General features: G+C 38.4%; 1 protein-coding gene and 5 pseudogenes across 1 annotated transcript; 3 read left to right on the top strand and 3 right to left on the bottom strand.

Annotated features, from left to right (window-relative positions):
• Positions 1–1,359: 1,359 nt before the first annotated feature.
• Positions 1,360–3,015, top strand: LOC148696307 (uncharacterized; annotated as a pseudogene).
• Positions 3,016–3,594: 579 nt separating this feature from the next.
• Positions 3,595–5,478, top strand: LOC148696306 (uncharacterized; annotated as a pseudogene).
• A 15,227-nt stretch (positions 5,479–20,705) lies between these two features.
• LOC137711243 (bifunctional dTDP-4-dehydrorhamnose 3,5-epimerase/dTDP-4-dehydrorhamnose reductase) lies at positions 20,706–22,541 on the top strand. The gene is made up of 2 exons (XM_068450471.2): positions 20,706–21,351; positions 21,905–22,541. The coding sequence occupies exons 1-2, from the start codon at positions 20,905–20,907 to the stop codon at positions 22,355–22,357; spliced, it is 900 nt and encodes a 299-aa protein (XP_068306572.1). The 5' UTR covers positions 20,706–20,904; the 3' UTR covers positions 22,358–22,541.
• Positions 22,542–22,777: 236 nt separating this feature from the next.
• On the bottom strand, positions 22,778–25,164 carry LOC148696305 (cucumisin-like; annotated as a pseudogene).
• A 611-nt stretch (positions 25,165–25,775) lies between these two features.
• LOC137710027 (cucumisin-like) lies at positions 25,776–29,838 on the bottom strand (annotated as a pseudogene).
• Positions 29,839–33,190: 3,352 nt separating this feature from the next.
• On the bottom strand, positions 33,191–46,110 carry LOC137710029 (subtilisin-like protease SBT4.3; annotated as a pseudogene).
• Positions 46,111–54,338: the final 8,228 nt, after the last annotated feature.

Below are 54,338 nucleotides of genomic sequence, written 5' to 3'. Positions count from 1 at the left end.
TTATTTATAAGATATTAGTGTGATAAGCTAATATCTATACATATTTTATATCAAATTCACTTGTCTTTTCTTAGTTAGTTCCTTATATTTTTGAGCTATTTTGCTTTGTTTTTTGTGTTTTGTAGGATTTGTCAAGCAAGGAAAAGAAAATTAGCACAAGTGAGATTTTAAGTAACAAATTCGTCAAAACTGCCTGTGCAGATTAGCTGACTTTGGAAGCAAGTTGCGAGGGAGTTGGCAACACCGAATACGGAACAACAACCATTATGCATCACATATCCAAATGTAGAAGAAGGATTTGAGCTTAAGTCTGGCATGATTCACTACTTGCCTAAGTTACATGGCTTCTTAACAGAGGATGCCAACAAGCATCTTATGGAGTTTCATGTGGTATGCTTGGGAATGAGACCAACCAATGTAGATGAAGAGCAAGTCAAGTTGAGGGCATTCCCATTTACATTAGAAGTTAAGGCAAAGAAATGGCTTTACAATTTACCTCTGGGATCAATGAACACATGGAACCAGCTGAAGTAAGCATTCTTGGAGCAATATTTTCCTGCCACAAAAACAACAAGCATAAGGAAAGACATATGTGCAATTTGACAACAACATGGAGAGCCCTTTGGAGATTACTATGAGTGATTCACACATTTGGTTGCATCTTGTCCTCATCATCAAATTTCAGAGCATCTTTTAATACAATATTTTTATGAAGGATTGTGTGGTACTGATCGTGTAATGCTTGATGCAACAAGTGGGGGACCGTTCATGGACAAGACACCCACTAATGCTAAGGCATTGCTAAAGAACATTGCTGGCAACACACGACAATTTGGAGGGAGAGATGAGCTACCTCTTAAGAAAGTTAACGAGGTAAGTGCTAACTCTAGTATTGAATTACAATTAGCTAACTTGACCAATCTTGTGCAACAACTTATGGTGGCTCCAAAACAAGTGTGCGGTGTATGTTCAATGATGGGACATGCCACGGATATGTGCCCTTCGTTGATGGATCAAGGTGGTATTGGGCAAGCTAATGCGTTAAGAGGGTTTCAGGGGCAACAAAGGCAAAATTATGATTCATACTCCAACAACTATAACGCGGGCTAGCGCGATCATCCACACTTAAAGCGGAACAATCAAGACAACGGACAACAATATTTTCCCAACAACTATAACTGTCCACCTGGCTTCTTTCAAGCAAGACCGCAGACACCATTTCAGCCTCAACAACAAGCTCCAAGTAAGTCTCTTGAGGATTTAATTACTTTTTTAGCTAACTCTACTCAATCTCATCAACAGAAAACCGACAAAGCAATTGAAAACCTTGAGCGCCGAATGGGTCAGTTAGCAAGTTTGATGGGGCAACAACACTAGCCAGGAAAGTTGCCTTGCCAAACCATGGTGAATCCAAATGCGGAGTAGATGAATGTTGTCACTTTAAGGAGTGGAAAAGAAGTTTTTGAGCAGCCAATGATACAAAAGAGGACTAGAAAAGATATAAATGAGCAAGGGGAGCTACAAACCAAGAATCTTGAGCAAGATGAGGCTTCAACAAAAACTGAAAAGTCTCATAAAGATACAAAATTGAACAAAAAAGATTCTGATAAGGTAAGTAAAGAAGTTCAAAATTCATTTAACTCATGTGTCCCTATTCCTTTTCCTCGTAGGTTTATGAAGTCTAAGAAAGAGCAAACTGATAAGGAAATCTTGGATACTTTCCAGAAAGTCCAACTGAGCTTACCTCTTTTAGATGCCATAAAACAAGTGCCCAAGTATACAAAGTTCCTTAAAGAGCTTTGTACGAACAAGAGGAGATTCAATGATCAAGAAACTGTGGCATTGTGCAAGGAAGTATCATCTGTTTTGCAAAGAAAGTTGCCACCAAAGTTGAAGGATGCCGATAGCTTTACCATTCCATGTGTAATGAAGGGAAATAGATTGGGAGAACATTGTGTGATTTAGGGGCATCCATCAATCTGATGCCATATTCAGTGTATGAATCACTAAACCTTGGAGACTTGAAGGAAACAAAGGTAGTAATTCAGTTGGCAGATCGTTCAAATAGATATCCCAAAGGCCTATTGGAGGATGTACTTGTGCAAGTGAATGAGCTTATTTTTCCTGCTGACTTTTTTGTTCTTGGGATGGAACATGACCCTATGCCTACTACACTTCCTCTTATATTGGGAAGACCATTCCTTAGAACGGCGTGTACAAAGATTGATGTCTACGATGGTACCTTAACCATGGAAATTGATGGAGAAGACGTCAAGTTCAAAATCTTCAATGCTATGAGGTACCCTAGTGATTTTGAATCTTGTTTTTCTATTAATATGTTTGACTATTTTGTGCAAGATTGTTTTAATGAAGGTGTGGAACAAGATAATTTAGAGAAGACGTTAGTGCATAGCATTGTACATGGAAAACTTAATTATTCTGAGCACATTGAAGAAGAATTAATCCAGACAGTGGTAGCCCTTGAGTCTCTTTCACCAATTCGCGGTAAGTTTTCTTCCTATTTTATTTCTCTTCCTACTTCTAACGAAAAAATTCTTCCTTCTATGATTCAAGAACCCAAATTGGAGCTCAAATCGATTCCTGAACATTTGAAGTATGCATTTTTTGGGAGAGGATGAAACATTACCGGTCATCGTATTATCACAACTCACAGCAGAAGAGGGGGAGAAACTGATCCGGGTACTAAAGGATCACAAAACTGCCATAGCTTGGAGCATTGCAGATATCAAAGGTATAAATCCAGCTACATGTATGCATAGGATTTTGTTGGAGGAAGGTGCAAAATCAACAAGCGAAGCTTAACGCCGTTTGAACCCACTCATGAAGGAGGTCGTCAAGAAAGAGGTTATCAAACTTCTTGATGTTGGCATCATATATCCTATCTAGGACAGCAAGTGGGTAATCCCTGTTCAAGTAGTTCCGAAGCGATCCGGAGTCACAGTTGTTAAGATTGAAGCTAGTGAGCTAGTGCCTACACGTTTGCAAAATAGTTGAAGAGTCTGTACAAACTATCGGAAGATAAACAGTACCACACGCAAAGAATTCTTTCCAGTTCCATTCATTGATCATATGTTAGAAAGTTTAGCTGGTTATTCTCATTATTGCTCTCTTGATGGATATTTTGGATATAATCAAATTGCAGTTGCTTTAGAGGATCAAGAAAATACGACTTTCACATGTCCATTTGGCACATTTGCATACCGGAGGATGTCGTTTGGACTTTGCAATGCCCCAACCACATTTCAAAGGTGTATGGTAAGTATCTTTTCTGAAATGATTGAGAAAATAATTGAAGTGTTTATGAATGATTTTTCAATTTATGGTGATTTTTTTTATACATGCCTACATAATTTGTCCCTAGTTTTAAAACGTTGTCAAGAAACTAATTTGGTCTTAAATTGGGAAAAATGTCATTTCATGGTTTCTCATAGATTAGTTCTAGGGCATATCATATCTGAAAATGGAATTGAAGTTGATAAATCTAAAGTAGAACTTGTTAGTTCTTTACCCCTCCCTAATACTGTCACGGAGGTTAGTTCTTTTCTTGGACATGCATGTTTCTACCATAGGTTTATGAAGGACTTCTCAATGATTTCTAGACCCTTATGCCATTTGCTTCAAAAGGATGTAACATTTGATATGAATGAAGAGTGTGTGGTAGCATTCAACAAGCTTAAGGAGTTGTTATCCACGGCTCATGTGATTATGCCACCAGATTGGAGTTTACCTTTTGAGTTAATGTGCGATGCTTTAGACTATGTCGTCGATGCAGTTCTAGGACAATATGTCAACAAAGTGCCACATGTCATCTATTATGCATCACGAACACTCAATGATGCACAGTTGAATTATTCAACAACAGAGAATGAGCTTTTAGCTGTTGTATTTGCTTTAGAAAAATTTAGATCTTATCTGATTGGAACTAAAGTTATTGTGTTTTCTGACCATGCAGCTTTGAAGTATCTACTCACAAAAAAAGATGCAAAAAACACGACTTATTCTATGGATACTTCTGCTTCAAAAGTTTGACTTGGAGATTAAGGATAAGAATGGGAGTGAGAATGTTGTAGCAGAACATCTTAGCAGACTTGTGCATTCTAACACACAGGAAGATCTCATCCTTTTACGTGAGAGTTTTCTGGATGAGTAATTGTTTTCATTAAAGGTCACTGACCCTTAGTATGTAGATATTATCAATTACAAGGTCACCAAAAAGATTCCGGATGATTTTCCACGTGCTCAGAAAGATAAGCTTGTCAAAACCGCCAAATACTACGAGTAGGATGATCCTTATTTGTGGAAATATTGCCCTGATCAATTGATTAGAAGGTGTGTCCCTGAATCTGAGTTTAAATCTATTCTAACTTTTTGTCATTCTTATGCATGTGGCAGCCATTTTGGAGCAAAGAGGACAGCCCTTAAGGTTTTAAAGAGTGGTTTTTATTGGCCTAATTTATTTAAGGATGCATACGAGTTTTGTGCAACATGTGATTGTGGTAACTTAGCCCAAGAAATCAAATGCCACAAACCCCTATTTTTATTGTTAAGATCTTTGATGTGTGGGGCATTGATTTCATGGGACCTTTTCCATCTTCAAATGGTCTTCTTTACATTTTATTGGTTGTGGATTATGTTTCTAAATGGGTGGAAGCGAAAGCCACCAAAACTAATGATTCAAAAGTTGTTTTAATTTTTATTAAGACTAACATCTTTGCAAGATTTGGGACAGCTAAAGCAATCTTTAGCGATGGAGGGAGTCACTTTTGCAATCGAACATTTGAAGCGTTGCTTAGGAAGTACAATGTCACACATAAGGTGTCTACACCTTACCATCCGCAAACTAGTGGTCAAGCAGAAGTATCAAACCGTGAGGTGAAGCAAATTTTGGAGAAAACTGTGAGTCCTTGTAGGAAGGATTGGAGCATGCACTTGAACAATGCATTGTGGGCTTATAGGACTGCCTACAAGACTCCTATTGGAATGTCCCCATTTCGGATAGTTTATAGGAAACCATGTCATCTTCTAGTAGTGTTAGAACACAAAGCTTATTGGGCGATCAAAGCCTACAACATGGACATGAGTGTTGCTGGACAGCAGAGGAAGCTTCAATTGAATAAGTTAGATGAAATCCGGAATGATGCATACGAGTCTAGTCGAATATACAAGGAGAAATGAAAGGCATTTCATGACAAGATGATATCAAGGAAGAGCTTTGCCATTGGACAGAAAGTTCTTCTATTTAATTCTCGCCTTCAGTTATTTCCAGGTAAGCTTCATTCTCGATGGGTTGGTCCGTTTGTTATAACTAATATTTTTCCTCATGGTGCAGTGGAAATCCAAATTGCGAAGACCGGAAACATGTTCAAAGTGAATGGGCATAGACTCAAACCATATTATGAGTCTTTTGCGGAGCATGATGTGGAAGTTGTACCCCTCCAAGAACCATCTCCCCTTTGATTATTACTCTTGGTACCGTCCGGTTGCGGACGTAAAAGCAAGTGCTTATTGGGAGGCAACCCAATATTTCTATTCATTGTCTTTTTATGTCATTTTCAAATTTTCGTTTGCTTTTTCTGAATTTTCTTGCGTGCTAAACTAAATTATTTATTTTCTTTGTAGGAACATTTGGTTATGTCCACCATTGGAGTTTATTGCAAAATTGAAGTTTGGGGGTCATTGTTTGATTTTACTGCAAATTGGGGAAGTTTTCAATCCAAATGCTTTATTTTGTTTCTTTTTATTTTATTTTATTTTTATTTTATGCATTATTGTGTTTTCTGACATTGGGGACAATGTCCAATTTAAGTTTGGGGGTAAGGATTGAAAAAATGACCAAATTGAAAATTTTCGTCCCTTTGACTTAGAACTGGTTTCATTTGTTTCCTTGTTGTTGCTTTTTGTTTTGTTAATTAGTTTTGTTGACTCTAAAAAAAATAAAAAATAAAAACCCAAAAAAAAGAGAAAATTTGGAAGATGTGAAATTCCAAAAAAAATAGTCTTATTTTCTTTATTGTTTTGAATTAGATTTTATTAGTTTCCCGTCCCAATGATATAATTGGATTGAATTTGAACCACGGTGATCAAGAACTTAGTAAGCATGTGTTGGGTGAAATTCCTTATTCTCTTGTTAGCCTTGTACATATTTTATCATCTTTGAAAAACCAAATGTACATAGCCTTTTGATGTGAAACTAAAGCATGACTTAAAGCTTCATATGTGAATATAGTGACCATATACAGCCTATGTGAGTTTTTGAGCCTATTGAAAGTGTGTGCATTTTTCATACACTCCTATTCTTTCATGTGTGATGAACTTATGTGACTTACATCTCTAGAACTTGCGTAACGATCATTCGAAATGTTTGTCATTGATTGCATGAACTTGAAAATGATAGAGGAATTAGGTTTATCACCATGGCCCAAATAAGTATGTTTCCTAAAGAAAAATGATATCATTAGATTGCCAATTTGAGCCATATATGTTTAGCCTTTTATTTCTTTTCACCAGATATGTCTACCCTTATACCTTACACATTTTTCCTTAACCTTTCCAAGCTAGCTAGTGAGCAATTTGAGATTGTCTTATGAGAAATGTTTGTGAAGTACTTTGAAGGAGTTTGGCAAAAGAATAAGTGTTGGGGTATTTCATGTTTGTATTTAGTTATGTGCGAAAATTGGTTCTAGAAAAAAAAAAAAAAAGAAGAAGAAGAAGAAGATGAAAAAGAAAAACTGTATACAAAGCAAATAAAAAGGTTTTTAAGTTTCAGTTTGGGGGTGTGATTGGAGAGCTTGAGTTCTTATAGATCTCAACAAGAGAATTGCTTGCAATGTAGCTTGGAACTTGTGTTTACCTATCCTTTCATTTATATAACCCTCTCCCTAAGCCTCATTATATCCAATAAAAGTCCTCTTGATTTTAGTTTTGCAATTATGATTGTGGAGATGAGATCTTTATGCAAGCTTATGGTAGATCTTTCATATTTGATTCTTTGAGCGAAACATGTTAAACTAAACATATGTGTGATTGAGTATATGTCCCGTGAGAAGGTCACTAGTTTGCATGTGGTGTTTTAAAAAAAAACAAAAAAAAACTTGAAATTGCATTAGCATGGCTATTACACACACTACACTTCAAGGATGATTAAAAGGTCGCTGTTAACATTTGAATAAGGAAGATGAGCTTGGATTAGCTTGTTTGGTGCTAACTAAGGTTCTTGATGATTTGTTTTCTTGAATGAAATTCTATGAGGGTTACATAGTGGGGAGCTAATGTCTTTCATGTTGCTACTTTTTCATGTTTTCTTTGTTTTGCTCGAGGACTAGCAAAAACTAAGTGTGGGGGTATTTGATAAGCTAATATCTATATATATTTTATATTATATTCACTTGTCTTTTCTTAGTTAGTTCCTTATATTTTTTAGCTATTTACTTTGTTTTTGTGTTTTGTAGGATTTGTCAAGCAAAGAAAAGAAAAATAGCACAAGTGGGATTTTAAGTAACAAATTCGTCAAAACTGCCTATGTAGATTAGCTGACTTTGGAAGCAAGTTGCAGACAGGTCAGAATGAATTTGAGAATGAACCTTATATGCTTGGAAAGCTACAGATGTCTATTTTCTAGAATATTTTGCAGATTGTTAATATCATTTTTCTAGAAGAAGTCATGGCCATTTCTACGGATGCATACTTAGTAAGCATATCTAGGATTCTAATGCTATGAATATGTGTGTGCTTGCCCTTGTCAAATGACAACCTACATATGTTCTAGAGTACTACTTGTTAATTGCGATTAACATGTGAACCAATTTCTAGGATAAGTAAGATAACACTAGTACTTACGATGCCTTGTGATGACTCAAACTCTTTTCGTTCTCAATGATTTTTATTTGTTAAATCTATGAACACGTCATTCTAGATTGCATGTTAGAGACTAAGTTAAGTTGAAAACGCCATTATCTTAACATACTACATAAGAAAGAGTAATAGGTTGAGTTCTAATATTGAGCCAACTCGTTTTTCATAACATGTTTGCATGATTATTTGGTGGTGGATAGCAATTCCCCTAACTCGTTTTTCTTAATTTGTGAACTACTTAAAATATGTTTTTGCCCTGTTTTTGTTCGATTTAATTTAAATAGCAAATCAACTCCAAAATTCCCAAAAATTTGTGTGAGTGTAGCTCTATGTGTCTAGTGTTTCATATAAAATTTCGTGAACTTTAGATTAGTATAAGTCAGTCTAATAATTATTTTTCGGTGGCTGGTCAGTAGGGACAGTAACCCAGTTTTTGTGACATTTAGTTCGATAAAACAATCTTCTGCTGGAAAGACCCTTATTTTCATATGCTACAATTGACGAATCTTAGTGTTAATAAGGAAAATCAATAGGACATTTGTGTGCTACTTTGTGGTGTGCTTTTAATCCTATCATAGTGTCATTAAGTATAAATATATATCCTAAAACTTCCGCAAACAATACACTTCTTCCACCATAGGAATGAGGTATATAGTGTGTTAACTTCTTTGAATCCTACCCAACTAGTTTGCCTATTGAACATAGACCATGGGATCTCTAATCAACTAAGGTAGGTTTCCACCCAATTGATTCATTAGTTATGTTGGTTTTAGCCTCATTCCCCTAAATGATCAACTTACTCTCTAGTCAAATTAACCTTTAATATTTGGTACCATTTAGGTTGATTATTTCTAATGTTGGCCAAAATATTCCATCATGCATGGAACAAATTTCATTGGAGAGTCATTGAAACATATGTTCGAACGTACTAATAAGTAATTTGCTAGGAAGTAGACTTCTCTCACATTTAAGGTATTTGAAGAGATCTCTAACCTTTCACACCTTAAAAGTCATTCATAATAAGAGATATTACTTATTATCTCTTTTACATGCAAATTACTCTTTCTAATTTGTTCTTTGCCTTATTTGCAAACCATCACAGTACATGCATAGGATTATACCCTACAAAATTTTGAAGCCAATATGCTTCCTATCCCGATTGTGCAAGTACTTTCGTTTGAGGATTTTCTTATTTCACTGCATGTATTTCCACTTATGTACTTTGACTTCACATTGTAAAAAATTCAATTAGTTAGTATCATTGAATTCATCTAGTACATATGGATGCTCTTAACTATGAATAAACAACACAATGACTATGTGCATCCAATTCATATGCGTACTTAATAATCATCATCTTGTCTAATTCAATTATGTATGCTTACTGAATAAGCAGCATTTCCGTGTCTAGTCATTCATTTTACGAAAAAGCCCAACACTTTAACTCATTGGTGTAAGAGGAAATCCTTCATGCCCTCATGCCTAATTATTTGATAAACTCAAATGTCGAAAACACCTAGAACTGAAATTTAAATATGGACTTTATTCCATAAGAAACATCTCAGTTTGGCAATCCTATTCATTTACTCATCTCATTTCTTTCTCCGGGCTTTGTCCAAAATGAGCACCCGCCAACCCACGTACATATGCTTTTCTCAAGAGCTTCAACTTCAAGGCTGGTGGTGACTAATCGGAGAGGTTAAATGCACTGCCAAACGTAGACAATTCACATGACATGCCTTTCCTTTGAAGTTTGAATCTCACATGGCAGATTCATCTTTCCATTTTTGTTTTCTCACCACATTACATGGGCAGAAAGCATTTTCCCAATGATATGCAGAAACCGATCGACCAAAATTCAGCTAGGGATTTAAGCACTTAACCCTAATCCTGGCTTCAATAATCTCCAATGATGCCACAATTTGCATCTTCCCCTATCAAGACATGATTTGTCTTATCATGAAGCCACTCAATCTTCCATTTTAAATAATGGGATTCTCTAAACTAATGTAATACTGCATATCAGTTTGATTCTCTTAATGGAATCACTTCATAAAAACATGGTCAAGAAATCAATTTTAATAAGCGTAATGGTTAGCGAGACTGGGCCCCAGGTCCTCATCATTGAAATCTGTTGTACCATTAGGCTTTAGTATTTGGACCTCATCCCTGATGTATGTAGGAGATGAAGAGAACCCTTATTCTATAAAAGGGATCCTTCACCCTCACTTTATGGGAGCAGAGGATAACAAAGAGAGCAAATCTTAACCTCTATAGTCTCTATGTACATTGTAACCCACATTTAACATAATGAAACCATATCGACACTAGTATGAACGTAGCTTCAACTTGAGATGAACCACAATATATCTTTGTGTAATTCACGATCGGATTTATGTTGATCGAAGATCGACCCAATTTTGTGACGTCGTCTGTGGGAATCGATATGAAAGCTATGTCGATTTTCCCTCATCTCTCCATTGTGTAACCAGCACAACCACCATTGTCCACCGTGAACCCAAGAAAGCCTAGCTCGTGTTCCTTTCTTCCTCTTTCAGGAATCTACTAAGGAAGCTGAGAAGCGGTTCCTTCTCTCTCTGTGGTTCTAAACTGCTACTGCTTCCTCAACACCCACCCATTTTGATTTAAAATTAGGAATTAGGGATTTAGGGTTTGCCATCAACGTACGAAACAAAAACACCCACTCATTATTTTTGGGAATTTTCGCGGGTCATAAGGATGAGGCTGCAGACCCAATCAAGCCCCTTCTTCCAAATCGCAGCCGTTGCTCACCCAAGCTGTAACTTGCAGCCGTGACCAGCTCGCAGGTATCGGCTTCCCTCCAACCGCACCACCGTGGGTCGGCCTACAAAACCCAGGCGAAACCGCCGGCATCAAACCCAGGTCGAGGTCGGTGCTGCAAGCTCGTCAGAGGCAGCTCCTCTGAAATTTCCAGCCATGCCGTACATGTTGTCTGGGAAAAACTCACGAAGAAGATAAGAGCATCTTTATCTTCCTTTATTTTTTAACTTTCTTAATTATTTTATATTGATTATTTAAATATTTTATTATAGTTATTTTCATACATGACTACTGCTATGCCATCGCTTACAATGCCGGGTCACATCATATACCATCATTACTACTTTTATTATTTTATTACTATTATATAAATTGCACTATTGCCTAAATGAACGAGATGACATGTTATAATATTATGTTTTACATTATTATTAAGAAATTTTAACGAAAAGTTTCTGATTCTGTTTACTTTAACGAAAAGTTATATTTTTCAATTCATTTTCATTAATTTTCCTTATTATTAATGGTTTATCACATGACTATTTCCCATAACAAGTAGCAAGTCTGACCAAATTACACATTTTATTATTTGAATGTTAGGGTGACATAACTTTGGTTGTTCATGGCACGGTCCATTATACAAAGTTATAGATAGATGAGCCACATGCTTATGGTGACAAAGATTTAGTCCGAACGGTGATCTTTTGTTTGACCGGACACCCGCTTGCTCTGACACTTGCTCATTTGGACACCTATGCGCTCAGACACCCGCGAGCTCGGACACCCATTCGTTCGGGCACTTACGAGATTGGACACCCACAAGCTTGGACATGTCTGAGCTCGGACCCCAACTCATGGACCCACCTCAAAGACCTTACGTATGCCCAAAACTCAAAGACCCGACGTGTGGCCAGTGGACCCGACACATAGACCCAATATGCGAACCCGTCAAGCGAACCTGAGTCATGTCAAGAGTTTACTCATATTGAGCACACACTCACATATACGCATACTCACAATGAGGAACGCCACGAGCCAAGCCGTCTAGCCTTTAGCCGAGTAACCTCCTCGCCGCGAGCACAGCCTCTAGCCAAGCAGCCTTGCAACTTGTGCTACCTCTAGCTGAGTATTGCTTCACGTTGAGCACCGCCTCATGTCATCGATTCTGGACAACATATAGTCATTTCGGCCCGCAGATTTGAAATCTCTAGCCAAAAGACTATCTTGACTAAAGACTTGAATGACTCATGTTGTACCATACATTGACCTTAGTATTTGGGCCTCATGACGAAACCCATGATGTATGTAGGAGGTGAAGGAAACCCTTATTCTATAAAAAAGATCCTTTGCCCTTACTTGGAGAAAGGGCAATGAATAGCAAAGGGAGCAAACCCTAGCCACTATAGTCTCCACGTACATTGTAAGCCACATTTAACATAGTGTAATGATCATCATATCGACACCAGTGTCAACGTAGCCCCAACTTGGGGTGAACCACGATATATCTGTATGTTCTTATGCGTTTGTGTGATTTACAGTCGGATTTACGTTAGTCTAAGATCGACCTGATTTTGTGCATCAATAAAATCAAACAATCATACCAATTAAAAACAACCATACCTGTGCACCTTGGCTTTGTCATCACGGACACAAACTCTAAAGGACAGAGAGTTTTCTTTTTTTTTTTCCTTTTTTTTTTTTTTTTTTTTTTTTTTGTGGGATAAAGGACTTATAGTTTAATTTATACATACTGGTATGTTTGCACCAACAGACATGAGTATAAACTTGTAAACCTAGAAAATTATTGTCAGTACAGACACGTAATAACAAAATATAGTCATACAATACAATACATGTGGTTCTGAAGAGTAAGAGAAATTATTTCCAATATACCAGCGTAAAGTTTTGGTGGATCATTCTGCAAAGAGAGGCTCTGAATTACACAAATTTATCATGTGCTGTATTCATAACCCACACAAGATTATTATAATCCATCACAAAATTATAAAGTGATGATCGGTTATATTATCCAAGTGATATAACTGACTCAAGGCAAAGGATTTTTTTTTATTTTAAATAATAGTTATATAATCAGATGTATATTTGCTTTAAGAAAATTAATCATATAGAAGTATGAAGATAAACTAAAAGGATTTTTTTATCTGTGAGGTTTCAGCCAATAGAGGTACGAGGTAGGCAGTGCTTCACCGGATTTATGGCGTTGAGTTTTCCACCGACATGAGAGCTTCTCGTGTTAATAACGTGCTGTGAAATTAAACATATGTGTGCAGTGGAATATAAAGTGTAAATAAAACACAATATTTACAAGGTTCGGTAAGTGTGCCTACATCCTCGGGCAACAGTAGTACTTTCTTTCATTATTTCAAATAATAGAAATACAAAATAACTCTCATTGTTTTCTCTTTTCTCTCTTGCCTAGCTCACAATGACAAAGCTACAAAGGGATAATGAGGGGCGGCTGCCCCTCCGCTCGTCAGAAATCGCCGAGAGCGAGGATTCCACCCCTCTGATCTTTCGAGCCTGTCAGAATCTAGTTTTGCTTCTGGTTTGCAGCGCTTTGTTGATACTGCGTAATTTTTTTTTAATACCTAGCCCCTATGATCTTTTTGGCAGAACTTGTGGTCGTCTTTGGAAGGTTTGATGTTGCCCTACAGCAATATGCCGCATGTCGGTTGTAGAAAGTTGGAACTTAGACGGAGAAAAAGAGAGAGTGCTAGAGAGAGAGAGTGTTGAAACTTACACGGAGAGGATGAAGTGAAAACAAGATAGGAAAGGATGGTGGATGCAAAGAACACGTGGGTTCTAGAAAATTGATATTAGTTTAAAGATGTTTAAATATTGTAGTCTTAACGGGGTTGAACGGATATACAATAAGAAAATAGTAATTTTAGAAGTAAAAAAAACTTGTTTTTTTTTGGCAAGTATTTGACGTGGCACAGTTTTTTATTGTGAAGAATGGAAAATGCATCATATTCTCTATTGGAGCCAACCTTATTCAAATATGCATGTTTGGAAGGTGGGAAAGCTAGTTAGTGTATAAGCTTCTTATATTAGTATTAATGTTACTGATTATAATTACTTCGGTGAATAGAGTATTTTTTTGCTATGAATATTTTCAAAACACTAATGCATAACAAAATGAGAGATCAATGATTGAGTAATAGCTTGATTGTTTACATTGAGATATATGTTTTTGCTTTTATTAATAATGAGCCTATTATACGATGTTTCCTTGACATGAAAATCATCGGCAACAATTGTAACTTCTTTATATTGATGCATTATAAACAACATTAATATTGTCAACTATCTAAAAGGATTTGATTGTCTACATGTTTCTGGACTTTGTACAATTTTAAATTCCACCCGTCATCCCGACTATTCCTAGCTTCGCCACTACTGGCTCACTGGTATTTTCTCCTGCATATCTCTTCTTTCTTTTCTTTCTTCCTTTCCTTTTTTCCTTCATTTCCTCTGTTTCTTTCTTTTCCTTTCATACACTTATCATGCTCTCATCCATGAGAGTCCTCCAAAGTGCAAGTACTCATCTCTTTTGTGTGAACATGTGGGTTCCCATATCATCTTTTGATCTCAACTCGTATTGCCTACAATCAATCCTCTTTAGACATCTAGACCCCCCTCAGATCTGACTGATTTAACTCAGCCTTGAGTAAGCAGATCTCATTACTTCCCCCAACCCCTGCTTTGAACTCCATCTGGTTGAATCTCATCCTACCACCCACCATAAATCCCTGCCCACTAGATTAAGTTCTCAGATTTGAATTGATTAACTGGCTCTTCAGGGTAGTGGGGAATTTAACTCTGGTATCTACCCTAGTAACTGGCAAGAAAAAGTTATGGCGAGCTATAGATATGGAAAAACCGGCAAAAACAAGGGGAATAATTGTCCCCAAACAACTCCGGCAATAAATGTGGGAATAGTGGACATAACTACCTACGGGTCAACAATTAAAATCTCCAAGAATTTGTTTTCCACCAGAAATAGGTACTTCAACTAACAATTCTTGTTTGATTTTGGTATACTTCCAACAGGAACAGCTAAAATGAGCTAGGAGGAAAAAGGAGACTATTTACCCAACTTCAATTTTGGGGAGGGCTTCTACTGTCTATCTCTCGTACACATCTGTTCAAATAGACCAACCTACACGGACACCAAGAGACAAACGGCACACCAATAAATGGATGAGTTGGTGGTCCATCTAAAACAATCAATGGATCTGTCGTCAATGGAACAAGGAATGAAATTGGTGGGTGCGGATCTGGTGAACAAGAATTTGAACAAATGGGGGTCAGGAATATTCTACGATCATCTTGGAGAGAATTTGGGGAGGTAGAAATAAAGTGGGTAAGAGAGAATACTTATATCATAACTACCCAAGATGAAAGCATAGCAACAAAAACTCTAACCCAGGTACCATGGATAATGATGAAACATAACTTTTCTATCAAGAGATGGCCTTCGGAACTCGCCTTAGAGGAAGTTAAGATAGAGATGGTCCCGTTTTGGGTACAAATCAGGGGGTCCCCCTATGCCTCACCTCGAAAGCAAATGTTCGAAGATTTACAGAGGATATTGGGGAGTTTATTGAGCTCAAAGATCCGGCCAAAGCTCGAGGATTTCTCTGAGCTAAGATCACTATCAACATCACGAATCCTCTAATAAATGGATGTTGGCTGGGAAAGGAGAGTAATAAAGATACTTGGGTGGAGTTTCGTTATGAATATCTACAAGACTTTTGTTACTGATGCGAAAAGATAGGTCACGCAAAATATGACTATTCGTAATAGCCAAACAAGGGAGGTACGGCTAGCTTTGGAGAATGGACCAAAACGGCTCCAATTCGGGACGTGGTGGAGACTAATAGACCTCTTACTATAGGTGTGGGGGAAATGAAACCTGTAGGTGCAGTGAGAATTGGCCCAAAGCCAACATCCCAGAGAAATGTGAGTGCTATAGGGTCGGAAAAGAATGGGAAAGATAGTAGCAACAATGGACCCCGACCACAGGGATATGGCATTTCAATCAAACAAAGGGCGGAAAAGATGGCATAGGCGTCAAAGAACTGTGGATGGGACGAGGAGCCTTCCACCTCAATGGATAATACCCCACAGAACAAGCCAGGTCTTTCTGGGCTACGGGCCTCTATGCTCCCCACAACCACCCATCAATAGGGGAACAAGCAGACGATCATGATTCTAGAGATCAATGAAGAAAACTCTACCTTACCGAGTGGAGAGAATCCTAGTCCTAATACAGTTAAGGCCCACATGAAGGAACTGACGGATCCTAATAGTGAAGAGACTGAGGCCAGCCATATGAAAAGGGAAGCAGACCTCCAACATTTAGAAATGGCGCCATCTCCACAGAAGAAGATCAAGTGTATCGAAAGCAGGGAAGAAAGAAAAGGAAAAGCGACAGAGAAGATGAGAAAAATGAGTATCAAGGAAAGATGTTTAATGATGGAAAAAACTATTTATATTAAAGAGGAACTGCAAGAAATCCTAATTGAGTATCAAGACATGTGGGATTAAATGGATGAGGCCTCAGAACTAGAGAAGAGAGTGATCCTGGCAAGAAGAGTGGGCAATCTGTCCAGGGTGGTGGCGGCTGGCTTGCAATAGCTGCACACTCTCCATGAAACACTTATTTTGGAATTGTCGTGGTCTTAGGTCAAACACGATAGTTCGAGCCTTACATGGGCTAATTAGAAAGCATAAGTTCTCTATGATCTTTCTATCGGAGATAAAAATGAAGGATCATAAAATTGATGGAGTGAGGAGGCATATAGGGTTTTCGAGTGGGTTTAATGTGCCTCCAATCGAGAAGGCAGGTGGGCGAAGTTTGTGGTGGGATGATTCGGTGGAGGTTTAAGTTACTTTTTCTTCAAATAATATTATTGATGTGTGGATGCGCGAGGTTGGTGAAGCTGTTTTTTTTTTTTTTTTTGGTTGGATGAACTCTCAGTTCACTCCATTGAGTATCCCTTAGCTTTGCAGAGGTGACTTTAATGAATTCATCTGGGATTCTGAGAAGTTGGGAGGGACTGAGGTTTTATATAATCGGCATCGATACTTGGAGGATTTCATGAACTCCACAGAATTAATGGATTTGGACTTCAATGGTCTAGCTTTTACTTAGATAAGCATTAGAAATAAGGAGTTGGTGGAAGAGCGAATTGATAGCGGCCCTCTGGTAGGACTTATGGCTAAATACCACAGTTACCCATGAGACAATTTTGGAGTCGGGTCACTGTCTAATCATTATCTAAACTGATCCGGGGGTAAGAAGTAGTAGAAATTTGTTTCGTTTTAAAGCCTTTTGGGCAAAGGAGGAATAGTGTAAAGAGCTGGTGAGAAGATGATGGGAACACCAATAGGAGGGGAAGCTTCAGCTAGATGGCTATAGAAAATTAATGATTGTCACTCTCAACTAATCAAGTGGAGCTGAAACAAGTTTAAAATGAGGGGAAGGCAAATTGACAAACTTCTCGACCAACTTGGGGAATTGCAAAATAATTGGGGAGCAAACATTGATGAGATCAAGGATAAGTCCAGGAAAATTGATAGACTATGGGCACAAGAGGAATGCTATTGGCAGCAAAGGTCTTAGGTTAAATGGCTTCGGAGGGGTGATGCCAACACCATGTTTTTCCACCAATCTACTATGCAAAAACGCGGGAAGAATAAAGTGCTGAAAGTTAGAGATGAGAACGAATCTTGGGAGGAGAACCCCAGTCGAGTATGGAAGTTGGTGGATGAGCATTTCATTAACATCTTCAGTCCCCCCGGGGGGGGGGGGGGGAGTAGAGATTGGGGGTTAATCTTAGATTGCATTAACTCGACATTTTCGGGGAGGATGAATAAGTCTCTTATGTCATCGGTTTTGGAAATGGTGAAACATTGTGGGGGGAAATCAATGACCTGGTTCGAGACATGGTGAATGAGGCAAGCAGCCCAAGTTGGCTCAATTCAACACATACCGTGTTGATTCCAATGGTACAAAATTCGGAATCGGTGTTGCAATTCCGGCCTATAAGTTTATGCAACTATTCCTACAAAGTTTTATCAAAGGTTCTTGCAAATAGGCTTAAACCTCTTATGCCGGATCTTATCTCCCCTATGTAGAATGCGTTTGTTGTGGGAAGATAAATTCAGGATAATATTGGGATTGCCCATGAGCTTTTTCATTTCCTTAAACTTCGGAAGACAAAAGAAAGTTTGAACTTGGCATCAAGTTAGACATGCATAAAGCTTACGATAGGGTTGAATAAGACTTCCTCGGCGCGATTATGGATAAAATAGGGTTCAATGTTATGTGGCGGAAGCTTATCATAGGCTATGTTACCTTAGTAAACTTCACTGTCATTCTCAATGGACAACCTGGAAATAAGTTTGCTTCTTCAAAAGGTCTTCGTTAAGGGAACCCTTTACCTCTGTACCTATTCCTCATGGTTAACGAGGTCCTCTCTTGGATGATCCAAGTGGCTGTTGATAATAAGCTACTGGATGATGTAAAAATGAGTGTGCAGGGCCGGTTATTTCCCACATTGTCTTCGGTGATGACACACTGATCTTTCTTACGGTAGATAGGAAGAACTGTAGTAATTTGGTCCAATTACTTGAGGCATATTGCTCTGCCTCGGGACAAGAAGTCAATTTGCACAAATCTAGTGCGTTCTTCGATGCCAATTTACCGACGACTGTTTTTGAGGAGTTGGGTGGTGTTATCGGCATGCCCGTGGTGACTGATCCGGGCACTTAGGTGTCCCTGCCATCTAGGGTCGATTGAAGAGACGGGGTCTTAACTTATGTGAAGGGTAGACTTATGGGGAAAATACAAGGATGGAAGCAAAGTACCTTGTCACAAGCGGGTAAGGAAGTCATGATTAAAGCCGTGGCTCAGGCTATTCCTACTTATCCTATGAATATTTTTAAATTTCCTACGGTGGTTTGCAATGAGATGGATGCAATGATATTGAGCTTCTGGTGGAGACAAGTTGGTGGGGAGCGAAAAATCCATTGGGTATCGAAAGACACCTTAGGCCTACCTAAGCAAATGGAGGGTATAGGCTTCAAGAGCTTTCAAGCGTTCAACAATGCATTTCTTACCAAGTAGTGTTGGCAGTTGATTTGTGACCTGAGTTCACTTTAGGCTAGGGTCCTGAAGGCCTGGTACTTTCTAAACTACTCATTCCTTGATGCTCGAAAAGGGAATCGGGCCTCGTGGGCATGGACAAGCCTACTTGTGGGAAATAATTTGTTGTTGCAGGGGTCGCATTAACAGATTATGGGTGGGCGGCATGTTCAGGTCTAGGTGGATAGATGGATCCTATCCCTCCCTATGAGGCACCCCACTCCAAGCGACAATGTGACTAGAAATACTCGGGTGAGCTCTCTCATTTGTCTTGTAACTTAAGATTGGGATATCAACTTCCTTCATTCTTTCCTATTTGCAGATGAACAATTAATGATTCTGGAGACGCAAGTTGGGGATCTTTTGGCCAGCAAACAAAAATAGAAGGTACTCGATCAAGTCGAGGTATCATTGCGCGCACTCGAGGTCTCTCTCCTTGATGGATCACTATCTTTCCTTTTCCCGACCAGTTTCGGAGCGGTTGTGGAAGGTTACTTGGAAGTTGAAAGTCCCCCCTCGAAGATTCGTAACTTTATGTGGAAAACTTTGCATAATGCATTAGCGACGATGGCTGACTTGTTTAGAAGGAGATCCACCCCCTCCCCGACATGCCCAATCTGCCATAATCAGGATGAATCAGTTGAACATCCTTTCTTCCTCTATCCTTGGGTGGAGACAATTTGGTTTGGTGGTGTGCTAAACTATAAAATCGACAGAAATGGCATACCAACATGGGTGCTTTGGCTGCAATTTGTCAACAAATCCAATCTCGGGTCCACTAAGGAAAGATATTGGATAATGTTGCATGTGGCATTCACTTGTTGGCATATTTGGAAAACCAGATGTAAATTTGTGCTCAACCAAAAGGCTATTAACCCAACACAGGTTTTGATGGCAATATCTAACTCGGTGGGCGCATTTTCGGAAGCGACGAGTTTACCTCGGTATCTCTGGTGAGAGTGTTCATGTGATCGCTAGTTTCCTTCAACCTTCCCCCTTCTCAAAATCTGGCTTTGTTGGGGTTGTGATGCAAGCTACGTGGGGCGTGTTTGTGGCAGCGACAAGGTATTCAATCAGGGCACCAAATGTTTCGACGTCTGAAGCCATGGTGTTTCTTTGTGGGTGTAGGTTAGGTGCCTTCTTGGGTCACATGTCGATAATCATTGAATATGATTCCCTTGAATCCATCTCTTGCTTATCAAATTTGATGGAAATTGGTAGTTGGGAGACCTTTCCTACATTGGTGAAAGCCAAATACTTGGGGGAGTCCTTCCAAGATTGTCGTTGGTCTTAGATTCCAAGATCAACCAATATGGTAGCGGACTCACTAGCGTCGGCAAGAAATTCTGAGATGTGTGATGTTACTTAGGTTGACTGACCCCTATCTTCGTTGGTGCATGTTCTGAACAATGATGGTTTATCTTGTCCTCATTAAGTTTTTGTATCAGCAGTGCAAGGGCGACGTTTTAGCATTGTTACAGCTTCTTCACTATTGTACCTCCCTACACTGCTCAGTTTTTTGCTTGCTTAGCTATGTGTTTGCCTCGCTATAAGCTTTCCTTATACATTGTGGCATCTTTGCCCTAAAAATAGATTTCCAAGTTTACAAAAAATAAAAAATCCACAATGCCAAATGTTGAGATTCTATACACTTAAGCCAAACTTCTTTTACTTCCATTCTTCCATTTTATATTTGGTTGACCATATTTTTCAACTTAACAATCTTCCCAATGACTTTGTGACAACATTGTAAGTCATATTTAGCTACTTATTATCATGGCATCCACACTTCCATTTAAAAAAAATCTAAATTAGTAAAATAAAAAAGAAAAAAAAAAAAAAAAAAAAAAAAAAACGGCATCAGCGTACGAAACATCCGCACTCGCCCACTCCGTCTCTCGTGTTCCCTCTACTTGTCTTGCCTCTATACAACACCCGCACCCCTCACTCCATTTCTCACGCAATCTCCAGATCCAAATCTCAAACACTCCTCAGCTCCCTCTCTCTCTCTCTCTCTCCCCTTTCTCTCTCCTCTCTCTGTGGCGGTGGCAGCGATGGGGTTCCCATCCAACGGTGCCGAGAAGCCGCTCAAGTTTCTGATCTACGGCCGCACGGGCTGGATTGGCGGCCTCCTCGGCAAACTCTGCGAGGCCCAATCAATCGACTACGTCTACGGCTCCGGCCGCCTCGAGAACCGCAGCTCGCTCGAGGCCGACATCGCCAATATTAAGCCCACCCATATCTTCAACGCCGCTGGCGTCACCGGCCGCCCCAACGTCGACTGGTGCGAATCCCATAAGGTCGAGACCATCCGGACCAACGTGGTCGGCACCTTGACCCTTGCTGACGTCTGTAGGGAGCGCGGCCTGATCCTCATTAACTATGCGACCGGGTGCATTTTCGAGTACGATGCGGGTCACCCGCTCGGGTCGGGCATTGGGTTCAAGGAGGAGGACACCCCCAACTTTATCGGATCTTTCTATTCCAAGACCAAGGCCATGGTAGTCAATCTCGTTTGACCCTTTCAATTTTACCAATTTTCGTTTACATTGAAATTACCTATTTACCCTTGGTAAGATCTCATCGGGGTATCTTGGATCTAAAGACTTTACTGTTGGATCTGAATTGTTGTGAAATTTTGGATTAGAAACGTTGTGGTTTTTAATTCAACAGTTTTTTTTTTTTTAACAAACGATATTATTAACACTATATAGTGGGGGAAATGTTAATTTAAATTCGTTTTTAGCAAGAATTGATACTAAAATCTCTACTTAGAGAAATACTACTAGACCGTAATACTAGATGGCAAAATAACAACAGTTAAATCTTAAAAAATGTTAAGGGGTCAATTAAAATGCTCGCTTTTGCAACTTTTCACCTTCAAAATGAGACTTCCTACATGAAAATAGTGAAAATAGTAAATGTGATACATATAGCATTAGTGCTACGAAAGTAAACTTTGTTGTAGAATTTTGAGCTCATTGCCGATTTTCAAACTTGATGTGTAAGAATGCTCACTGTTACTAATTTTGGCTACTTGATGATACTTGAAAGGTGGAAGATCTGCTCAACGATTTTGAGAACGTCTGTACTTTGCGTGTTAGAATGCCAATTTCATCCGACTTATGCAACCCCCGTAACTTCATCACGAAGATCACTCGATATGATAAGGTAGTTGACATTCCCAACTCCATGACGATCTTGGACGAACTCCTCCCCATTTCCATCGAGATGGCAAAGAGGAATCTCACGGGAATCTACAACTTTACAAACCCCGGAGTGGTCAGCCACAACGAGATCTTGGAGATGTACAAGGAATACATTGACCCCAGCTTCTCTTACAAGAACTTTACTCTCGAGGAGCAGGCAAAGGTGATTGTTGCTCCTAGGAGCAACAATGAACTTGACGCCTCGAAATTGAAGAAAGAATTCCCTAAACTCCTGTCGATCAAGGAATCTCTCATTAAGAACGTCTTCAAGCCAAACCAGAAGACTGCTACAGCTTAAAAACTTTTAGGTTTGAAATTTTGGTTTCCATGTTGCTATTAATTGAATTCAGTTCATGTGATCTCTCCATTATACAGTTCCTTCTCCCTGGTAGCATTCATGTCGCCTCGTTTGTATTTGAATGTTGTATTTGAAATAACTCGATCAGTCAATAAACTGGTTGCAAGTGTTGCACCAAGTTCAATCCTTTTTCTTTAAGTTATCGATAATGTGTATATGGCATTTGCATTTGATGAGCTCTGGTTTAGTCCTTCGATTATGTTAATTAGTGTGATGAATGTAGTTTTTTAACTAGATGTTGTCACTGGTTGTTCTTGCAACCTGTCGAAAGAGTAAGATAGCGGCCATATACAACCATAGGTATTCTTTTCTGTTTTATTTTAATCTTGTTCAGGCAGGTGCAGAACTACATGCTTGTTTACAAGGAAATCAGTTGTGGCAGTAGGTATTGAGTTCACTCCAACCGAGTTAGTTGCGGCTGAGGAATACATTTTTGTCATACAGGGAAGAGCCTTTGAAGCTTGGCGTTTTCCCAAGTATGGAGGAGGGGGAGGAAAAGGCAGCACCAGGGAGGATTGTGTATATAACAACAGGGCTTCTCACTACATGGACCCCATCAGTCAACAAGATTGAACCAGACACAATTGGCTGCTGTGACAATGGTGGACCATTCACCTTTACGGTGAAGGATTTCTTCTCGCCAACTGTGGAAAAATGCTGGAGTCGGGTGTTCAGATCCCACATTGGTGATGGAATTGGGGGAGCCAACATTGGTGACTGTTCAGGTAAAGAAAGCATTACTTGGCTGGCCATCTTCAACTGCAAGGGAGAAGGAGGGGTTATTCAGATCCCAAGCTCTTCCTGGCTTTGTTCTGCCACAGCTGCTGCCGTTGTAACCAGTGATAAGTTTTAATGTTGTGCTGTTGTAACCCTGTTTGCAGAGGAAATGCATGTAGTCTGTTTCGTAAAGATCAAAGACCAGCCCGGTGTGACCAAACCTGTAAGCAAATTCAAGTTCATTGTGCCTGTTTGGGTCCAGGACACGAGCTATACATTTCATGGGAAAAAAAAAAAAGGGGTGATAGTTTAATAGAGAGAGGCACGTAGAGAACACCAGGAACTGAAATGCTTTCCAGAAAAATGAAAACTAGTGTTTATATGATTCTGTTCATACCTGTAGTCAATACGGCAGATTTGATAGAGGCAGCCAACCATTTTGGATGGGCAGCCTTGACAAACGCAGCAGCAACACTAGCACGAGGACAGGACATAGAAGTCCCTGAGATTATGTTATAGTCGACACTCTTGGTGTCGTGGAAGTCAATGGAAGGTGGTGCCACGGGAGACCAAGCAGCAAGTATATCAACACCCGGAGCAGTGAGATCAGGCTGTACATCATTTATTCACAATTTCCAGCATATAATGTGTTCAGAAGCATAGTTAAAGGCAATTAAGCGAAGATGAAAATCATGACTTTCATTCGGATTTTTGTCACCTTTAGGACATCCAGGGTTATGGGGTTGGGTCCTCTAGTAGAAACGATACAACGCACGGTGCCATGACGTCCTCCTCCGTCTCAGCATCCAGAATTGTTGCAACTGGATTCCTGAACTTATATTGTGTAAGATTATATATACTTACTCTGTTGATCTGATATATTCCAAAACTCTCTGTCCATCTTCTGTGGTGATCAGTGTTGTTGGTAAGGGGTAACTGAATGCAGAGTCAGTGTAAAACGAATCAGCCATAATTGCACCCACGCCATCAGCTACCACGATGCCAAAACCAGTCTCGATGGCTTCGCAGAAAACAATCTTCCCTTCAGTTTATGTGAATTCATGACTCCATTAGTACAATATCTTGATATCGCTGAGTTAGCACCTGCAAAGAAGTTTGCAGCATCTCCTCCATAAGTTAGGGGAAACGACTTACCATGAAGGTTGAAATTGTTAACTGAGCTTCCCTGCATTACATCATTGTAAATTTCTCCATTCCCAAGTACTGCTTTCGCAACAAACTTTCTGTCAACGGTGCTGGCAACAACGGTCAGGATCCAAGGTGCATAATTAGAAATTGTTCTTGGGAAGAGGCCCAGAGTTTCCAGCAGAACTTGAGGTTAGTATACCGTGTTTTCATGGCGGGGAAAGATCCAATAGCAATCAGTTCTTCTAAGTAGTCGAGTGGAAAGACAGAACCAACTGAAGTTGATATAATATCAACCCCATCTGCTATTGCATCATCAAATGCAGCAAGGATATCTGCACTAGCACATCCGGATGCCCAGCAAACTTTGTAGCCAGCAATCCTAGAATTGGGGACACCGCCTTTTGCAGTTCCGGTAGCTAGCCCAAAGTACTTGCTGGTACCTCCCTGCCTGCAGCAGTCGAAGCAGCGTGGCTTCAATGTACTTCGGAGTCTCTTGGCAATTCGAAGTCAGTGGTGTCGTAGTGGGCTTCACCTGATTAGTTTACTGTAAGGTCAAATGTTCCATCTCCATTAGTTGCTATTAAGATGAGCCAAAGAACATGGCAAGCTAGCACAAATGCTGTAACAAAAGTGCAAATGGAAGCAAATGCAGAGTTGCATTGACCATTGGAACCAGCTTAATTAGTTTTAAGTGTGCAACTTCATGTGTTGGATGGTAAGATCTCGTTGTGTATTTATATAATCACAAACTTGGAAGATTGCAACGTCGTTGCTCACCGGTCAGACTGCACTGCAAATTCCCCCGTAGAAATCAGTTGCTGGCAGGCCTGTCCTTGGTGCTTCTGGTTTTGTAGTTGTCGCCAAACAAAGGTTAGAAACATGGTGTTAAACACAATTGACAATTTGACAATTTGACATGCCACAAATAATCTTTTAAACTGTTTGTTAAAAATGGTCCCTATATTTTTTGATGTGGGGTTCACCTTAACATGCTTCCTCACATGAAATTTTATCACGTGGATATATTACTTGACTCCGATACCATGAAGAAAATATGAACTCATCATCCATCGATTGCAATTTATATAGTTAGATGCCATTTATTATTTATTTGTCAAAATAATCGTTTGTAAATCCACACATGCGTTCAATAGTATTTTTGTGTATATAATCTTCTGTTAGAGAATAGGATCTCACATTGGTCATATGACAAAATAATATACAATTAATATATGGAGTTTCCAATCCTAATGTCATTGTGGCCTTTTGTGATATAACTCAAGACCTGGTTATAGGTAGTTAGTTGAGACAATATTGGTTATGGTAGTGGCGGACTCGCATAGACTCAAACTTACCTCTTTTAACAATGTGAAGAAAAGTACCACTAACCAAGAGTTCGATCACAAGTGATTCCTTCCTTTTAATTTAGCAAATTAAAGGAAGGGTTTCATGAAAACATCCTTTTAAGAAAACAAATATTTTTAAACAAGTTTTACAAGGGCAAGTCCCATTTTTGTGCCTTGAGGATCCCATTTTTGTGATCCCAGGAGGAACCTTTGAATCTTAATTTTTTCTGCGACCCAGAGGAAGTGCCTGAAATACAACGAGGGAAATATGTGTAGACAACAAGAGGAGCTCTCACCACATGAGACCCATCACTCAATACAACTGAACCAGATATGATTGGCTGGTTTGAAATCCTTGGACCAGTCACCTTCACTGTAAATGATTTCTCCTCCCCGACAGAAGAGAAAGAAAGGGTAGTTGGTGAAACCGAAATAGTTATTGCGTGACAGGGTGTGTAGGAGCTTATGGTATAGGTTGAGTTTGTTGAGCGAACATTGGTGACTGTTCTTGGGAACTCAGCATTGATCTCTTGACCATCTTCTAGTTGAAGGGAGAACGAGGGGTAGTTTAGGTCCCAAGCTTTGCCTGGCTTTGTGCTGCCACAACTGCTGTTGTCACCAGTGATGATGTTTAATATGCTGCTATTGTAACCTTGTTTGCAGAGGAAGTTTATGTAGTCTGCTTCGGATGCGTCAAAGATGAGACCGGGGTTTACTGCTTTAGGAGGGTTTATGTGACCAGATCCGTATGCAAATTCAAGGTCTTCGTGCTTCTTTGAGTCCAGGACATGAGCTGTTCATGGGGAAAAACAAATGGTAGTTTAATAGAGATGAAATAAACGTATCTATCAGTTCCTATGGTAATGCATATTACCATGTGGATTAAACTTACAAGCCCAATTAAACTGCACTTTTAGTCCTTGTACGTAGATTGCTAATTATTCGTAATTTATAAGAATTGCTCATAGTTTCAAGACATCACAAATTAAGGCCTAGCATTTTCTCATCCTATTTAAAATAAACAGTGTATATGGTTATAGTTTGTTCATACCTGTGGTCATGAGGGCAGATTTGATTGCAGCAGCGGACCAATTTGGATGAGCCAGCAGCACCACTAGCATGAGGGCATGACATTGAAGTCCCTGGGATTATATTGTATTTGATACTGCCGAGTATCGGGGTAGAAGTCTTCAGAAGGCAGTGCCAAAGGAGACCAAGCAGCAAATATGTCAACACCAGGAGCTGCCATATCGGGCTGTAACATTTTATCCACAATCTCAACATATTAAAAAGTAAGTTCTCCAGGAACATACTTACAGAGAAAAATGATGTGGAAACTCGGGACATTCTGAACATTTTCACCTTGAGAATATCTGGGGTCACAGGGTTCGGTCCTCATGAAGAAAATGATGAAATGGATGGCGCCATGGCATCCTTGTCAGTGTTGGGTTCGGAAACCAAAATTTTTGCAATTGGATTCCTGATACAGGTTGATTTTCATTTCTTGTTCCGAATTGTATTTGTGACCTTGGTTTAGAGAGAAGTCTATGAAATGTATACTTTGTCGATTTGATGTAGTTCAAAACCTTCTGTCCATCTTCTATTGTGAGCTGTGTTACAGGTGATGCATAACTGAAAGCGGTATCAGTGTCAAAATCGACCATAATTGTACCCACCGCACCAGCTAGCTTAATGTCTGAACCATCCGAAAAGGAACTACAGTATACGATCTTCCCCTTAATTTTGTCTGCGTCAAGTCTCCCAGGTAAACACTCGCTTGCAAGCTCTGAGTTTACACCTTTGGAGTAGTTTGCAGCATCTCCTCCCCAGATTAAGGGATATGACTTCCCTTTAAGGTCAAAATTGTTAATCGAAAATCCCTTCATTTTCAAACAAATTGAGTTTATATAGGATTAGTAATATGACTTAATTATACATGATACATCTAAATATAAAGTAAGAATAGAACTAGGTGTACCAACACTAAAGGAGAAATTGTTAGTTGATTACATACCATACCATCACTTGACCAATGAAATGATGTTACGTGATCAGAGAGATCGACTCATAGTTGTATACAACCTGTGCTAAGGCAGTCTTTCATCTTGTTGAAGAGATGGTATATACTAAAATGATCATTTGAGATGGTATACAAAAAGCAAAACTCCAATACTAATGTAAAAAACAAGTTTCAAACTCACAGAGTAAACTTGCCCATTCCCAAGAACTGCTCTCGCAACAAATCTTTGAGTTCGGTCAATATACCTGTTTTCATGGCGTGGAAAGACCCGATAGCAATGGGGTCCTTCAGGTATGGGACTGGATATTTAGAGCCAAGTGAGGTTGATATAATGTCAACTCCATCAGCTATTGCATCGTCAAATGCAGCAAGGATATCTGCGCTAGAACAGCCTCCTAACCAGCAAACTTTGTACACGGCAATTCTAGCATTGGGGACTCCACCTCTTGCAGTTCCAGAAGCTAGCCCAAAGTTGCTTACACCTCCTGGCCTGCAGCAATGTGGCTTCCATGTCCTATGGAGTCTCTTGGCGAATGGGGCTCGCTGCTCTTGTAGGCATCATCGGCATTGTAACACCGGGCTTCAATGATTTTTCTGTGATTTCGAAGTGTTTCATTAGTTGTGATCATGAACAGTTAACCAAAGAACATATCACATGCACACAAGAATGTTTAAGTAAACTTATCACACCCAACAAGCACAGTTTAGCTCCGTTCCTGAATTATAGAAATACAACTGTCCTGAGACTCACGACTTAGTGTTTGAACTCCGCTTAATTAGGGCTTAAATTCATTTGAATACAATGCGTGGGATTAAAGTCTTTTAATGGGACAGAAATTTATAGTGACCCCTTAGCCATCGCATATAGGCTTTAAGGATATTGTGATACATATAACGCTCGGTTTCTGGAACAAGGAGTAGAAGGAACTGAGGCGAAAGCATTATAAACAACCAGTTATATTACGAGACAACTAATGATGTTCAATGCATTAAAATTATTGTTTTTCAGGAAGCAAGAGGGCTCACTTGTTGCATGTGAAGTTGGCACCTTGGCATGCACCCTTCCATTTTTCAGGTGGAGGGCTGAAATCTTTGTCATTGAAGCTATCAGATTCTGGCCAGATTCCTACAAAACCAAAGAGAATTAGAAAGTTTTGGATCCAAAGCTGATAATTCCCCCTTTTTTTTTTTTTTTTTTTTTCCTTCTTCTTCTTCTTCTTCTTCTTAAATTAGTGTCACCTGTGTCTAGAATCCCAATAATAACTTCTCCTTCTACAGGTGGTGGAAGTTGGCCCTTGCTGAAACCCATGAAGTCCCATGACCTCGTCGTATGAAGTTCTAGTTTGTGGTTTGGAAACACTGAAATGACACATTCCATTTCTGCAACCCATTTTGCTTTTCATTTTTCTTAGTACATAAATGCTTGAGAATTGCAACAATACATTTGCATTTCTTAATTTTCTTTTTACTAGCTACTTTGGTTTTTGGCATTCTCACTTGACAACTTCTCAACTTCTTCGTCTGATAATTTTGCTGCAAATCCATTGAAGCTCTTCCCGTAACTATAAACCAGTGACTCTTTGGCAGCTGACAATGTGCTGCAATTAGGAAACATATATGTTCTAGAACATTTTTTTGGAACACATTTTTTGTTGTATACCAACTCACTTTATGCTTTGGAGTGTAGTATTGATAATTAATTCACTTGTTTGTGAATTGATTATACCATGTGATCGTGTTTCAGTGCCACACAATAATTTATCTATAATATGACAATAATCATTAAAATAAGGTTTTGAACAACAATTAAATTAAGAATAAAATTAAAATTAACCTTCCAAGTGCACTTTGTAGCATTGAATGATGCGTGGATGCAACATAAAAGCCTCCCTGAGGCCGGTCTCCCATGTATACAATATGAGCCTACATAAATGTGTACAATTTCATTAATAAATTACTCAACATGAAATTCCACAAATTCTTTTTTTTCTTTTTCTTTTGGATTGAATAAATTAAACAAGAATCAAAGGACAAAAATAAACAGGGATGTGCATAAAGAGAAAGAAAAAAAATGCGTGAAAATCATTTTCCAAACATTCTACTACCTTCCTCTCTTCGCCATGGCAAGCTACCATAAATGCTGCAAGCAAAACTGCATAAGGAAGAAAATGCAGCATTCGTTTCGTCATTGGTTCCAATTCAGCTTAAGCTTTACAACTTTCCCGTCTTTGATAATAACAGTTCAATTAGGGTATTTTATAAGCACAAAACTTGAAGATTGTAATGTCCACGGACTGCAGATTCCCCTTGTACAGCTCAATTAGTGTAGGGCAGGTTCTGTTTTTGACATTGTGGGCAAAAGATGGTTGAAAAAACTAGGTTTGAGGACAATGTATTGCCTTCCATTGGAGCTCGTTATTTTAGTTTCTTCTTGTTCCTTTTGTTTAGGGCTGGGAAAAATCTCCAAAAATCCCGAATCAAACCAAAAAAATCCCGATCCCAAACTAAAAAAAGTCCTACACCAAAATTTTCAGGATGAAATACCGAACCGATCTCGAATTTTCGATTGGAATTCGGTATTGTCTACTTAATTTTTCAGTAATTCCACAACAAACCGAAAATAAGTATTATATATATATATTATTATATATTTATATATGTAATTATATAATTATATATGTATATACACACACACACACATTTGAACGGTTGCTAACTATTAGTAGCAATATAATTGGTGTGGTCCACAGGTAGTAACCATAACCATTTATCGTCACATTTGCTGGTACGAACCTCCCACAAATGTGTTTATTTCTTCAATATGAAATCAAAAAATTGTATTGTTAGTTTTCGAACATATTAGGTTTGAAACTTATTTTTTTGTTTTTGGGTTTTGTTACTTATTTTATTGGGAGTTTTAACGAAAGGTCCGCAGTACTGTTTACTTTAACGAAAAACCACATTTTTACTCTAAAAAGTCAAACCTGATACTATTCATTTTACGCTTTATTTTGTCCTTATCATTAAAACTCAAAGTTTTCAAGCTCTTTTCATTAGTTTTCCTTATTTTATTTGGGTTGCATGTTAATTTAACTTGGTATGAATGATTGTTATTTCAATTTTATGAATTTTGCGAATACCAAACCATCCCGAAATACCGAAAATATTTTGGAAATACCAAAATTTTGGTTTGGGAGTGATCTTCAAATTTCTGTCCCGAAAATTTTTGATTTGAGATTCGGAATTCTATTTTTGGTTTGGAATTTCATACCAAACCACTCTAATTTTGTGGCGTTCAAAAAAAAAAAAAAAAAAAAAAAAACCACTCTAATTTTGTTTGCTCTCGCAGATTATGAATAGTAGTGCAAGTACAATTAGTTGGTCATAAAATAATAAAACACATCAGTCACATAAATAAGTACAATCACTCACTCATAAAATAACTACAGAAAAATTTTCCTTTTGGGTTCATCTTGTGGATAAACTCAGATCACTCTTATAAAGTAGATTTAAAAAAAAAAAAAAAAAAAAAAAGGAGTCCTCATCCGGGTCGTGAACCTATACTGTAGGTGAGGTGAAAGTTGTTTTGAGGAACAATATCATTTGGTGTTCATTTTCTAGGGTTTAAAATAGAGTCAAGTGCCAATTTAAAATCTGAATTATCTTCTGAGTGAAAATTAAGTTCCTTAATTATTTTTTGATCCCTAAATTCATTAAAAATTGTTAATTTATCCCTACTATTATATTTAAATCTATTTTATTTATTTTTTTGTCAACTTAAGTCAATTCACACTTTAGAGTGTAATACCGTTATTTTCTCGCATATAAGCCAAATAGGTTACGAATCTAATGTCTAATTTACCATCCGAAGTTAACTCCATACATTATTTCTTTACGAAAAAGTATCAATCTACCCTCCAATGTGTATCACATGCAAGTAACGTAATTTAAATTGACGGAAAATTGAATATAGTAGCTTCGAAACTAATATTAGGGATGTAATTGGTAGATTTTTATAATTCAATGACTGATTTTTCTTAAAAAAATAAAATAATTTAGAGACCTAATTTTCACTTAAGTGATAATTCAATGACTAAATTGGCAGTTCACCTTTTAAAATATTGGGGCTTTTAGATCCAGGTCCAAAAACATAGATGGTTTTTAAGAGTGAGTCCAATTACCTAATTATATGTATTTATTTTTTTAATGCTCATTTTATATTTTCTAAAAATATTAAAAATCAATTAAAATCTTCTAATATTATGAATTTTCAACCCCAAAAGATATAATTAATATCATATAACAAAAAAATATATATATATATATATATTGACATAAATCTATTTGCAAATCATTCTACCCTAACTCAAGTAACAAATATATGAATATATATCATACCTATAAGTAAGATATGAAACTTAACTAAAAGGTAGAAAAAACATAATATATCTACAAGCAAGACACATGAATCTTACTTGATTATAAAAAAATATCTGTCATATAGGTAGATGAATATAATTAACCTATTATATAGGTTGACTATAAAAATAAAAACTAAAATCTATAAATGGGGTTTAAAACGGGATAAAGAACAAGAAAGAACAAAATAAATAAATAATCAAAGAGATAATTAGGAAGAAATTTGATTTTTATAATAAATCTTATCATTTAAGAGATAATTATTGATAATAAAATAATAAGATTTAAGGAATTGGACTTATTTTAATAAATTGGACTATTCCTACTATTGGCTCAAAAAATTGGACCCATATCAAGTTTCCCCTAAAATATTTTCTACTAAATTTTAACAATGATGCTAGTTCCGGTTACGTAGAAAAATTCCATGTTGATATCTTGTGATGAGTTTATCAAGTTGATTGTGTACGTAAATTCCTTTTAGTATTCTTAGCAGTATCTATAAATTATGATATTTTTGTGAATTTGATGTTAATTTCGTACTAGATAAGTACAAGTACTATCGTCTGGAAGTATTAGCTCTAATATGGCAATTTCTCAGCCTTTAGGCCATGACGTACGTAGGTGAATAGTAAGTAGGTTGGATTAGTATTAACACAAGAACACGATCTTGGAATGACACAAACTGTTTTACTGGTTCTGTATGAAAATGGTCCATTTCTTTTACATTTGTAATTCAATATTGACATAAAACAGAATGTTACAATCCAAACTCTTGGTAAATTTGCGTATTATACACGTTCATTTTGATATTAAACCGATAGATACATTTATAAACTCGGGAACATCATAAGTAAATCAAACCATAATTTACAAAACTTCTTAACACTGGAGATGGAAATGTTTTGAAAGAGATGTGATAGAAGTAATGAAAAACAGTTATTGAGCTCTCTTTATTCTTCCTCTGGATTCTGCTTTCTCAATATTTTATTTCCTTGATTCCTACATTGTTGACATTCAGTACATCATGATTTAAGTTGACATTCAGTACATCATGAATCCATGATTTAAGTTAACATTCAGATGCATCTCACAAGGATTCGAGTGCACTTGACCGAACTATATTGTAATTATTTTAACCAACTAGCACAAATTGGATGTAATTAGGATTATGTTAGTTGTGCCTGAGAATCCCATTTCTGTAACGCAAGGAAGAACCTTTGACGCTTTCTTTCTTCTGAGGCGCAGAGGAGGGGTGTGATGGGATATAAATAGAATCAGGAAGGAATGTGTAGACAACCAGTGGAGCCCTCACCGCATGAACCCCATCACTCAATACAACTGAACCAGATTTGATTGGCTGGTTTGAAACCTTTGGGCCAGTTACCTTCACTGTAAACGATTTCTTCTCCCCAACAGAAGAGAAAGAAAGGGTAGCTGGTGAAACTGAAACGGTTATCATGTCATCGGGTGTGTAGAAGCTTATGGTACAAGTTGAGTTTGGTGAGCCAACATTGGTGACTGTTCTTGGGAACTCAGCATTGATCTCTTGACCGTAGACGAGTGAAAGGGAGAATGAGGGGTAGTTTAGGTTCCATGCTTTGCCTGGCTTTGTGCTGCCACAACTGCTGTTGTTGTCACCGGTTAGGATTTTCAATGTGGTGCTATTGTAACCCTGCGTGCAGAGGAAATTTATGTAGTCTGCTTCGGATGTATCGAAGATGAGACCTGGATTTACTGCTTTAAGAGGGTTTATGTGACCAGACCCATAAGCGAATTCAAGGTTGGCGTGCTTCTTTGAGTCCATGACATGAGCTGTTCATGAGGAGAAACAAATGGTAGTTCAATAGAGAGATGAAATTAGTAACGCATTCAAGTATCAATTCCTATGCAATACATTTTACTCATATGGATTAAAACTTATAAATTAGGGAGATTAATGCATCTTTTAGTCCTTGAAGTTTTCTAGAATTTCCATTTATTCGTGATTTATAGACGCATAACCATAGCCTTGTGGTATTAGATATTGACTCAAAAGCAGATTCTTAAATTTTCAATCAATGACTGTGAGGCCATCTTTAACATTTTCAGTTTACAAAATTTCCATCCATATCTATATCTATGCTGTATTACCTAAGCTTAATAATAGTGTCTATTAACTATTAGGCACTGATAGTGCTTTTAGCCACTACATTTTGTGCCACTATTGTTACTGCTTATTGTTGTTATTGTCTTGTGAGTTAGTGGTTCAGAGGCGTTAGCACAATCCCCCTACTCGTCGAAAACACATGATGTCTAATTAGAGTTATGGACGCAATAGCAGCCTAAATTGAAGTACATTAAAGTAATGATTGTATGTTTCAGACAAAAAATTTATTGGGACGAAAATGGAAAGCCCGCGGTAACCAGTAGTACATTCTCCTTTGCAAGAGTACATTTAGTTTAGTTTGTTCATACCTGTGGTCATGAGGGCAGATTTGATGGCAGCAGCAGACCAGCTTGGATGAGCAGCCTTGATATAGGCAGCTGCACCACTAACGTGAGGGCAGGACATGGAAGTCCCTGTGTTTGACACTTCTTGTGTCGGGGTTGAAATCTTCAGAAGATGGTGCCACAGGAGACCAAGCAGCAAGTATGTCAACACCGGGGGCAGTCAGATCAGGCTGTACTGTAAACATTTATCCACATTCTCAACATATAATCTATGAAAAGTCTGAAGCGCATATATATATATATAATGATATGGATATTTTTTATCACCTTGAGAATATCTAGGGTTAAGGGGTTAGGTCCTCTTGAAGAAAACGATGCAACGTATGGTGCCATCGCATCCTTGTCAGTCTCAGGTTCTGAAACCAGAATTGTTGCAATTGGATTCCTGAAAAAAGTTGACATTGTTAGTTTATGAAATAAACTTTGACAAGAAAAAATATATATATGAAATTGAAGCTTGCATTAGTAATTGTATTTTACCCTTGTTTAGAGAGAAGTCTATGAAAGATATACATACTCTGTGGATCTGATATATTCCAAAACCTTTTGTCCATCTTCTACAGAGAGTTGTGTTACAGGTGACGAGAAACTGTTGGCAGTATCAGTGTCCAAGTCGGTCATAATTGTTCCCACACCACCAGCTATTCGAATGGCAGAACCATCCGTGGGAGGATCACAGTAAACAATCTTCCCCTTAATCATGTTTGCGTTCAGGCTCCCGGGAAGACAATAGCCTGCAAGCTCTGAGTTTGCACCACTGGAGAAGTTTACAGCATCTCCTCCGAAAATTAAGGGATATGACTTCCCATTAAGGTCGAAATTTTTAATCGAAAATCCCTTCAGTCACACCATTGCTGATTACTGTTAGTAATATGACTTAATTATAATGATACACAACTGATATAGAGTAACACTAAATTATTTGTACCATCTCAACTAATCGTCTTGTGTGGTACTATATGGTGAGTCTCGTCTTTAACAGAGACATAGTACACTAGATGGTCAGTTTAGATGGTACAAACACAGCAATGTAATTGTAGTGTCAAACTCACAGAGTAAACTTGTCCATTCCCAAGAACTGCTTTAGCGGTAAATCTTCTGTCGATGGTGCTGGCGGCAACAGTCAGAATCCAAGGCGCATAATTAGTAACCGTAGTGGGGTATGGCCCGTTGTTTCCAGCTGAACTTGAGGTCAATATACCTTTTTTCATGGCGTGGAAAGACCCGATAGCAATGGGGTCGTTTAGGTACTGGAGTGGTTTATCTGAACCAATTGAGGTTGATATAATGTCAACTCCATCAGCTATTGCATCATCAAATGCTGCAAGGATATCTGCGGCCGCACAATCTGCTATCCAGCAAACTTTGTACACAGCAATCCTAGCATTGGGGACTCCACCTCTTGCTGTTCCGGAAGCTAGTCCAAAGTAACTTGCTTGCACGTCACGGCCTGCAGCAGTCGAAGCAGTGTGGCTTCCATGTCCTATGGAGTCTCTTGGCGAATGGAACTCGGTGCTGTCATAGTCGTCTTCACTGTTGTAATAACGGGCTCCGATGACTTTGCTGTGATGTCAAAGTGTTCAATTAGTTGAGAATTTAGATAAAGATGAGCCAAACAACATTGGTTGCACACAGATGGCTTTATGTTTATCGTCTCAATAGGTCCAGTATGTTATTATGCGTGACTAGCTTGGACTATACTGGTACTAGTTTGGAGTGGCTGGCTTGGCTCAAGTTGGACTAGTTTATATTGTGTTCAGTGCAACGCCACACTAAGACCTAAAACTAAATCATTAATTATAACCACTTCTAAAAGATTATAATGATATAACACTACTCTAGAAAGTGCTCAAAACCTTTTTGAATCGTGCGCAAACCCCCGGGAAGGGTCAAAATATAAAGAATAGTGCGCAAACCCCCGGGGAGGGTCAAATTATAAAGAACAAAAAAAGAATCTTTTAATGGATCAAAATCTATTTTATACCGTTTAATTAATAAATTATCGTTATATTTAATGGAAACTCTTGGTAATTACTTTTAGTTTTAAGTTTTTGAAAAAATAAAAACTACAAACCATAGAAGCTTTTTCATTTATTTTTTTTCTTTTTTATTTTTATTTTTTTTCTTTTAGTTCTTAGATGGCTTTTTAAAATGAAGGGGTTTTCATTTTTTTTGAAAACTAAAGGAGTTTTCAGTTGTAAAAATTGAAAACGAAATGGTTCCTACTTTGCCTGTTTTCTTTGTTGTAAGTTTAATAGCCTCTGAAAGTTATACCATGTAGTCCAATACAGTAAAAATACATCTTTTAGGGCTCACCAAAAACAAAAAAAATCCTGAACAAGAAAGCTCACTTGTTGAAGGTGAAGTTGCAACCTACGCATTTACCCTTCCATTTTGAAGGTGGAGGGCCAAAGTCCTTGTCGCTAAAGCTATCTATTGAATTTCTGATATATTATTTTCATGAAAACTTTACAAGGTTTAAGCAAGTATATATGAAAGGGACGGAAAAGGAAAGGAAAGGGAGCAGCTGGAAAGCAACCTCCAATCAGTCCTTAGATCACTCCTACAAGGACTACCAACTATTTACAATAACAAGTAAACACAATCCCTTAATTCTAGGCTACAGCAAGCTAGAAACAATATCTTGAATAAAACCCTAGCCTTTAGCCGAGAGTTCTACATTGAACAAAAGATATGACTTGATTGATTTGTTGCAGTTGGATCTCTAAGCCTTAGCTGCTCCCTGCTCCTTATCAGTCAATCTTCCAACATTCCCCCTCAAGCTGGATCAAGAGGGTTCCTTGAGCCAAGCTTGGACATAATGCACAGAAACTGAACCGTAGGGAGAGACTTAGTAAAGATATCAGCCAATTGATCATGACTGTAAGTGTAATGAGTGGCGATAACCTTGGATTGGACCTGGGATCGAACATAGTGATAGTCCACTTCAATATGCTTCGTTCTTTCAAGGAAAACAGGATTAGAAGCAATATGCATGGTAACTTGATTGTCACAGAACATAGACATGGGTGCATTGCTTGGAAACCCTAGATCAAACAGAAGGCTTTTCAGCCAAACAAGTTCACAAGCAGTGGAAGCCATGGCACGGTATTCAGCCTCTGCGCTGGATCGAGCTACAACACTTTGCTTTTTGCTTCACCATGTTACCGAATTGCCACATACAAATGTACAGAAGCCTGTAGTTGACTTGCGATCAAGAGAATTTCCCGCCCAATCAGCATCTATATAACCCATGATGGCAGTGCTATCATTCTTTTTCATAAAAAGCCCTCTACCAACGGACCCTTTGAGATACCGAAGAATTCTTTTCACAATATGCATGTGTCCTAATGTAGGAGCATGCATAAATTGACTGACAATACTCACAGAGTAGGAAATATCAGGACGCGTTATTGTGAGGTAGATGAGTTTGCCTATCAACCCTTGATATTCAGTAACATTGCAAAAGAGCTTACTATGATCATGAAGACAGAATTTACTATCCAAATGAGTGCGGGCAGGTTTGCAATCCAGTAAGTTAGATTCCTTCAAAAGATCAAGGATGTATTTCCTTTGATTGAGAAAGAGTCATTTCGATGATGTTGCAAGTTCAATATCAAGAAAATATAAGCGTTCCCAGGTCCTTGATTGCAAATTTGCTTCGAAAAGCAAGCTTGAGAGAGTGAATTTCTTCAATATTGTCACCTGTCACTATAAGATCATCAACATAGATTAACACAATCAACTTTCCAACTGAACCAACACGGATAAAAAGTGAGGAATCAACACTGCTCATTTGAAAACCAAATGCTTCAAGGACCGAGCTTAGTTTTGCATACCATGCACGTGGAGATTGTTTCAATCCATAAATGGATTTGTGCAGTCTACAAACCATGTCAGGGTCATGAGATTGAGGGTGACCAGATGGTAGTTTCATGTACGCTTCCTCCTCTAACTCACCATGTAAGAAGGCGTTCTTCACATCCATTTGATATAGAGGCCAAGATTGGTTCACAGCAATCGATAATAAAACCCTTACAGTGTTCATTTTGGCAACTGGAGCAAAAGTTTCCTTGTAATCCAAGCCATATGTCTGAGTGAAACCACGAGCTACCAAACGAGCCTTATGTCTTTCAATGGTCTCATCCGTGTTAAACTTGGTTTTGTACACCCAACAACTACCCACAGCTTTCTTTCCCTTGGGAAGTCTAACTATGCTCCAGGTTTTATTGTTATGAAGTGCTTGTAGATCATATTTTATTGCATCTTTCCAAACTGCAAGTTCATTTGCTTCTTGAAATGTTTGAGGATCATGAGTGTTGTCCAAGCTGCTAAGAAAGGAAGTATGAGATGGTGAAAAATGCTGGTACGAGACAAAATCTCTGAGAGGATACCTAGAGGTGAAGGTGACATAGTTATGTAAGCGAAGTGGGGGTTGTCTATCTCTGGATGGGTTACGTCTAATTGGAACCTGAGGTTCAAGATTTGTAACTGGAGAAGGTGATAATTGTGGGGATATAGGTAAAGTGACATGAGGTGTGAGAGTCTCTTGATAGTAAGGAACACTAGGCAAAGGAACCAAATCACTTAAGAACTCCCCCTGATCTACATCACTCAATTCCTTTGAAAAATAAGGAGTGTTTTCATCATGTTGTACCATATATTGGGCTTCAGTATTTGGGTTTCATTACTTAGCCCATGATTCATGTAAGAGGGGAGGAAACCTTTATTCTATAAATGGGTTCCCTCACACTCACTTAAGGGGGAGAGACAACAAAGGGAAACACAAAGGGCAGCACACAGAGAGCTCCCTTGCTTGTCCATTGTAATCCACACATTTACATAGTGAAATGGAATCAACACCAGTGTGGACGTAGCCTCAACTTGAGGTGAACCACGATACATCTTGTGTTATTTGCTTCCCTGTCTCTATTCATTTATATACTTATCCACACTAATGACCAGAGCAACCTAGCGAAGGTCACAAACTTGACACTTTCTGTTGTACCAAAGTCCTCGCCGATTTTGTGCATCAACATTTGGCACCGTCTGTGGGAATCGACACGAAAAACTATGTCGGTTCTCTCTCAATTTTTCATCTCACCACCGTGAAACCCTCACAACCTCACCACTATCCACCGTGAATATGCAAAACCCAAGAACCCAAAACCCCTCTTTGTGGCCACATTCTGCAAGCAGCCTAGACATCCCCACGGTGAAGCCCTTACAACATCCACATCTCACTCGGCACCGTAGCCTCAACCACGAGGCATCCACCACCACAACCCCACTTCCCTCTCACGACTGTGATTTGGGTGAAATGGACCAATCTACGAAACTCATACAAAACCACAGTCGTCGCACCGCCAGAAATTTCTCTTGCGGCCGCCATGCGCAATTGGGGGCTTTCGCTCCGTCTCCCTGCGACACCACCGCTATCCTGGAATCGGGGGACTCGGACTGCCAGTTCCCCACTCAACCCAGGTGACGCCGGTTTGGGAAAATTCGTCGAGAATAGATGAAGGTGCTGCAAACTCGCCACGGCTACCAGTGGAAAACCAACGAAGAAGATAAGTCTTCTTCTAATTCATTAACTAGTTTATTATTTAATAATTTATTATTATTTTGTGTTGGTCTTGTTACTGCAACGTTTGCTTTACAACTGTGTATATTCTTTAACAGGAGACCACATCACTTATATCACACTTATATTTTAGTGCACAGTTAGCAATATATTATTTATTTTTATGATCTGTGTATACATAGTGCGGCACCTCACAATATATATATATATATACATATATATATATATATATAAACAGTGCGTCCCCATTGTCATTATATTAAGGCTACATGACTACTACTGTGTGCTTATTATACCGGGTCACATCAAATACTATCATTATTTTATTACTATTATATTTGCACCACGAGACCCTTATCACCTTATCATCATTTTGAAAGGGGAAACTGCTTTTTGAAAAGTATCAAGTGGAAAAGCAGGAGTTGCTTTTTGACAAAAACAGTGGAAACGCCAGCATGATTGTCTAAATGAACGAGAGGACATGTTATAATAATATGTTTTACATTATTATTAATGGTTTATCACCTGACTATTTCCCATAACACGTAGCAAGTTTGACCAAATTACACTTCTTATTTATTTGAATGTTAAGGTGACATAACTTTGGTGATTCATGGCACGGTACAATATACCAAGTTATATATATTTACATGTTCCTTTTGCTACACGCTACCATGCTTGGAATGCCTTTCAAATTTGTAACTCGTATTTCACTAGTGATCGCACGAATTTACATAGTCAATTACTTGTGCAAATATTTATTCATTGCCTAGTGATATGTGATGCCTTTAACTATGTCACTTATGCAACATGGGATTTACCACACAACTTAATAAATTATTTATTTATAGTAGGCACATAGTACAATTTTTTGCCTTGACAAACTTTGTCAATTTGATTTATTCATTATGCGTTCATACTTATACTGTCATTTATTGTCAGGAATTATTGAGCAACTAGCTCTATTGATCAACATTGTCACTAATTAAAGAAGCCTACCAACTTATAGATCGATGAGCCACATTCTTATGGTGACAAAGATTTAGTCTGAACAGTAATCTATTGTTTGACCGGACACCCACTTCCTCGGACACTCGTTCATTTGGACACCTATGTGCTTGGACACCCGCGAGCTTGGACACCCATTCGTTCGGGCACTTATGAGATTAGACACCGTTAAACTTAGACACCCTTGAGCTCGAACCCCGACTCAAAGACCCGACTTGTGGACCCGATCCGCGGATCCGACACATAGACCCAATATGCGAACCTGACAAACAGACCCTAGGCATGTCTAGAGTTAACTCATAATGAGCTCACGCTGACGTCGAGTGCATACTCACAATGAAGAACGCCACAAGCCGAGCCGCCTCGCAACGAGCATTGCCTCCAGCCGAGCAACCGCCTCGCCTCGAGCATTGCCTCTACACGAGCAATCTTGCAACATGTGCTACCTCTAGCTGAGTATTGCTTCACGTTAAGCACCGTCTCAGGTTGAGTACTAGTTCTAGACGACATCTAGTCACTTCGGCCCGCACATGGATTGAATTTGAAGTCTCCAGCCAAAAGACTTTCTTAACTGAAGACTTGGGGGACTCCTGTTGTACCATATATTGGGCTTCAATATTTGGGCTTCATTACTTAGCTTATGATTCATGTAAGAGGGGAGGAAACCCTTATTCTATAAAAGGGCTCCCTCACACACACTTAAGGGGGAGAGATAACAAAGGGAAGCACAAAGGGCAGCACACAGAGAACTCCCTTTCTTGTCCATTGTAATCTGCACATTTACATAGTGAAACGGAATCAACACCAGTGTGGATGTAGCCTTAACTTGAGGTGAACCACGATACATCTTGTGTTATTTGCTTCCCTGTCTCTATTCATTTATATACTTATCCACACTAATGACTAGAGCAACCTAGCGAAGGTCACAAACTTGACACTTTCTGTTGTACCAAAGTCTTCGCCGATTTTGTGCATCAACACATCAAACCTCGCATCCCTTGAAACCATAAATTTTCTTGTGGTTGGATTGTAACACTTGTAATCTTTTTGAGTAGATGAATAACCCATGAAGACACATTTTGTTACTTTGGGATCAAATTTGTCACGATGGAAAGGTTGGTTATGAACAAAACAAGTGGAACCAAAAACCTTCAAATGTGAGAGATCAATTTTTCTTTCCTTTAGTACTTCATATAGAGATTTGAAAGCTAATACTTTACTTGGTAGTCTATTGATAAGATAAGTGGCAGTGAGCACTCCTTGTGACCAAAATTTTTTGGGCACATTCATAAGAAACATGAGTGATCTTGTCTTCCCAAGTAGATCTCTATTTTTTTCTCTCGGCAACCCCATTTTGATGGGGTGTGCCAACATATATGGTTTGATGCAAGATGCCATGAATACTCAAATATTGAGACATGCTATGGGACATATACTCAGTGCCATTGTTAGATCTTAAGACATGAATTTTCGATGAAAATTAAGTACCAACTAGTTTATGAAAATCTTGAAAAACATTTGGAAGTTCACTCTTATATTTCAAAAGATACAACCAAGTTATTCTCGTAAAATCATCGACAAAGGTTACAAAGTACCTATATCCATCAAAGGAATCTAGTATTGGACCCTAAATGTCTGAGTGAATGATTTCAAAAGGATGACTGGCTCTAGAGGTCGAGGAATCAAAAGGCAACCTAGCTGACTTAGACAAGTGACAAACATCACAGTGTAGCTTGTCTTTACAGAGTTTTGGAAACAAAAAAGACATCACTTTCTCAGAGGAATGTGCCAAGCGTTGATGCCAAAGTTGTTGATCTTGAGAAACACTTGAACTGACTTGAAAAACCTTGGGATCCTTGGTGTCTTTAGCTAGGTAGTAGAGACCATTCAAATAGAAACCTCTACCAATCATTTTCTTGGTGGTGATATCCTGAAAGATAACATCGTGAGGAGAAAAAATGGCTAGGCAGTTTAGAGCATTGATGATGGTTCCTACTGATAACAGTTTGAAAGGAAAAGAAGGAATATAAAAGGCTACTGACTCTATGTGATTTGAAAGTAGAGTGACTTTTCCCTCTCCTACAACTGAGGCACCTTTACCATTAGCTAAGGACACTTGAGCAGGTTTTGACAAGGTTTTAAAATCATGCAAGTTGGTAATGTGATTTGTCATGTGATATATGGCTCCTGAGTCTATAATCCAATAGTCATGTTCATTACTGGCATCTAAGGCAGTTAAAAAGGCACTTGAAATATCTGGAATATCTTTCTGCGAGATATGATCATGTTCAGCTAAGAAGCCAGCAAATTTTCCAAGTAGGGCTATGCTCTTCTTCTCGTCAACTGTAGGAGCTTCATCTCCATGGTTATGGGCTTGTTTGTTATGGAGATATGCTGCAAATTCATTAATTAGTGCAGTAGGATTGGCTATGAAGTTCACCATTCCTTCGATTGAAGAGGCAGCTGCATGATTTTCCTTGTACGCATTGTTGTGCAGGCTTATTTGTGGACCCTTTGTTTATTTAAAGAACTTGGGCTTCAATTCTGGATGCAGTATCCAACACTTGTCTCTTGTGTGCCCAAGTGTGTCACAATAGCTGCACTCAGGTCTCTTTCCCTTATACAGTTTGCCCTCTTGGTTGTTGCTGGAAACATAAGCCCTTGTTTCGGAGATAGTGGCTTTGGTCTCCTGACTCATGACCTTTTTTCTTACTGTTTCCCTTTGGATGATAGCACAAACACCAGTGAATGAGGGAAACACAGTGTTCATCAAGATGTGGCTTTTGAGATCTTCATATTCTGAACCTAAACTTACCAAGAGCTGAAAGATCTTGTCTTCTTCAGCTCTTTTGGTCAACACAGTGGCGTCAGTGGTATGAGGACAATACACATCGAGCTCATTCCACATGCTTGTAAGACTGCCAAGGTGTTGCACAAAGGTTTTTTCCCTTTGTTGAAGACTAGAGATATCTTTCTTGAGTTGAAAGACACGTGCGATATTGTTTTGATTTCCATACATCTCTTCAACTTGTTTCCAGAGATGCATAGATGACTTTGAGTAACTGAAGATCTCAAAAATCCTACGCTTCATGGAGTTAAGCAGCCAAGACATGACTAGCTGGTCTTTACAAAGCCATGACGCATAGGTAGGAGAAGAAACTGTAGGTGCAACGATGGCGCCATTTACATAGCCTAGCTTTGATCTCCCTCTAAGTGTAAGTGAAATAGCACGAGTCCAAGGAAGATAGTTGAACTCGTTCAACAGAACTGAACAGAGACATTGATTAAGGTTAACTTCAACGTCGGTTGAAGCTGAAGCAGCCAGTGAGCTTTCAGCTTCAGAAGAACCGTCTTCAGCCATCTTGGCTTAAAGCACAGGAAACTCAGCGGAAATTAAAGGAGCAGGAATTTAGGGTTCATGCTCTGATACCATATTGAATCTCTGATATATTATTTTCATGAAAACTTTACAAGGTTTAAGCAAGTATATATGAAAGGGACGGAAAGGAAAGGAAAGGGAGCAGCTGGAAAGCAACCTCCAATCAATCCTTAAATCACTCCTACAAGGACTACGAACTATTTACAATAACAAGTAAACACAATCCCTTAATTCTAGGCTAAAGCAAGCTAGAAACAATATCTTGAATAAAACCCTAGCCTTTGGCCGAGAGTTCTACATTGAACAAAAGATATGACTTGATTGATTTGTTGCAGTTGGATCTCTAAACCTTAGCTGCTCCCTGCTCCTTATCAGTCAATCTTCCAACACTATCAGATTCTGGCCAGATTCCTAGATTTATCCCAAGACAATTACAACGGTTTGAAATTTTTTAAAAGGAGATGAATAGTGTAAGTTTTCGATCGGTTTTTTGTTTTTTTTTTTAATTTTTTCTTTCTTCAGTTTTACCTGTGTCTAGAAGCCCAGCAATAACTTCTCCTTCTACAGGTGCTCCAAGTTGGCCTTTGCTGAAACCCATGAAGTCCCATGACCTTGTTGTGTGAAGCTTTAGTTTATGGTTTGGAATCACTGAAACTACACCTTCCATTTCTGCAAAACATGTTATCTTATTATAGTTTGAAATGTAATCAGAAAAAATGATACTTATGTGTAATACTTCAATACTTTGCAACAAATTTTCACTGCGGGTTAGTAGCCACATGTTTTCGGCGATATTCTTACCTGACAACTTTGTAACTTCTTCATCAGATAACCTTGCAGCGAATCCATTAAAGCTCTTCCCATAACTATAGATCAGTGACTCTTTGGCCGACAATGTGCTGCAATTGGGGAACACAAAAATGCTTGAGATAATATTTTAAACAGTAACTAAGGTAGTTCAGCAAATGCCTTGCGCTAATTGTAATGTAGTGTATGCCCCTTTCTCCAATGTCTCTCTCCTCATGTGACAGTTACAAAAGAAGACAGAGATAGAGTAATCACAAGAGAAGAAAGACAGAGCAATCTCGTGATGAGAGAGATAGACGAATGAGGTATAAACTCCATTGCATATAAGTCTCTCATTATTCTAATATACAGCATATTACAATCTCGTGGTGAACCGCATTCCACAATGTAGCAATTTGGAATATATCAAAAAGAAAACTGTATTGTACTATCGTTGAATAGTGTTCGTAACCTTCCAAGTGCACTTTGTAGCATGGAATGGTGAGCGGATGCAACAGAAAAGCCTCCCTGAGGCTGTTTTCCCATGTACACAATGTGAACCTATCCAAAAGGGATAAAATTACATTAGTTAAATTCATCAAATATGCAAATACAGTTCCATTTTTTTTTAGAGAAAATTATTTTGTCTACCTTCCTCTCTTGGCCATGGCAAGACAGCACGAAAACTGCAAGAAAAACTGCGTAAGGAAGAAAATGCAGCATCGATGTGGCCATCGAAACCAACTGACTCAGACTGAAGTGTACAAAGTTGATGCGTTTGATAACATGATCCATTCGCATAATTATATATGGGCAAAAAAAATTTGAAGATTGTAATGTCCACGGACTGCAGATTCCCCTTGTACAGCTCAACTACAGTACAGGCCAAGTCTAGCTACATGTTGCCAAAACTGCCTTCTATTCGAGTTCAAATTTTGTTTCTTTCACAGACAGTTGTGAATATGGCTCTCATCGGAGTTCGAATCTACCTATGTAAATGCAAAGCAGTGTTTAAAATATTCACAAAATTATCGATATTTTTGTCAAATTATCCGAAAAATCAAGGATCGATATATAAAAGGGGATGAAATGCAAACTTTACTCTAGATCGAGGAGATAGACGAAAATTAATTAATATCGATGATATTTACTGATTCACTACAAGAATTTTTCCGGAACCCATTGCGGATTTGGAACTTTTGAATTCTTTTTTTTTTTTTTTTTTCCTGAAATTCTTCTCTAATTTCAACTAAATCTGAATGAGTTGATATACCCACCTCTTTGCAAATTTCCATAACTCCCGTGGAAGACAACCGATATCAGTCATATCGATTGATATCGATATTTCTGTACATTTGCTACATATCCATCTATATCGATATTTCACACGCTTATGTGAAGTCATATTGTTGGGAAGATGCATTACGTACCTACAATCCGGTCAGAAAATGTACAAACTAATCTTATCCTTACTAAACCCGTAAAAACAAAATTTGGATCCTCGATGGATCTTCTTTGTAAGAATTCCGGAAATCCGTGAATCATATCCGTTCATCGTATATTGTGCAGTCAGAATTCATTTAAAATATTTTTATTTAAAATTAAATATAAACAGTATCTAACCAAAAATGACCTCACAATGTACGATGAACAGAAATGATTTACGAATCCCTAAAATCTTCACCAAAAGGACCCGGAGAAGATCCTGTCGGGTAAAAACATACTTTCACAATCGGAGGAGGATTCTCTCCCCTCCTATTCCCATCCCCTTCCCAACCCTCCTCTCACATATTGTTTTTTGTCTTATTGTCTCTATAAAAAAATCAATATAAGATGTTGAAGTGGCTAAACCGTAATCGTTCAAATAAGAGGGGAGGGAAAATGAGAGAGATTAGGAAATGAGATAATCCTCCTCCTTTGCAATCACATTGTAGGGCAGCTAATATACTTGTTTTTAACGCAATGACAGCTGAAGTGTACTTGTTGCACCCTTTACTTTAACCATGCATATTTATGAAAACACACTCTAAATCCAAATTTTTATATTAAAAAAGACAAAAAGTAAGTTCTCATATCTCATTTTCCAATTTCATTTATTAAACCTTATTCATTTTCAATTTTGTATTAAAGTTCTTAGGTTTTTATCTATGTCATTATTTCGATATATAAAATATTTACATGTTAGTATATTTAAATTATATAATAAAAAATTATTGAACCATTTTTAAATATATTCATTTAAAATTAGAAACTGTTATAGGCCTAATTTATTGAATAATATAAAGGACAGAGAGAAGGAGTGCAGCGGTATAAAGAGAAAGAGAGAGATGTGTAATAGTGAGGTATGTCTTATTTCACCCTATTATGCCTTTATTTATAGTGGTAGGGAATGTAAATTTCTTACCCCAATAGGATTACAACTCTAATAGGATAATATCTAGTCTAAGAGATATAGTAGAATCCCATAAGGATATTCCAGATATGATAGAATTTACACGACCGCATTCCTAATCTAATAGGAATGCAACACTCCCCCTTGAGTGTGTAAATACTCAAACAAATGGCACATCAGATCTTCAGTGATGAAGTAAGTGCAGTTGATGAAGTCGTTGCCACAATGAGCGAATGCGAGTCTTAAATCAACGGAAGAATGCATAAAAGGTAACACTCACAAAACCTTGCTATGGTAAAACCCAAGGTGAGAGAAAAACCCATAGACTAAGGAAAAAAGTGAGAAGTTGCATTAAGTCAAAACAATACGTCTTCTGGACGCAAGTACAAGAGCTCACAAGGGTATGATCAGCCTAGAATGGATGTCTCGTCAAAATCTAGTTAGGTAGCAAAAATCTAATGGGAAAAATGCTTCTAATCGTAAGGAAAAAGAGTACATTAAGATCAAGTGAGTATACTTTTAGATACTCCCCCTGAGTTTGACAGAACTTCCAAATGAGAACTACAAGCATTGCATATGAATAATTAGGCATACCAATTCCTCGAACAAGCTTCTAGAAGGTTAACTTCGACAATGATGTCATGTAGAGGTCGGCAAGGTTGTCTAGGATTAGTTTGCATGACTTTAATCTCCTAATGCTTTGCCGATGTGATGTAAATGCAATATGACTTGGCATTGACTTCGTGGATGTATCGTGTCTTGGTCAGGTTGATACATACGACATAGTCTTCATAGATCGTCGTTGGGACTTAACAATGGATGAAAATAACTGATACTTCGAATATGCTCAACAAGAGCTCTCAACCATATCTCACGTGTGGCATAGTGAAGTGAGGTGTGTCTTGGGAACGATTTGAAGATTTTGTAACTAAGGTTATATCGTGGATATCCAAGATATTATGATATCCCTAACGATAAAGACATAACCATTTTGGGGATGTGCCTTTTGCGGGTTTGCTAAGTAACCAGCGTCAGCATAACAAACAAGGCAAGCATCATTATGAGGATCAAATGGGTTGGATTTGTTCTGGATGTGTCAGGATTAGCTAAAGTTCATAGTACCTTTCAGGGTAGAGGAAAAATATCTTTAATATCAATTCAGTGGTTACGTGTAGGTGCAGTGCTCCATCTTTACTAATAAATCAATAGTGAAAGAGATGTCCTATCTAACGCAATGAGCTAAGTACAACAAAGCGAAAAGTTGAACTCAGATATGGAACTTCAGATTCCATAACCTCTTCAAGGGTTTCATTTGTTTATAACGTATGGAAGATCATAGGTATACTCAAAGGAAGCATCATCAGAGTGTAGTTCGATTGGTAAACCAAAGTACCGTCAGAACAACGCTTCAACTTCAGGTTAAGGCATAAACGAGTTTTCCCAAGATCCATCTCAAATTTCGTCTTTAGGTGCGAGGCAGTTTTCTCAAGCTCTTCCAGAGTCTTAATGAGATTCATGTCAACAATATAAACTGTAACTCTAGCAATTCGAAATATGATTCATAGTTTAACATGCAAGGGCATAATTCATATCCTTAACTGATCAAATAATCACTTTGACGGGTATACCATATCCGTCGGATTGCTTTAATCCGTAATTGAACACCTCAAACGAGTTCAGAAGGTGTTCCGTGGTCTGGAACTATTTGAACCAGTCCATGTAGTCCTTCGAAAACTTACATGTAAATCTCCGTATCTATATCCCTATGGAGAAACACTAACCACATTCGTAATGTTGCTATCAATCACAAGGCATTTGAGAGAAACCTTGCGTTGTAAGGCGTGCATTACATTGCACTATTTCATCCATCTTATTACGCTTCCTTTCCTATTAATAATAGGACAAAGTTACCTTGCGCAGTGTAGAAACGATAGATCCAAACACATTTTGGTAAGGAATTTAACCTAGATTGTAATTTCGGTTGTCCGATCAGTTCTACGTTGCCTCTAATCAATGGAACATAGTTCGATATCGTCGATTTTCATTTACGTTAGTAACTACCATATAAGTGAAAACATCATTGATGATAATCTCATCCCAATTCCATTATCTCATCCAAACTAGTATACTGGACCAAGAACTTAAAGTCTTAGGAGTAATCTGGATTAATTTATGAGATGAAAATGATTTGAGACAATGATCCAGTATGAATTCATGTTGTGCCATGACCTTCCTCTTCTAGGGAAGTGAATCATATGAACCGAATGATATGTCGTGCTTCAGGCCGAGATAGATTAATTGGTTATCCGCCAGTGTACCAAACTGTCCAACAAATGCACCTAAATAGTCTAATAGGGGCAGCACACCCTTCAGGGATGTTAACTCGATGTCCGTTAAGTACATCTATCTTTGCAGGCATGTTTGCAGTTGGTATACGATCTCGTCACTTTAGCTAAATCAGAGGAATGTGTCTAGAGTAACATTCTAAAAGCTAGAATACATCACACTTGCTTATCAAACTTGTGCAGTACGGGGATCAAGATCAGACATAGTGAGCAACATCACGCAAATTCGTATCGTTCTACAGGAACGTTGACATTCTTATCTCCCTCTAAAGGCTGGAAGACTGTCTCATTAAAGTGACAATCCGCAAAGTGAGAGGTAAGAAGATGTCTTGCAAGGGCTTTAAAAGAGCTAATATGAAGAAGAATCGTAATCGACAAAGATTCAAAACCTTATGTAAAGACCCATATTGGTGTGTTACGGTGGCACAACTTGGCACATAGAATGCATACCCAAAACAAGTGAGTACCTAATAACCAACTATAACGTCAAATAGTTTAGGTGGCAATTAGCCTTAAGGTAAACCAACATAGCTGCGTACAAGATTGCATAGCCCTAAGTAGAAATCGAAATCTTGGTGAGTTCATCAAGGTTCGGGCGATCATTTAAATTGTGCTTTATAATCACGCTGCGAGGCTATTTTGGGGTGAACATGGGAATTCGATGTTTAATTATAAACCCAAAAGACATGTAATACTTATCGAAAACCTTTGATATAAACTCTCCAGCATTATCCAGTCTTCTAGACCTTATAGAACAATTAGGGCGGTGAACCCTCAAAATCATCCAAGAGGTTTAGCAACAATGTGTGGACAAACATATGACCAATTTGTCAATTCATCAACCAAAACCATATGTTTTTATAGGGTCCGTATTTTGGTTGGATTAGTCCACATTTATTCCCTTGAATCCACAATGAAAAGAAGGTCATTTCGTATCTTTGCTAGGGATGATGTAGAAATCAAATTTTCCAAATGAGCGGGTTTGGCAAAGTGTGCTTGTAAGCACAAGATCCTTACTTTGAGTTAAGAGATGCATTTTAGCATCATTTTTTAAGCTAAGTGTCCCAAACGGTCGTGCCAAAGCAAGTAAATTGCTCAATCACCAGGCTCTAGGTCGGCCACATGTGGCGTGTTCCTATTTGGGAGGCAGCCTATTAGCCCCAAAATGAAGCTTCAGGCTCATTTTTTGGAGGTGGTACAAAGTTATTTCACTCTATTTTCTTCAATGGTTTCATTCATGATCATTGTCATCTCAAATACCCTTAAAACTCAACGACGTTTTTCCAGAACGTGGAGAATATATGGTCTCTTAAATGGTGATTTTGTCACACATAAAATGAGGAGTGTGCCAATGCTCTTAATCAAGTTGGATAGACTTGAAGTCGTTGCGAGATGTGATTTAGGTATAAAGTTAGTGTGCGTGGTATCGCATTCATCCAAACAACTAACTTTCCCACATTCGTACCAAATCATGTTTTTAATTGAATTCAGTCATATGTATTAAGAAACATGATTCAATTAACTCATATTAGAGGACAAAATCAATAATATTATCTATAACTAAAACAAACACCAAAAGTGAATCCAAGAACATAGGAAAATGTTCACAAAGTAAACCAAAATTTGCTAAGGTGGATTTCGCCAACATGGTTGTCGAGTAAAAAATAATAAAGAAAATTATGGAGGCGACATTTGTACTTTTGGTTGAAAAATGACAATATTACCCTCGAGGCACACCAGAGCTTCTACGCACAAGCAGCAGACAATCATGACAATCAAGGTCAAAAGTGATCAAAATAAGTATTTATTCAAAACCTATTTCATCCATCCTCATCAAATCCACCCCACAAGGTAACCTTCAATTATTCATTCAAAATATGATTAATTACCTAAATTAATTGATTAATTTCCTCATTAATGAATTAATTTTCTAATTAATTTCCTAATTGATTGCAAGATATTATTTTGACATAATATCTTGCAATTACACCCAAAAACCACCATATGTGGCCAGTTTTGAACTCAGTTAGTGCTTTGGTTTGGTGGTTACTCTACTTGTAAGTAAGAGGTTTTAAGTTCGAGTCTTATGAATATTTATACTAATTTATTCTCTCCCATAAAAATATGTCATTGTTTGAATGAGGATTGTTTAATCATCCATCTAAATTAATGAATTCATTCAATTTGTTGAGGATTGTTTAATCATCCATCTAAATTAATAAATTAATTAACAATTCAATTATTTTGTATATACTTTCATTTCTTACTTTGACAAAACTTGAATTTTATTAGTTTACTTTCATTTCATAATTTGGTTTACTAGTTTGTGCATCCATTGGGCTTCAGTTCAGCTTGTGTCTCACAATTGGGCACCGACCAATTCGGCCTTATTTCCAAGGGGTCAATGGCCCAGCTCGTTGCCTTTGTCATTTTTCTTTCATTTTCTCTTTACACCATCATATTTCAAAGAATTCAAAAGTTTTCAATTTAAACTTTTTATTCACTCATGTAATTAAGGGGGCCGGCCACACCCCTATAAATACCACCTCATTTCTCCAAAAACCTAATTCCAACTCTCTTGCAAAATTCTCCAAATTTCTCTAAACATTGTTCTCTCAAATTCTAACTTCTTGGAGGTTCTTCGATCAAAACCCACCTTCCCCCCCCCCCCCCCCAAAAAAAAGTTCATCTTGGGCGCATAAGGCTCTTGGCCTTGACCTAAGGTGTTAATTGTTTTGCAGGTGCAATTTCGTCGAAGAAGAAAAAAATGGAAATTTGCATCCACAAATTGGTGCTTTCATTGAGTGTTTGATTCAAACACTCAAAGAAGACTTTCGCATTCAGAGTTTTTCATTTCTTGTTCATTTGTAAATTTTTCGTGTGTCCTTATTCTTAGAATTTTTTATAAAATTCTTTGAATAAACGTAAAAGAAAAGTGCAATGACTAGAAATTCCGAAACCACGACAAACGGAACTTCCTATGTTCAAAGATCGAGATCGAATGACGGAGGACGAGACGTAGCCTCACCACGACGATCCACAAGGCTTAATACAATGGCAAGAGGAACAACTTTGCCACCAAAAAGCACCACCACCATGGCAACCACGGGGACTACAGTGGTAGTGGGGAGTGGGCTAGCTCCATGGCAGCATACCTTGGGCTTATGCGCATCCATTACAACAGCCCAAACCCAGGACCAAGCCTAGGCCCATGCATTGGTAGTAGTTGCGCAAGTAGCTTAGCAGGCAGCCCAATTTGCAGCCCACGCTGCAGGGCAGCCGAGCCAAGTCCAGAGCGAGCAGACCCAAACCACTGCCCAAGTAACGCATGCCCAAGACGCACTACAAGCGCAAGCTGTGCTGACCATTCCCTCGATCCATATCCAATGCACCCCTAGCGCAGCACTGCGCCTACGTACCCCGCACGTGGCACAGCCCACTTCTGCTGCCCAACCTGTTCCTGTGCCTCACTTAGAGATCCCGACCTATCCAAGATCGATTCAACTGTCCCGAATTTAGATCTCTGGACCGACGATTGAACCGGGGGCATTTTCACCCCATTTTTTCACGAATTTAATATTTCCTTACTCAAATTTCGCGCCCGGAGTCTACCACACATCCATTACTCAAGGAGACTCATTTCATCCAAGCAATACTTGTCTTGACAAGTCATAAACTTGACAAGCGCTCTCACACTGTAAACAACCTTAGTGAATCAACTCTTGCAATGTACCGAGATGCAATGTGCCCTAGATGAGGTGTCGTAAATTAGGACAAGGGCAGACGATGAACCATTCCAGCAACGTTCTGACAAACAGCCACTTAACCAGTCACGAACCTAGCTTTCTAGCAGAAGTACACTCCCAACTAGGCCATTGAGATAGCGTATACTATCGTTTTAGAGCGCGAATGAGCATGCACTCTCAGTTAGGCCCACGAAAAAACATACACTCACAGTTGGGACCACACTTTGATAATCAACATGAGCAACCTTTCAGGCAAAGTGTTCATTCATGCCAAGGCCTGCGAGGAGCATGCCCCACCTCACATCGGAGTAGGTAGCACAGCAGACGTAGAGAATCAGTCACTCAATCTAGCTCAATTTCAACTAGCAGCCTGCAAATTACCTGTTTGCTTACTAAGAACATACCACATGCACTGCAACTGCAACATAGACGAGCCAAGCACATGGAAGAGAAGCCTAGACCAACATATCAAGACTGGGGGTAGCAAAAAACTATGTCGCCCCACTAAAGAAAAATTCAGGAAGACGTTAAGAGGCTCAT

Source organism: Pyrus communis, chromosome 6, assembly GCF_041283825.1.
Source record: "Pyrus communis isolate YQ-2024b chromosome 6, ASM4128382v1, whole genome shotgun sequence".
Taxonomy (NCBI): Eukaryota; Viridiplantae; Streptophyta; class Magnoliopsida; order Rosales; family Rosaceae; genus Pyrus; species Pyrus communis.
Note: the sequence above shows the minus strand (reverse complement) of the source record. Positions and strands in the feature narration are given on the sequence as shown.

Excerpts from the sequence above, each read along its gene's own strand:
- LOC137711243 (XM_068450471.2), top strand. The coding sequence starts at position 20,905 with ATGGGGTTCCCATCCAACGGTGCCGAGAAGCCGCTCAAGTTTCTGATC. Across the intron at positions 21,352-21,904 it reads ATTCCAAGACCAAGGCCATG|GTGGAAGATCTGCTCAACGA; the intron begins GTAGTCAATCTC and ends GATACTTGAAAG.